Source organism: Vicia villosa, unplaced genomic scaffold (assembly GCF_029867415.1).
Source record: "Vicia villosa cultivar HV-30 ecotype Madison, WI unplaced genomic scaffold, Vvil1.0 ctg.004546F_1_1, whole genome shotgun sequence".
In the NCBI taxonomy this organism is placed as follows: Eukaryota; Viridiplantae; Streptophyta; class Magnoliopsida; order Fabales; family Fabaceae; genus Vicia; species Vicia villosa.
In genome coordinates this window covers 8,447-80,535 of record NW_026706459.1, presented here as the reverse complement: position 1 = coordinate 80,535, position 72,089 = coordinate 8,447, and the positions used below count along the sequence as shown (strand labels likewise).

Below are 72,089 nucleotides of genomic sequence, written 5' to 3'. Positions count from 1 at the left end.
CCTTACTTGCAAATCAATGAGATTTTTTCTTGTTTTGTTAACCTAATTTGTTCCAATATATAAACACAAGCATTAAAGACCTAAAGGGGACGAAATTCTGCAGCAAAGAGTCCATTCAAACTCAAAAAACTTCAAGAACAAGTGGAGATCGGTTGCGGTGATAAAGGGAGATTCCGAGCATTCTAAGGCTTCAAACGCATTCCTTGACGTGTTCTGAAGCTAACCAGATACTCACTCTCGTTCCCCGTGTTGGTGTTTTTCTTTTCAGTTTCGATTTCGATAACTCATGCATATTTAACATAATTTGATGACATATTTGTATTCACAATGATGTTTGCAAGCATTCTGGGCAGTTTAATTTGAATTTGGTTGCAGGTATCAAGAACCACCATGCTAGGGTTTAGAAGCTCCAAATCAGGGGTTCCCATTCTAGGCCAAATTAGACCAAATTAATGGTACCATCATGCTTAGGAAACCAAAACGAGTTAATCCATGGCTTTCCTTTTGATTTTCGTTGCTTGTATAGCGTTTTATGATTTTGCAGGGTTTATGGTGACAGACACAATCGTCGCTATAGCTTGTTGCTAAGAAATTTTGCTGTAGGCATAGCCCAGGTCTGAAGTTCTATTTCAGCGAAGGAGATGATGTGGTGTTGACGTCCCATTGGCTTAATTCAAATTCGCCATCCAGCATGCGCGTTTTGTTGGTTCGTTTTTAATGACGTTTATTTTTATATATTATTCGTTACTTTTGTTTTAAACAGCGAACGAAACTGGAATGGTTGGCAAGCATTTGAAGGCGCAAAGTCTGAAACCTGGGTTCGAACCCCACTGAAGACTCTTTATTTTTTTAACATGTGTGTGATATGGTTTGCTCGTGGATCTGGTGCACCTACGTCCATCAACCATCAGATCATCTCAGTTTCAGATCCAACGCATGAGAAGGTGTAGGAGTATCATGTACCTCAGGAGCGCACCACACCTGATCAGAGCTAAGTTTTTTTTTTAATTTTTTTTAATTTTTAATTACATGAATTCTTTAATTTATTTCTTTTTCTTTCTTTTATTATTCTTTTATCAAATTTATTTTATTTTAGCATTTTTATTTTTACATAATAATTTTATAACCACTTATTTTATTTAATTGAAGGTTCGATTTTTCTTATAACATTAAAAAAAATTGTTTTTATATTATTTTTCATATGTGTTTTTTTTTAAATTGATTAATTAATTTGAATTAATATTTTAAATCATGTAAATATCATATTTAATCGCACGTTCGATTCTCTTAACCTTTCTCTTCTTCAATAGGTTTTTAATACACTAACCTTTCTCTTCTTCATTCTTAATTTTCAAGATTGATCAGGGATCGATGAAGGCTCAAGCCATTTGATTACCTTGAAATACTTATTCTCTTTTTATTTTTGCCCTTTTATTTTTTTCCCACAGGTGTTTATTGTAATAGCGTGGGAATTTGTTTTCTGCCTTTAATTTCGCCATAATATTAATTGTTGTGGTTAGTAATCCTAGGGAGTGCAAGCCTGTTAATTGAATTAGCATAACTAATTACAAGATAAGATATCTGAACTAAATCACATGATTGTGTCACACACGCAACTTTAGGGTAACCTCTCTTGTTGCCTTGGTGCCTTGTTGCCTGTTGCCTTTTTATGAATCTGAAATAGTCAAGTCCCTCGATTCCGAGGTACCTAAGCAAAACAATGTTGCCCTCAGTTCATTATCATCATCAATTTTGTCCCTCGAAGTTGCCTCGGTCAATGATGATTGTCCTATTGCTAAGGTATCCCCGCCTGTTGCTTAAATGATTATTATATCCTTCCCTAGATTACCTACCCACTTTATGGCAAGGACAGTCTTATGGCGAATGATAACTCCGATGACCCTTTAAATCCAATGAAAGGACTACCTGCCCTCTTTATGGTATGGATAGCACTTTCCCATTAAAATCTAAAAGAACAATTTTAAAACTTAGGGTAGTTGCTACTAATTGCTTGCTCTAAATTCAAAATCTTTTTCACACTCTCTTTTCAAATAAGGCTACGCTTATTTACAAGATAAAGTCCTTAAACAAAGTTTTACTATTCTCTTTCTACACTTCAAACTTTTTTGAAAACAAAAGTGAGTTAAGCAATTAAGATCCCATGGATAACCATGGATACAAAGGGTCCTTACACCTTCCCTTTGTATAACTTACCTCCCGAACTCAAAATCTTTTTAAGGTTTTTTCTGTTCTTTTAGCCTTTCTATAAATTGGATAAAATAAAAGTCGCTGGCGACTGTTGCTATCCCCACATTTTTTAAAAAAAGTCAGTTCTCCCACCGTATTACACACACAAAGAAACATACTTACCATTAAACTACAACGATAACATAAACATGACACAAATGCTAAATTCAAAGATTACACCAAACATTCTAAAACAACACTAGTTCACACATGAATCACACTTATCACACAATTAACGGTACATGAAAAACACAAAAGTGGGGTATTTTCACTTACCCAACAATCTTGCAAACAAAAGATTAAATTATGCAACCATCCAAAAATCATGTTGAAAACACAAAGGCATGAATCACAATGAATTTTCAAGGTTGTAATGTGGCTTGGTTAATAAACAAGGGATAATTTCTAAGGCTAATTGAAACAAAAATTTGCCCAAACCTAAGGGATTGATCAACTCACAAAAGTTCAAACACAAAATTTTAATCAAACTTCTTCATAATCCCAAATTTCTCAAACCAATCACATACTTATTAACACAACATTATTCCATACTCTTTTGTTTTTTGTTTTCAAAACTTTTCTCTTTTTTCTTTCTTTTTATTTTCACTTCTTTTTCATAATTTTTTTTTCTTTTCTAAACCTCATAGCAACCACAATCTAAATGAGCAAAACATTTCTCTCCCCAACTTGAATACAACCATCATCATAATATGAATACTCCCTATTTTCTAAGGCAAGGCAACAATTCAAACTATAAATCATAATTGAGGGTTCAAGAAAATAAAGAATCAACATCCATACAAAAATGAGAACCAAATACTCATAGACAAGCATTTAGCAAAAACAACATGGAAATTGACAAGAAGGCTCAAAAGGGATACTAATGATCACACACTCACAAGATGAATTGACTATTTGGCCAAGGTAGTTGTGATAAAAATGAAACAAAAATGCCTTGATCATTTTCATGCCTTCATATAGTCAACACAAATAAAAGATTAAGCATAATAAAATCCCGTTAAAATAAGAGTTGTGGTCTCCAACATATGTGAACAATGGAAAGCTACATCACAAAAAGGTGGGAACTAAAGTGATCCACAAATGAAGAAGTATACAAAAGAATGAATGACATAAAGCCTAAGTATCATTAATATGCTAAAGTAAAGAAAGCGATAAACACATACCTTGAACATTTATAAAACTTTAACAAAATCATTACCATACACTCGCATGTCGAAACGATCAAACTTAGAAAATGACCTCAAATTCCTCAAGCTACTCAAAACGAGGTCAAAGACAAACACACAAACTATTAATATTAAAAAACTAAAAGACCATATGAAATTGTCTAAACAAATTTAAAAGTGAAGATTTGAAATTTAAGAACTTTTCCGATCTAAATTTGTTTAGACAATTGCATCAAACTACCTAAACTAAAAAAAACTAAAAATAATAAACATGCTTGTTTTACGTCGTAAGCTCGACGCCTATTATTTAAGAACGTTCCTCCAAGTTACTTCCGCCCGGCTACCTAACCACACACAAGCAAACATGAAGAGAACAAACAATAATATAACAAATTCAAAAGTATAAGTATAAATATAAACAAGTAAGAATATACAATATGTGAGATATATAAAAAACTCTAAACCTTAGAAACTAATGTGATACAAGTTAATGAACACCAATCCCCGGCAGCAGCGCCATTTGGATGAAGCGGTATCGCAACAAGCACAAAAGTTTTGGAAATATTTATCCGGGAATTAATCTTGTCCAGAGAGATTAGTGATATTGAACTGCCATTCAACAGTTTCCGCAGTTATGAGTTTCGATTGAATAGTTAAAGAATACAAACATAAAAGTAAATATTAACACAAAGAATTCATTTTTCAGAAAGAAAAGACTTATCAGACATTGCATATAATCTATTTCTCATAAACTTAAACTTATCGACCAGTTATACTCAAACTACAATACTCATCAATATCATCAAGCATCGCTTACACCCTAAGTCATTTCTAATCCAAAGTAGAGAGAACTACTATATCATCTCGGCGACGATCTCTCAGCCAACCTCAACAACACAACAGACAACCGTATTGCTCGCGTCGACGATCTCTCAACCAACAAAAATAACACAGAGGCATTAAGCTTCAATACCCACGACAAATATTAGCTCCAAAAACAATCTCTAGAGTCCATAACTAATAGATATCCATCCCTAATCAAGATTTATGAGATACATGTCTATAACAACCTAAATCCAAACATAAAGCAAAAAGATTAAGGAAGACATCAATAATTATTTGTAAAGCAAACTTTATACAACCCCGTGATCAAAAAATATACATGAGTTCAAAGTAAAATAATATACAAAACCCAACCAAATAGAAATACACAAAGAGGAAGAGAAATGAACCAAAAACCTCCTGGTTTGTCAGCTCCGATTGATACTCAATACACCAGAAACAGGAGAAAATTCCGCAATATTTCAGCCATAACTTGAGAACTGTAACTCCAATTTGCGTCCGGTTCGAACCGTTGGAAAGCTTATTCAATGCTCTATCTAACAATGAAAAAATGGAAACCAAATTGATGATTTTTATCATCCATATTTTGAGCCTCATTCTTTGATGAATAGGTAAAAATCACGCGTTTGAAGCGGTGTCTTCGACACTTTATTGTTCATGCTCCAAATATGCATCAATACCTAAAAAATGAATAGAAAACTATCAAAAGGTACACAAATAAATCAAAACACGAGTATAAACAAACTAAACGTATTTACACACTAAACGTGGGATTATTCAACGAAATTTACACTAAAATACGATAAGTGCCACAAAACTATATATACAAAAGCACTACAAATTAGCACTTATCACGTATGTGGTATTTGAAGATGGTTGTTTCAATATTAGCTGAAAACCATGAGGGTATCCATGTTTAGCTAACTCAACCATGTGATTGTGTCTACCACAGTGAGTGCACACACGTTGAGAGCCTTGAGAATTTCCACGATCGTAACTGTTTGAGTTGCAAACTCTGCTTCTGAATGAAGACTGTTGGAAACCACGACCACGCTCATAATGAGATTGAATTTGAGATACAAGGGGTTGATTATCTGTGTTGGAATTGTAAAGAGTATGTTTCTTCTCTTGTCCAAGAACAAGAGAGATGGATTTCTCCAAAAAAGGTTACATTTCAAGCAACATGATTTGAGATCGAACATTGGTAAATTGCTCATTTAATCCCTTTAAGAACTTCAACACTTTGTCTTGTTCCCGAAAATTTCAAAGATCTGAGACGGCACCACAAGTGCAAGGAATGGCACTAGTGTAGTCTCGTGTTGGTCGATATGCTCCCAAAGAGAAGTAAGTTGAGTAAAATAATTGGAAACATCAAGGGATCTGTGTTGAAGACAAACTAATTCATCCTATAGGTCAAAGATTCTAAAAATATCTCCTTTAGAAAAACGAGTGCGCAGAGTTTCCCAAACTATGTGTGCCTTGTCGAACCATAAAATGGATTCAGCGATAGATTCCGAGATTGAATGTTGAAGCCATGAGATTACAACATTATTACAACGAATCCAAGGTACATGAAGAGGATGATTGTCGTTCGATTTCAGAAATGTACCATCAACAAATCGTAATTTATTTTAGAAATTAGGGCTATCTTCATGGATCCAACCCAGGAAATGTAGTTCTTGCTATCCAAAGAAAGGGGTAACAAGAATCAAGGTGGGGTTTTCATTAGGATGAATATAGTAAGGGTTAGAGGGATTTGTGGAGAAATCGGAAAATGTTGGATCGGCCATGGATATGGAATGGAAAAGTTAGGGTTTTGTTGAGGATTATAGGGAAAGAAACAAATTTTTATGGTTGTATGAAGGAAGATTATATGAAGGATGAATCTTGAAGGAACAAAACCAGATTTCTTGATTTTGAGGGGAGTGAAATTGAACGTGTGATGAATCGATGAAGAAGAGATGATGAAGGACTCTTTAATCGGTGTGGTTTTGGGAGTGGGGTTGTTGTGGCGGCTGAAATTGGAGGATGAAGATGGCTCTAAGGTTCTGCAAAGGAGAGAATTGAGAGAGTGGAAGGGGAAATAGAGAGATTGAATTTGCAGCAAATATGAGATGTGGTTGTTGTTTTGGTATCTTGATGGAAATCCCGTGGAAGCAATTGGGCAAGACACGTGGTGATAAGGAATGAAAAGAGAATCAAGAAAATTGCTCTTGATACCATCACAAGTTTGATACCATCACAAGGTAGGTGAAACTAGGGATGTAAATGGATATCCATGGGGACAGATAGTATGATATATGTGTCTTCCCTGTTGGATGAATATCATATCCATATCCGTGCGGATATCCGCTAAATGGGTAATTAGCGGGTTTTAAGGTATCCGCGAATGTTTACAAATTTCCATAGATAACACTATTTTTCTATAATTATGTTTTGAAAAAAATATTTTCAGTTTTTTTAAAGAAACAAGACGTTATTACCACATAACATTCAAGCAAATCTCTCTTATTTTAACAACAAAATTCTATCAAATTAATTTTCTTCATTTTTACCAAAGCATAATATCTCATACATTTCATTTTTAACAAAAAAAAAGAATGATATTGTGATTGTGAGTTATGGAGGAAGAGTGGACGGCAGAGAAGTAGAAGGGATGACACTATTTGAAAAGGAATAGAGCGGTACTAATTGGTTGGACGATAAAATTGTTGAAGTAAGGTATAAAATATAGAAGAAACTTAAATATGAATTGGTCAATAAAATTTATATAAATGTCTTCTTCAAAGAAAACTTAATATATATATATATATATATATATATATATATATATATATATATATATATATATATATATATATATATATATATATATATATATATATGTATGGGGACGACTCAAGTGAGAACACTTGGTTATTATGAGAAATGAGAACAATGAATCACGACCATTAAATTTTGATTTTGTGGATTTTAATGAACAGAATTGGTTTCTCTTTTTATATTGATTTAAAATAAATATTAAGGATGATAGAAAGAGAAACCAATCTTGTCCATTAAAATCCACAAAATCAAAATTTAATGGTCGTGATTCATTGTTCTCATTTCTCATAATAACCAAGTGTTCTCACTTGAGTCGTCCCCTATATATATATATATATATATATATATATATATATATATATATATATATGAAAAGATAGAACATAATAAATTAAGAATATTTAAGTAATTTTCATAATTTATTAACGGATATGGATATCCACGGGCATGATAACATTAAACCCATATCCATATTCTTTAATAAGCGGGTATTTAAATATTCATTTATTTTATCCGTAAATATCTATTAAACTGCTCGTCCTGTACACGTGACGGATTTTATGCGTAGATATTTGCGGGTATTGATATTTTTTCATTCCCTAAGTGAAACACTCACCATACTGAACCAAAAAGGAAAGATGAGATAGAAACAATAATACTGAATCATTTACAGAAAGAAAATATCCTAATGTATTTATACAAGAATAATAACCTCCTTACCTCCTATCCTATTTTAGTGTTAGGCTAAAATTACTGAATGAATATTAATAATACAATCAAGTAATATTGCCTATATTTAATAAGAACCGTGTTTTTTTAGAGAGCAATAACTTTAATTTATAGAGTTTTTCCCTTTGGTTTATATCAAATTTTAATTATTTTTTATATACATTTCATATAAAAGAGGCGAATTAGATATTAATCTAATTTATAGGTGTTAAAATTACTTATGAGATGAGATGGAGACTACTTAAGTTGACATATTTGAGCCTCGTGATTTTTTTCTAAGTTTTTTTTTCTTCTAATTTCATGGTTGATTGTCATTTTTAAAAAAAAAATAGTACAAATAAAAGAGAAAAGGATGGATCAATGAAATGATTGGGATTAAAACATGATAGAAACATAAGAGAAAAGACATGAGAATATTCAAATCTCATATATTATTCTTATAGTTGTAGTACACTAAATCTAGTCCCTTATATTATAATTTTTTTTAACTTTTTAAATATATTGAAATAATAAATACTAGTAAATAATAAATATATTTATACCAATATATGAAATAAATATATATTAAATAGTGAATGTATTTAAAAAAATGATTTTTACTTATTTTAAGGATTAAAAATATTATAATTAATTTTTATAACTACAAATGATTAATTATTCATATTATTATATAACAATATGTTTTCTTATTTTAAGGAATGAAAATATTTTAAATTAATTTCTATAACTACAAATGATTAATTAATTAATTATTTTTTCAAAGTATCTAAATAATGAATTTATCTTATTTTAAGGAATGAAAATATTTTAAATTAATTTCTATAACTACAAATGATTAGCTAATTAACTATTCAAGATATCTAAATAATGACTTTTATTAAAGGATTGAAAATATTTTAAATTAATTTATATGTCTACAAACGATTTATTAAGTAATTAATCAATGTATCTCAATAATTTTATTTCTTAATTATTTTAAGGATTAAAATATTTAAAATTAATTTCTATTACTACAAATGATTAATTAATCAATTATTCAATGTATTTAAATAATTATATTTTCTTTTACTAAGGGTTGAAAATATTTTAAATTAATTTCTAGAACTACAAATGATAAATTTATTAATTATCCGATGTATCTAAATAATTATTTTTCTTATGTTAAAGGATTGAAAGTGTTTAAAACTAATTTCTATATTAAAAAATAATTAATTAATTAATTAATTAATTATTCAATGTATCTAAATAGTGATTTTTTCTTATATTAAATATTGAAAATATTTTAAATTTATTTCTATAACTACAAAAGAATTAACGAACTTATTCTTTTTTATTTTGGTAAGAATTAACTTAATCTTTTGTTTGACTCAAAAGAGGTGCCTTTCTTTGAAATGTTTTAGGGAATCATAAATGGTTTTTTCATTCCTTTTATCACTTAGCAATTTTAGGAAATATTTTGAAATATTGATTCTCTGTTGATCAAATCTTAACAAATTCATATTTAAATTTAAATAAGATTTAATTTTGTTCAAACAATTAAGAGAGAGAAAATTGGTCCATTGAATTTAAATTTGATCAAATACTTTTAATTTAATTTGTTCTATTTTGGTTCATATATCGTGTGTTTAAGGGGGAGTATATAAGAGGATCACAGTGGAAAAAAATATGTACTTGAAGAACCTGTAAGTCAGCTCCACCATTGTTTTCTTATCGTTAATATTATTCAATTATGATACTTAGTATTATATATTATGCTTCTTAAGTTCAATGCAAAATTCTTCTACCTTATTCTCAATTGTAGGCTTTTATATTATTCTATATTTTATTTGACACTGGATTTGATTTGTGCATCTTCGGTTGTTTTTTTAATTGTTCTTTAATGTTGCTAATGAGACGATTTTTTACAGCAAAGAAACATGGGGGGGTCAGGGAGAGAACGATCTTATGGGTGATGGTTTAGATACTAGTATGATTGAATATGAAGGAGAGAGGAAGAAGAGATATCACAAACCCACTCCTAATCAAATTCAAGAGTTTGAAAGGTATGGTTTGCTTTAATAAAAAATACGATTCCTTTTTATGTTCGAACTTTAAACTAATGTGGTTCTATGTGATTGATCTATTTTGTTGTTTTTTTATTGGGTTTTTAGTTTCTTCAGAGAGTGTCCTCATCCCGATGAAAACCAAATATTGGATTTTAGTAGGAGGTTTGATTTGAAAAATAAACAAGTTAAATTTTGGTTTTAGAATCATCGAACCCAAATGAGGGTAACTTTCAAACACCGCTGTTTTTTTTTTTTATTTATGAAAATCTTAAAATGTGATACAAATTGTGACATTAAAGTTTTCTCAAATCTTGACAATGATTTAAAGTTTTGTTGAATATCTTAGTTTTTTTATATTTATAATTAGATATAAAAATGTTGTTACAATTAACTTTTTTTTCTTTCTTGAATCAGATTCAACTAGAAAGACATGAGAACATGATGACAAGTTAAGAGCGGAGAATAATAGGTTGAAAGACGCAATGGTAAATCTGACATATAACAATAAGGCTTGATCACGTAGAATGCTTGAGAAGCCCTTCGGCAACGTATTTTATACTAATAAGGATAACAATAAAGTTTAAGAAGTTCACACTCTTTTGTTCACCTTTAAAAAGTGAACTCTGGCCACTATGCTACTTAATAAAAAGACTAATTTTGTCCAATTTTTTTCTTCTAAAAAAATACCATTGTTATTTTAAAGTTAAATAGACACACCAATGACTTAGGTAAGATTTTTTTAATTAAGAAATAATTATATTATTATAGTTATTTTTATTTGAAAGTATAAAAATATTTTACTAAAATGCAATTCTGACCTCTCAAATTTTCCAATTATTTGATTATGGCTCCTATATTTTAATTTTTTGATTTTAACCCCTCGCGTTTATCCCATGACATATTGACTAAACTTTTCTTACGTGTCATCTAAAAATTAAGTCAACACTAATGTGGAAAAAAATGACCAGTGCAAAATGTAATGTTTTTGGTAATAATTGATTACTTAAAAAATTAAAATAAAATTAGTAATAAATTTTATAATAATTGCTAAAAAAAATTGTGGACTTGAATGGAAATATTAGACTTGAAAATATAAAAATATTAGACTTAATAATAAAAAAGTCTAAAAATAAAATAATAACTAAGATTTATTTGTTGAAGTTTGAGTGTCTACATGATCTTTGTCTTTCTTCCTCATTCTCGTTTGTGTTCCCCTTTCCTTCCCTCTCCCCTAGCTATCATCTTGTCAATTGTTTTTTTTTCCTATAAAGATTCTTTTAATGTGTCCAAAAGATTATAAAGAAACTACTTTGATATATATTTGAGAAGAGTCTTAGTTGACTCATTGGTCCAACCAGTAATTTAGTAACTCAAAGGCATGATCGGGTCGTTGACAAATCCAGGTTTTAAAATATTACATCTAAGGACTTGTTTCAAAATAAAATACAAAACAAAAATAAAAAAAACACGCCAACTTATAGAAATAAAAAAAACTATTTAAACCTAAGAAAGGGGGGATTGAATTGTGTTCTTTATCAATTAAAATTTCTCTTTCTTAATATTCTTTTCTTTCTTTTCGTATCTCATCTTCTGGATATGCTTTTATTGTTGCGGAAGCATGTTTGAAATGGAGTTGCATAACCAATGAGATGTTCATTATTAACTTCTTTGCATCATCAGAACTTCTGACTTGTCTCAGTACAGTTCTAAAGATTTCTGCGTGAAGGTTCTAAGTTAAAATGAATTGTGGAGAAAGTAAAAGACACAGTTATTTTTATCCTGGTTCACCTTTTGAATAAGGCTACCTCCAGTCCACCTTCCTCAGGTGATTTTTCTCTCAATAGAGGTCTTAATCCACTATAATCAAACTTGATTGCATCTGCGCGACCCTCCGTCGTGACTAATACCCTACACAGCCAACTGCTGTGACTAACCCTACACAAGCTACCCGCGAGTGACTAACCCCTAGATGACTGAACCGTTCAGTGATCCCATCTGGATATAACGTTCATCAATCTAGTAACCTGCACAACCATCTGCTGTGACTGACCCTGCACAAGCCAACTGCTCGTGACTAACTATAGGTGATGAACCGTTCAGTGATCCCATCAGGATATAACGTTCATCTATCTTCTGGAGATTATAGGTGTGCTTCTTGATTAAGCAGATGGCCTCTTATTCTCAATACGTATGCTTATGACACACTGACTAACAGTCACTTTTGGTGCCTAAACAATCTATCATAAGTTTCCTAAGATATAACACACTACGAGCAACAACTCTATGTGTTTTACAATTAATTACAAGAATAATACATAATCTTGTAGTCTTCTATTATTGAACTTCTGGATGAGATCTTCTTCTTCTGAAAGCAGGTTAAGAGCAACAACTCTTGTCTTGGTTGCTTCTTCTTGATCTTCATCTTCTTCTTCGATACTGATCATTAAGCTGATTTCAGCTGGTGACACATTGATCAACATCACTAAACATGAAACACTCTTCGAGAAACAACTCAGTGTATTCAGTTTCCTCTGTCTTTCAATATGATCAATTTAAGGCTTGATCAAGTATCCTTGGATGTTTTTTAATTTCCATTGGAGCATTCTGCATAACATGCAGGTTTTCTTCTTCATCTTCAGAGGGATTCTTCTTGTAGGCAGATAATGTGTATTTCATCATTTGATCATCATACACTCAGTGTATGTTGCCTCTTGATGGAGCAGTTTGGTTTAGCTTGTCAGCTTTCATGTTCATGCTCTTCATTTCCTTCTTTCTTTACACAGGCTTATGGATAACAATACTGTGGATTGATTCATCACATACATAGTATGCATTGCCTCTCGTGTAACTTCTAATGTGTCTTCACATACTCACACATTTTCTCTCTTTGTTTCCATATAGGCATATGATTAGTGTATACCATCACTATAACTTATTTTAGCACATACTGAGTATATGTTGCCTCTTGTATATCTTCTGAAGCATGACTTAATTAATATTTTTGTACTTATACTTTCATGCTCATCTTCTCTCTACATATTTTCTCTCAAGATTTCTCTTTTTCTACACTCTGTAGTTGCACCATGGATACACACTCTGGATATTCACTTAATGAATTTTGGGTGTACCATTGACACACTTTGAAGTTTGATCTATATATATATAGCTTGGCGTGTTACCGTTAGAATCTAGCTGTTGCAATTGTTTGAATATTGCGTTGAATTCCTTCGTCTCGATTGGCTAATGAATGACAAGTGTTGCTCGTGGCATAACCTTATCTTCAACATGATGATTACAGTTGATGGCGTGTTTCTTTGGTTAAGCTTTGTCTTTCCAACGCGCTACATGTGGCTTGCTTGTTCAATCAATCTTGGGAGTTGTTCCTTTTAAATGTTATAACTGTTTTGCTTATAATGATGTTTCTAACGGCTTCCCATTTGATTCTAAGCTTTGTATTTTATTTACTTTGTATTCTGAGCTGTAGATTCTTCATTGGTTCTCAAGTGACTTTTTTGTTGTTTGCATTTTGTATGTCCCCGCGTTACTCTATCAGAACTTCTGATCTTCTATTCATGTGATCTTCTTGCTGTAACGGATCTTCATGTATATTGATATTTCTTTTTCAATTCCTTTGAAGCTTCTGATGTACTTTCTGATTTTGTGCTTGTTGTATGTGAACGTTGATATTTCTGTTTAACTCTTTGAAGATTGTCTTGTTGAATTCTAGCTCCTTGTGATACTGTTGTTGTTGCATGTTCTTCTGAGTGGGCTTGTTTTACATGTTCTTAATCATAACATCTGATGAATTTTAGCTTCTTCAATCTTCTAGATGTTTGATTCTTCTTTCATATCTGAGCCAGTTTATGATGTAGACATTATACTCTTTTTCTAATGAATCTTGTATAAGGCTTATAGCATAATATCTGCACAGTAAGTGAAACCATTAGTAATAAAATTGTTACTCACAAAATATATGTTTGTTATCATCAAAACCAGATTCTGAATATAGATTCTCAATCTTGTTCTAAAAACAAGGTCCGTGATGACCTTCCCGTCTTGAACAAAGCAGTCACGATGAAGTTCACTTTGACAGTTGCAACAAGGTCCGTGATGGCCTTGCCGTCTTTTCCGATCACTATTCCATAACTAGTAATCACACCGTGAAAGGGACAAACCGAGGGTGCCTCATTAAAAACCCCGATGGGGAAAATAGTGCATCCCGCCGGCCTTACTTTATTTAAATGACCTTTTTTTACAGAGCACCTAACTGTAGTAAAATTTCAGGCTAGCCACGTTCCATGTCCTAGGAAATTCTACCCCTTCCAAGTTCTCTAGCCTGTAAGCCCCGTTGTCGAGGACCCCTTCCATTATAAAAAATTAAAGACAATTAAATTTTAACTAAATATTTTGGATTCTAATACAATTCTAAATACACAATAATATTAAATCTTTTAACTTAAATATTTTTTAAAAAAATATCTTTAAAAAGCTATATTTTTTTAAATAACAAGAACCGTCATTCTAAAAAAGAAAAAAGTACAAGCATGAACAGGAAGCTAAACATAAACCCTCTTAAGGGTTACAAAACCTACCGATAGGCATCCCCATCTTATTATCATTGGAGAAGAAACAAGGAATGGCAGAATCGAGTCCCAGAGTAAAGGCTGAGAGGAGGTCAATACAACAGATGCCAATTTGCCAGCCTAATGGTTGCCTTGACAATAAATATGAGAGATGAAGAATTCCATATTTTTAATTTGGCTTTACAATTCAACCAATGCATGCAGAGGTTCTAAGGCACAATGAGAGAGTGTTAAATAGCTAGAAGAACAATAAAGGAATTGATTTTCAACCATATCTTTAACCAACCAAATCGATAAGCAATGTTAGTGGCCTTATTCACTCCTAAATCTCAACCAAGAAAGAAGAATTACAATCTGAAATTCGGGTATAAGATATGTGATGTCGAATGAGATGTCACGAGACAAATATCTATTGATAAAGTTTATGGAACAAGATGGCAGTAGTAATAAAACAATAGTGCATAAAGGTAAAAGATAAAGGAATTGTTTACCCAGTTCGGAACAACCTTCCTACTCTGGGGGCTACCAAGCCAGGGATGAAATCAATATACGATAGTATCAATTCAAAGTTAAACTCCCCCACTTACATCTCCTCACTTAATCTCTACCCTTCCTACGACTTCTACCTAAGACTCACCTAGGTATGATGCCCGCCTCAAATCCCCACAGTCACAACTCGTGACAAACACCACAAATAATTAAAATTAGAAGACACTCTTCCTAGACACACAATTCTCAATGCTTAAAAGCTTATGAGAACTGAAACTACTTTCCTTGCTTAACAGCTTCGGAGATTAAACACCATTCAACACCTATAGGTTTGTGAATGAACAAAACATGGAACTTACAACACAACCAAAATCAGGATTTCAAGAATCCTAAAATATAAATATCAGTTCCACGCAAAAATAGGTTTAGGCCAATCTTTTTATAGAATTAGTATTGACTGAATTGGGCCTAAAACCGCAGCAAGGAGGCTGCATATAGTCTGTTGCTTGATCTACAAGAAAATAGGTTTTTCAATCCAATCTTTCCTAAATTTTCTCCAATTATAGAGATTGTAAAAACAAAAAAAATTCTCTGATTAAAACAATCTTGGATACACATAAGCTAAATGAATATTCCACAATATTCTGTAGCTAATAAAATAGCTGATATACTTGATAAATCAGCTCTTGCAAACACGCTCCAGTAAACATGATGTCATACCTGTCATGTTGTGACATCTTATTTACCCTGTTGATAACTTAATGATATGGAATTTTGTTCAACAAGTTTCAGCTAGGTTAGTTTTACCAAAATTCTTGCCAATCTTAGAGAAACTACAATCTCCCCTTTTGGCACATTTTGGCTAAAACAACCCAATAACCCTTGCATCAGAAGAACAACAGCGGAAAGAACAATGGGGTAACATATAGCAGGGTAACATAGCTGAACAGTAGCAGTAGCAAGAAGACTACCCCTCAAGCACAATCACCTCCTGTATACTTGATTACTACTCCCCCTTTTTAGCCACAAAGTGAAAAAGATAGTAGAACAAAGCAAAGTACCTGTGAAGCAATTTTTATTTATTTATTTTTCTTAGTGCAAGTAAAATTAAAAATATCCTGGGCATTTAACCCTTACAAAATTATAGACTAAAATAAAAAGAATTATAATACAAATCCAAATAGAATCACATGACCAGCAGTCATGCAATAGCAACCATAGAAGAAGCTCCTTTTTTTCAAATGGTACCAACAGAAGTTGTACCCATTTTAGCATCTTTAGCTCTTCCACTTGCAGATGCAACTTATGAAGTAATTGCTATAATACTTCATGAGTACATACCCCAAGTTTTCTCTTGAGATGAGTATTATTAAGGCCTTTTGGAGGACTAATAGCAAGCTTCCTTTCAGTATTACCATGCCCTAGAGTCACAGTCTTTATCTCCCTAACATCTCTACTAAGATGACTAGGATCCTTGTAAGCATTGAGGACACTAGAGTTGTCGCATGACAATGTCATGACATTTAAAGGAGCATTATCCTTAGACACCATTTGTTGAGCACCAACAGTTTCATCCATATGCAAAGTGACACAATTTTGCTTGTCACTGGGCCAAGAGACATTATTTTCCAAGAGACAAACTTCTTCAGAAGTATTGTTTCTATTAGCAACACCGTTATCCTGATCTTCATCACGGAATTTTACCAGAATAAAGTCTGAATCATAGGAATATAGTGCTTTGCTTGTACTCAATACTGACTCCAGAATTCCTTCGGCTTGATTGAGGTGGTTCATTTTGTGTCCTTCTTGACCTCTGATACAGCCACCAATTTCTAAAGCTATATTTGATCTGGTTGCAGTAACATATAGAAGCCTGCTAGTCATGCTTTAATGCAGATTCTGATAAACACTTACTCTTTCTTCATCTTTAGAACATTTCTGGTGAAAGGAGATAGGAATTCCTCCATGACTGGTACTCTCCAGACAAAGTCCCTAGCCAACGTTCTTTGCACACTTGCCTTGATAGAGGATAATTGAGTCTTACATCTATTTAGCTCGTGCTTCTAGAGACTTTGCCAACCTCAACCGCATCTGTTTGACAAGATGTTGGATCATTTCATCTGACATCCCTTTGATACCCATACATATCTGGGAATAGTTTCTCGAGCATTCCTTGACACAGAGAGCTTAGTCAGTTTCATTCTCTCCATATTCATGACTGATATAGGGTTCAACCAACATCATATACCATGCTCTCAGATCTTGGTTCGCGTTACACACACACACATTCTTAGCTTGAATATGAGTTCAAACACTGACTGACCACTGATATAGACCTCTTCACTTTGGTATTCACTTGGACAAACACTCTGAAAATCAAGACTCTCTTCAGCTTTGGAGGCAATGTCTTACTTACTTAGGACATGCACCTCATCATCTCTTGAGACCAGGTTCCCTGTCTCATTCCTCTTGTACTGATTGAGTTCAGTTTCCATCCCATTAACCAAGGACTCATTAATCACTACTTTATTCACATACTTTGAGACATAGATGGGACTTGAAGAACCTTCTCTTGTTTTGGAAATAGCTCTTTGACTATGAACATTGAACCCCTATTCTTAAGGATGATCTTTTTGCATTCTGGAAACTAGATCTCTGACAATTATATGAGTTTCTTCAGCTTTAGCATTTGCACTAGATTCTCCAATGTCGATATCAGATGTTGAGGCATCTTCAGCTGGTGTTGCTGTTGTCTTCATAGTATTCTCTTTTTTGATAGAGTCACTGATGATCATATCTGTAGAGTCCATTATCTCCTTGGACCTAGTCAGGTCACAATTCTCTTCCTTTTGGACCTTGCATATTATGCTTTGGAATCCTCAGTCTTCTTCTTGTCAGAACTCATCATCTTGGCCTTAGAGAGGTTATCACTCATGACACCTACATATTTCTTTCCTCTTGAGCCTTTGGCCTTCATAGACTTGGATCTTCTTCCATACATAGCATGGCTTATGTCTTGAGAAAAAGTTTTCACACATGTCCCATGGATGGAAATTTTCTTTGCCTTTGGATTCATATTAGCATGTTTCCTTTGATGAGACAACATTCGTTTGGGATATCCAATCAAATTTTAGCATGAAGCCTTTGAATGACCAAACTTCCCACAGTGATCGCATTTCTGGTATTTGTGCTGAGAGCTATCGTACCTTTTCTCGACATCTTTTGCTTTTGCCTTTGAGGGACCTCCTTAGTAACTTTCCCTCTAGAGTCAAGATTCCTGGTTTTCTCAGTGATTTTTTCATTTCGACGATTCTTATCTTTCACTGTGGTACCAGTACTTGACATTTTTCTCATTTAAGTCATGTTGTGTTGGTTTGAGTTTACCAATACACCATCTTTTCTAAGATCTTCAATGATTTCTAGAAGCTTCTATTTCTCATCTTGCAGTAGAGCAGCAACATTTCTGTGCTCTATTACTCTCTTATATAGTTTTTCATTTTCTAAGCACGTCTATGAGAGTCCTGCTGCAAGTTCACTTACAGTAAGTTCTACAACATATGACTTAGTATTAGACTCATCAATTTCTTCGTCAGATTCACATGCTTCAGTCATGATATCTTCTTGTTTGACTATTTTCTTTTTTTTTTATCTTTTGAACATTTCCCCTGACCCTGACACAGTTGAGCCTCTCTCATGTTTCTTAAGGTATATGATTCGTTTTCCTTGTTCATACCCTTCATGATTCAACCTGGCCTTCCTTGATATGTTGTTGAACTGCTTTCTCAACAGAGCCAGATCTTCGGATGAGCTTTCAAGGGTCATCTCTTCTTTGGTTCTTGAGGTCGAGGCAAAGGCCATACCCTTCTTGTCAAGATGTTGAGACATCTGATTTAACATCTTTGATCCAATGCCGTAGTACTTCTTGGGATACAATTTAACATGGTGATGTCGAATGAGATGTCACGAAACAAATATATGTTGATAAATTTTATGGAACAAGATGGCAGCAATAATGAAAAATAGTGTAGAAAGGTAAAGACACAAGGAATTGTTTTCCCAATTCGGAACAACCTTCCTACTCTAGAGGCCACCAAGCCAGGGATGAAATCAATATAAGATAGTATCAATTCGAAGTTAAACTCCCTCATTTACAACTTCTCACTTAATCACTACCCTTCCTATGACTTTTTACCTAAGACTTGCCTAGGTATGAGGCATTCCTCAAATCCCCACAGTCACAACCCGTGACAAATACCATAAAAAATTAAAAATAGAAGACACTATTCCAAGACACACAATTCTCATGCTTAAAAGCATATGAGAACTGACACTACTCTCCTGGCTTAACAGCTTCGGAGATTAAACACCATTCAACACCTACAAGTTTGTGAATGAACAAAACATGGAACTTACAGCACAACCAAAATCAGGATTCCTAGAATCCTAAAATAAAAATATCAGTTCCACACAAAACTAGGTTTAGGCCAGTCTTTTTATAGAATTAGTATTGACTGAATTGGGCCTAAAACCCAACAAGGAGGCTGCACAAAGTCTGTTGCTTGATCTACACAAAAATAGGTTTTTCAATCCAAAATTTCCCAAATTGTCTCCAATAATAGAGATTGTGAAAACCAACAAATATCTCTGATTAAAACAATCTTAGATACACATAAGCTAACTGAATATTCCACAATATTCTGTAGCTAATAAAACAGCTGATACACTTGATAGATCAACTCCAGCAAACACGCTCCAGTAAACATGATTTATTGTCATACCTGTCATGTTGTGACATCTTATTCAACCTGTTAAAAACATAATGATATGGAATTTTGTTCAACATGTTTCAGCTAGGTTAGTTTTACCAAAATGCTTGCCAATCTAAGAGAAACTACACAATCCACCTGCTCAACAAAGGCATACACGAAATATTTGTTATTGTCATATATTGAAAGTATTTTTGGGTAAATATTTTCTATATATCGTATCCACAGGGGTTGGTTTAATATAACTGTCGTTCTATTGTCGGATTACTTTGAGTCAGTAAAAATAGTTGGTTTTGTTTTATTATTCTAAGTTGATTCTTAGTCATAAACAATTATGTAAAACAATGATACTGAAAAATTGGCGAACAAGGAATGAGATATGTTAAGTTTTAGGTTTTATCAACCTATTCCTATGCAACAAGCTAATTAAATTATGAATGAACCATCATTTGAGTTATTATCCCTATTAATCCTCAAACTTGAGCTTATGTCTAAGATCAGGTAGATGATATTCTACCTGTATGAAAATCGATCTCTCAAAAGCTCAATATTGATGAAAGTAATAAAGCACGATACTCATGAAACCTCATTCATCATCCCATCTTTGAAAACTATGAATGAAACAATGAAGTAACCTAGGGAAAAAGTTTGAAACTTTTCTTTCGATCAAAGATTCAATAATAATTTAACATAAAAACAAGGTTTCTTATTGATAATAAACTCAAACAATTGCTCACACCACTTAATCAATGGTATTGCATGCTCATAGGTTAACTACTACCTTAAACTCAACACAAGAGAATTAGATCTCCATAGAGATGAATAACACACAAGGTTTGATAGAGGTATTCATCTTAATCAAAATATTCTCTTCAATTTGTGTAGGATCCACCTTCAATTGTTTTTCTCTACTTCAGAATCAGATCTCTCTCTCAAATTCATTCACCAAACGTTGCACACCCATAATGACGGCAAGGGTTTCTTTTTATAATAAAATTTCCTGATTCGCTGTGCCCGCGGTGCGGCCCAAGACAGTGGGTTTGGCACGGCGCAGCCTCTGACTCCCGCGGCGCGGCCTTGCTTCATCTTGCCTCTTTCTCTTGCTTTCACTCTTCCAATTTCCTTTCCTCTTGTAAATCTACTATTCAGCTCCAAACCTGCATCAATAGTACCCAAAGTGATTCAATTTGCTTCACAACTTGAACTAAACTTATAAAGTTCAATTGTTACTGAAAACCCCCTGAAACTATCAAATTTCCTTATGTTTAGAATAAAAAATAGTTATACTAACACATGAAAATACCATTAATTCACCCCTAACAAACTCTCCCTAACGTAGAATTTTGTTTGTCCCTAAATAAAAGTACTCACCTGGGAAACAATACATCCAAATCCTCGAAACTGCAAAGTCTTTGTAATCGACAACTAATTTTTAAAATTAAGTTGATCGATCACAACTTGAAAGAAGGATCTCAAAATTACACTGTAAAAAAAACTTTTGTACCAAGTATGCTTCTACTTGATCTTCCAACCATAAGTCCAACCAAACAGGAATACAAATTTAACACTTAAAATCTAAATTTATTTTATGAAAACAAATAATTTATTTTCTTTTTATAAAACTAGGAACCGCAATCACCGCAGCTTGAAAATTCTAACAACAATCTTATCACAGAAAAGGAAATTGAAGACAAGGAGAAAGAGGAAGAACAAGACACACAAAAAAGTCTCCAAACAAAAAAAGACTCAGGAAGACACATGTTCACATCTCATCATTCAAAGAAGATGAAATATTAAATCCCAATCAAAACAAAAAGGACAAAAGTGACATTGTAAATATTACACCCTCTGATGAAGAACCTATCATTCTTCAGACCTTACGGAAACAAAAAATGAAAACAAAACTAAAAAAATTAAAAAACTACAAACAAACTCCCAAAATCAAAAAAGAAAAACCAACCAACGATAATTATCATTTATCTTTATATTTTCAAGGAATTTTCCATTTTCAATAATCCATATTTTTTTATTGTATTGCTATTGAAATATCATATTAGTTATTATGTCTTTTGAATGCTTCTTAATATTATCAATATTATTATTTCAAATTATAATTTAATTAAATTATTTCAAACGTCCCTATTTTATTAAAAATATTAATTTTTAATATCTTAATTGAAATTATTGTCCATCTAATTATAATTTTACATCACAATACTTTTTTAAATAAATAAATAAATTTACTTTCATCACGCAACGCGCAGATCAAAGTCTAGTGGTTAATTAATAACAATTCATTTTACTTAGTTTTGATTCAGTTAAAGGTTCAGTTCGGTTATCGAACTGTTTGATAAACTATGGTTTGGTTCATAAACTAAAAAGAATAATTCAGTTTTTTAACAACAGTTCGGTTCAGTTCTGTGGTTTCGTACAATTCTATGATTTTTTTGAAAAACCCTACTTATGTCAATGTGATAGTAAAAATAAAAGATTATTTATGAAATTTTGGTGGTATAGTAGTTTCTCAAGTTTTATAGGAGATAATTTTTTTACTTTTTAAATATGTTAAATAATAAATATTGAATAACTGTAAACTGTGTATCTAGACTTATTCAATTTATCTAAATAGTTATATTAATTTCTTTATTAGTTATAACTAGTGTCTTACCCGTGCGTTCGCACGGGTATTCGTCGTTTTCGCGCATTTGAATTGAGGCAAATAAAATGTATTAGTAAAAGATTATATTTTAGTTAAAATTAAAAAAGTTATAAAAATTCTAATATTAACAAAATTGAATACCGAAAATAAAAAATAATTAAGAAAATAAAGTTTATATTGTTTTAGAATGAATAATACTGGAAAAAAATAGATACAAATTAAGAATTCATTTTCTAAATAAAAAATTTATTATTTTTAAAATTTATGAAAAGGCTCGATCAAATTTCCAAAAATGTAAAAGAAATTGTTTGATGAAAGTATTGAATTTCTATTGTCTTATATATAACTTGCACATAAATTTCGTATTCATAGGTTGGGCCAAAGTTTGAGATATTTTGATCAATAACTATTAGTGAAAGGTATTAGTAAAAGATTAAATTTTTGTTAAAATGGAAAAAGTTATAAAAATACAAATATTAAAAAAATTGAATATTGAAAATAAAAAGTAATTAATCTAAGGATGCATTTAAAAAATGTAGAGGATCCATTGAGAAATAATATGTGTAAAGAAAATGTATGGATGATAAAAATATTTTGATCAATTGATCAACAACTTCATGTTCCCGTTAATATTTAATATTTTGATCAATAATTTTAGGTTACCGTTAATATTCAATATTTTGATCACTAACTTCATGTTCCCGTTAATATTTAATATTTTGATCAATAAACATCATTTTCCCGTTAATATTCAATATTTCGATCAGTAACTTCATGTTCCTGTTAATATTCAATATTTTGAACAGTAATTCATGTTCTCTTTAATATTCAATATTTTATCAGTAACTTCATGTTCCCGTTAATATTCAATATTTTGATCAGTAACTTCATGTTCCCGCTAATATTCATTATTTTGATCAGTAACTTCGTATTTTCGTTAATATTCCAAATTTGTTCCCGTTAATATTCAATATTTTGATCAGTAACTACTTGATCCCGCTAATATTTATTATTTTGATGAGTAACTCCGTGTTCCCGTTAATATTCAATATTTTGATCAATAACTTTATGTTTCCGTTAATATTCCAAATTTGTTCCCGTTAATGTTCAAAAAAATTATCAGTAACTTAATATTTCTGTTAATATTTAAAAAAATTACCAGTAAGTTCATGTTCTCTTTAATATTCAATATTCTGTCAATAACTCCGTGTTCCCGTTAATATTTATTATTTTGATCAATAACTTCGGGTTTCCGTTAATATTCAAAATTGGATCAATAACTTAATATTTATGATAATATTCAAAATTTTGATTAGTAAACTTCGTGCTCCCGTTAATATTCAATATTTTAATAAATAACTCCGTGCTTCCGTTAACATTCAATATTTTGAATATTAATGTGATACCCGTGCATTCGCACTTATTTTAAATGATTTATTTTACATAGAAAATTAAATAAGATAGTTAAATAAAAATATTTAATAATATCAAAAAGACAAAATTGTTTTTTATAAGGAATCGAACTCATTGATATAAATTTTATAATTTTTGTTTTAAATTCATAATTATTTAATATTATTAAAAATCTTGGATATTATTAATTCAGAGTTGTTTAAAAATAAAATTATAATTAAAAATTAATGTAGTATTATAAAAAGTGAAAATAAAAAATAAAAGCCAACGTGGCAGTCCAGTCACGGTTTAAAAGTATGAAAAAAATCGATTTGGTAAAAATATTAACATAAGGACTAATATGGTCCGGTTAAATTTTGTAAGGGATTAAATCGAGTTCTTTTTTTTGTGAAGGACTAATTTGAATTGTGTGATTTTTGTGAGGGACAAAAATGGATCTTCACTCAAAATTATATGAAAATAAATATGAAAATACGAAGGAAAATTGATATCTTATTTTTAAATTGAATGGTTTTAATTGATTTATCATATATATCCATAAATTGAAGATACTACTTCCGACACTATAATGATAAAAAGAATATTTTCAATTAATTGGTAGGCCTTTTTATTTTACTATAAATTATTCTTAGTAGTATTACTATAACTTTGGGCCATCTTGACTGGTGGATAATTCCAAAAGTCAAATGTTGAAAATTTAAAAATTATTGATAACTAACAACATTAATATTATGGGAAATTCTACGGTGCATTCGTCCATTTGACTTCAGTGGTGAAGTCACTGACTGACCAATGAGAATTAAGCCCTAAGCCCTAATAGTGCCACAGTGGACTGAAGCATTAAATGACCCTAATTGACACTTACTATGGTAATTTTATAGTTTGTATATTGCAACTTAGTCCATAACATATTAATATTGTTTTAAAATGTACTAATATTTATTAAAAGATCAATTAAAATAAAATAAATTATATCCACATCTTCCTCACTTCAACATCACCATATTCACTTTCTCTTTTCACTGAAACACAGAAATCCCCCACCCTCAAGAACCCTAATCCCTAATCGCCATTTTTGTGCTTTCATCTCACAGCGTAATTCTCGAATTCCACATCCACCGTCAATGATTCCTCACAACCCAAACCACCTCCACCCTCTGATTCCACCACCTCATCACAACCCGAACCGCCACCAATCCATCAATTCCTGAATCACTGCCACCGTCCCATTCCACCACACTATCCGAACCATACCCACGACCTCCGTTGTTCCATTCCTCAGATATTAAGTCTCTTTACTTGAGCATCAACGTTGCATCTGGACGCGAGGTTAATCATTTTGATGAGGTATACTCCATTGAATCTATTTGTCTTTGCTGTTAATAATTCTGAGTGGTGTATTCCTCATTTTTAGGTGGTCTAATTTGCCTCATGAAATGACTGTTGTATTCGGTGGATTATGCGTTAAAGATGTGCATCAATATTGTAAGAGTCATATTGGGTCATGAAAAGAAATTGCGAGAGTGTAAGACTTATCAAGCGGTTTGATTTCTACAGTGGTAAAACTGTGTAGTTTGGTTCTTGGAATTCTTAGAAAGATTCATAAGAAGGTATCACATACCTTTAGAATCGATAAATTTTTATTTAGTACTTCATGCTATCCATTCATGGGAAAATTTGTCAGTTAATGTTCAAGTATTCTGCAAGTGTTGAAACTGTGCTGTTTGCCTAAGTGAATTTCATTCTGAGTAGTGTTTTTCCCCACTGGTATTCTGTCTCTTATATTTAGTGTTATATTCATCTTATTCATGCGATTCAGCATTCCCTTTTTTCTGTTTTGAATTTGTGAATGGCCCCATTCAAGTAGTTCTATTTTATTTTAGTAAGCTTTTATTTTCTAAGGCTTAAAGAAAGAACTATATTAACTAGTTGTCATTCTATAGGTACGAGAAGCTCAGCTAGCACAGTACAACTACACTTTGGTTGTTGGGGAAGAGGAAGCAAATACAGGACAGGTTCTTCCTATTTCCACTATCTGATTAATAGAATGGTTTCAATTTTTACTCTATAGGAAGCTAAGAGTTTTTTCATTGTGCCAGGTGAGTGTACGAGTCAGAGATAAGTCAGACCATAGCGTTATGACCATTGAGAACCTGCTCAAACACTTCAGTGACGAGGTTGCAGCTTTCCATTGATAATTTGTTTTTGAAAACTGATAAAGCAAGTTTATACCCCCAGTAACTTTTTGCAGGTGTACACATATGTGTGCATTATTTACATTTCAACCTGACAATGTAGTTTAATTTTAGACATGATTTTGAAGTTTAATGTATTTTCATTATTGTCATGATCGATGTGATGTGAATTTTACTTGGAGTGTACTCATGTAGATTCACACATTGTCTGTTGTAGACTGCATGCCATCCTTATTCTAAGAACTATAGAAGAGATTGTTACCAATATTTGTAATATACTCTGAGGCATTGTTGAGCACATTTTTTTGCTGAGTTGTTTGTTGAAAAGGCAATTCAGACTCCCATCCCTAATGTTGTTAGAGACTGGTTAAAATTTTCAGCCTTATCCATCCTTATGCAGGTGATGGCACCAACAAAAATGTTCTGGATGCAATTTTCTTGGTTAAAGCTCTGGCTGAAACTTTGAATGAGAGAATTGAGTCGATGGTTGGTGAGTTTTTTAGTAATGTTGGAAGATTGCAAGCTGAACAACAAAAACAAATTCAGGAATTTCAGGTAACGAACAATTTAAACCGCCATTGTATTTTACTGGATTTAAAGAAACCGCTATTTCTGCGATTGACAGCCCTGATTTTTTTATTGTTTGATAGCTAGAATTAGATTATAGTTTGACTGGTAGCATATAGTTGAACCCTTGTGTTGGACCTTAATGTTCAATAGGTGATCTTAATAATAACTGGTATAGGATCATAGTAGTCAATAGCGTCGCTATCCCGCTATGGCATAGTAGAGCGGACGCTGGACGTGCTATGGGAAGAGCCTTAGCAGTGCATAACACTAGCTGGCCCAGAGAGGTTTCTGTCCCGCTATCCATTTCCCCTCTGAAAATTCGATATTTCCCATTGAAGAAGTGTCTGGTGTCAACACGAGCCCGACAATAACATGTCTTTATATCCAATAACGTGTTTCTCAAATTATTATTGGTGTTTCCGCGTCAGTATCTATATTTTATGTGTATTTGGCTGTGTCAGGCCTTCATACATCAATCTAACGTTGCACTGGTGCATAATTTAAAATTGATGCATTGCACTGTGAATAACATTCCGCTGATGAGGTTATTTCAGACTTAGATGCACATCTTTGACTAGTTTGAAACTAATTTGTATACAGGAAGAAGTGTTGGATAGAGCCAAAAAAAGCAAAGGAAAAAGCAACACGTGAAGCTACAGAGGCACAACCACAGGATCCGGTTTCCAACTCTGCAGCTTTTAGTTCTCCATATATTTGACACTGAGTAGTGCGCAAATGCCCTTACTAAGCCCCAACCATCCATTAGATTCATTGCTCTAAGACACATACTCAGGGTTGTTGGCTCCCCGCCATTTTGTGTGGAGGGAGGAGGTTATTAGAGTAAGGCTAGTTAAAGCTTAGTTTAGAATTGTGCCTATCTTCAACACTTACACCTGCCAATTTGAGTGTATCAAAACCTGCTATAGCAAGTCAACTGTTTGTTGTTATAAATGCAAACAGTTGCACCAGTTTTTTACTAACTTTTCATTAATAAAAGTATTACAATAGAAATTGAAATTCTATCTTTGCATTTTGTTACTAAAAGTGTTGGAGATTCAGTTTTATGCATATGATTATATACTGTGATAGAAGTTTAATTTTTTTCTTTATGCTTCAATGAACAGAATTTGACAATTACAGACATGAGTTACCCATCAGAGTTGTACAAAGAAATCTAGTAATAATATTATATTGTATTCATTGAGTGGAATGCCATTTTGCCATGTTTGAACGCCCCGGGCAAACATTCAAGGTTGAGTATGGAAGCCATAGACAGGGATGGACATTTAAGTGCTGTTTAGAAGAGTTTATTTTAAGTTTATCTTATGAGATAAACATTTGTATAAGGTGTTTGGAAAGACTAATAAAATATATGCTCATAAGCAATTTTCAATGTATTTTTATAAATTTCCCGAAATAGTTTATAGAAATATTATACCGGGTGAGTTTGACATAATCACGGTGTAGCACTGTGATTTCGACAAAAAAACTGCACTTTCATAATTTCATTTGCACGAATGAACTGTTAATAATACTAAATGTAAATCAAAACAGAATCAGAAAGTAAACAATGACGTAGTGGAAGCTTGCCTTTTATTTGATCTTTCGGTATTGTGTTCAATCCCTAAACCTGTTAGTATTTGCAATATATTATTTTAATTTTATTTCATTAATTTCTATTGTTGTTATTATTACGTATTTTATACTGAGATTTTTTTCTAAATTACTATTTTCTTATTCAAACTATGCATAATAATATGAATAAAAGTTATTTTAACATGGAACTTTTTTTTATGATAGTTTTAATTAGTTTTATATTATAAATTTATTAGGAGAAATTCAAGTCTCCCTTATTTGTAAGTTGAATTGTAATTAATTTTAATTAAGAAAAAAAAGTTTTTTTTATGGGACGAAAAATAATTATTTATGCTAGATTGGACTATCATTTGATTTTATCTCTTAGGTTAGTATAATGAAATGGCTTATTTTCTGGTCATTTAACATTGCATTTCAATGGAAACAAAAGATATGGTTTTATTGAATGTGAGAAGGGCTAAATCTGAGACCATTCAGAGAGCAAAAGTTATCATCAGGGCATTCATATATTGATTCCAACAATATTACTTTAATATTTACCTGCAAATTAATTACCATTTATATAGGTTGCATCATATTTGCTACATTAAAAAAAAAAGATATAAATTTTTTATAAATATGTATATATTTAGCTTAATGTGTTCACATTTTAAATTTAATGTAATATGGCAACTTCATTTATATTTGCTCATTAAAGTATATATTTGCTTTACAATGGTAATGGTAATGATATTTTAGCAAAAATATATATAACGTTTATATTGCATCTTCATTAAAAATAATTATTAAAAATGATATGTCACGCTTTTTTTTTAATTTAAAAAATAAATATTTAAAATTTTTAAAAATAACGTTTATTTATTTTTAAAATAAGTATTATTTATTTTTAAAAAAACATTTTTTAAATATGCAGTTTTTTTTAATTTAAAAAATAAATTAAGTTTTTTGCGTCATTTATTTATTAAATTAAAAATGTCACGTTTTTTAATTTAAAAATATATGTCAGGGATGCACTAAAGACAATCGACTATGTGAACCATGTCAGACAATCAAAAAAATGATGTTCCACTATGTATGAACAAAGTACGACAATCACTGATGATGTCAGAGACGCACTGATGATGACCAAATAAGTGTGAACCATGTCGCACAGTACACTAATGATGGCCGACTATGTGTGAACCATGTTAGACATCCAACAGATGATGGTCAACTATGTGTGAACCATATTATAAATGGATAGGATATACTCAAATGTGTGTGAACCATGTCAACACATCCAACAGATGATGGTCAAATATGTGTGAACCATGTTACAGGTGGATATGAGATGGTCAACTATGTGTGAACCATGTTAGACATCCCACAAATTATGGTCAACTATGCGCAAACCATGTTATAGATGGATAGATCATGGTAAACTGTGTGCGAACCATGCCAGGGAGTCAACCGATGATGTTCGACTATGTGTGAACCATGTTACATATGAACAGAAGATGGTTATCTATGGGTGAACCATGTCAGGCAGTCAACCGATGATGGTCAACTATGTGTGAACCATGTCAGAAAGTCAATTGATGATGGTCGACCATGTGCGAACCATGTTAGAGAGTCAATAGATGATGTTCGACTATGTGTGAACCATGTCACGGAATCTTACTCGTATTACCCCAATTTTTTTGTAAAACCTAATGATGGTCAACTATGTGTGAACGGTGAAAGATGTGTGAAATATGTGTGAATTATGTCAGAGATGCATAGATGATGATCGACTATGTGTATTAGAGCATGACACCTAACGCTAAACTAACACACTGACTCGCGAGCTAATCCTCACTAAGTCAAAAGTCGCTATCCTCAATCTGAAAATGACAACATGTAAGGGTGAGTTTCATTCACGATTAACAAATATTATAGCATCATAAACAATAACACCTCATGGTTATATTATCCACCCAATTTCATCATATTCAGAGTATCAGGAAACATCCATCAATTACACAAACGTCAACAAAATACATCGTTCAAACATACAATCATACTCATCATTCAAGTCACACTAATCATGCATATGTATGAACTGACATTATGCATGTGGTACCAATATTCATCAATGAGAATAACCCACCGACTGGATCCACACCTCATTCGGGTTCAGCCTGCAAACATATGATTATGAATGAATGCAAACACATATGAAACATACTTATATCCTCGTCAAGTCTCTGGTCAAATATGTATGAACCATGTCAGACAGTCAAGTCTATCAGGGATGCACTGAAGATGATCGACTATGTGTGAACCATGTCAGACTGTCAACTGAAGATGTCCTACTATGTGTGAACCATGTCAGACTGTCAACTGAAGATGTCCTACTATGTGTGAACCATGTCAGGGATGCATTGATGATGGTCAACTATGTGTGAACCATGTAAGGGAGTCAATTGATGATGGTCGACTACATGTGATCCATGCCAGGGAGTCAAATGATGATGTCCGACTATGTGAAAACCATGTTATAGATGGATAGGAGATTGTCGACTATGTGTGACCATGTTACAGATGGATGAGAGGTGGTCACCTGTGTGTGAACCGTGTCAGGGAGTCAATTGATGATGGTCGACTATGGGTGAACCATGTCAGGGATGCACTGGTGATGTTCGACTATATGTGAACAATGTCAGTGAGTCAATTGATGATGACCCACTATGTGTGAACCATGTTAGGGATGGATAGGAGATGGTCGACTATGTGTGAACCATGTTACAAATGGAAAGAAGATGGTCAACTATGTGTGAACCATGTCAGGGAGTCAACAAATGATGTTCGACTAAGTGGGAACCATGTCAGGGATGCACCAATGAAGTCTGACTATGTGTGAATCATGTCAAAGAGTTAATTGATGATGTTTGACTATGTGTGAACTATGTCAGAGATGCACTGACGATGTTCGACTATGTGCGAACCATGTTACAGATGGATAGGAGATGGTCAACTATGTGTGAACCATGTGTGGGAGTCAACTGATGATGGTCGACCATGTGTGAACCATGTCCGGGAGTCAACAGATGATGTTCGATTATGTGTGAACCATGTCATGATGTTTGACTATGTGTGAATTATGTTAGAGATGCGTATATGATAGTCAACTATGTGTTACCCATGGAAGATAGTCAATAGAAGATGGTCAACTATGTGTGAACCATATTATAAATGCACTGATGATGGTAAACTATGTGTGAAATATGTTATGGATAGTCAATATATGATGGTTAACTATGTGTGTACCATGCATATGTATGAACTGACATTATGCTTGTGGTACCAATCTTCATCAATGGGAATAACCCACCGACTGAATCCACACCTCATTCGGGTTTAGCCCGTAAACATATGATTATGAATGAATGCAAACATATATGAAACATACTTATATCCTCGTCAAGTCTATGGTTGAATATGTATGAACCATGTCAGACAGTCAAGTCTATCAGGGATGCACTGAAGATGGTCGACTATGTGTGAACCATGTCAGACAGTCAACTGAAGATGTCCTACTATGTGTGAACCATGTCAGGGATGCACTGATGATGGTCAACTATGTGTGAACCAAATTAAAAAGTTAACTAATGATGTCCGACTATGTGTGAACTATGTCAGGGATGCATTAATAATGGTCGACTATGTGTGAACCATGTCAGTGATGCATTAATAATGGTCAACTATGTGTGAACCATGTCAGGGATGCATTAAAAATTGTCGGCTATGTGTGAACCATGTCAGACAATCAACTTATGATGTCCGACTATGTGTGAACCATATCAAGGATGCACTAAAGATGGTCGACTGTGTGTGAACCATGTCAGACAGTCAACTGCTGATGTCCCACTATGTGTGAACCATGTCAGGGATGCGTTGATGATGGTCAACTATGTGTGAACCATGAAAGACAGTCAACTAATGATGTACGACTATTAGTGAACCGTGTTAGGGATGCATTGATAATGGTCAACCTATGTGTGAACCATGTCAGGGACGCATAGAAGACGGTCGACTATGTGTGAACCATGTAATAGATGCATAGATGATTGTAAACGGTTTCTGAACTATGCAATATATGCATAGATGATTAGTGAAAGATAGTCAGTAGATTATGGTAAACTATGTGTGAACTACGTCAGGGAGTAAACTGATATGGTTAACTATGTGTGAACCATGTCAGAGATTCATAAATGATGGGTCAAATATGTGTGCATAATGTAAGACAGTTAATAATCAACATGAACCATGGAAGATAGTCAACAGAAGATAGTCAACTATATATGAACTATGTTAGAGATTCAATAGATGATAGTCAATAGATGATGGTCAACTATGAGTCACATTGCAATGGATGTACTATGTGTGAACCATGATACCGATGGATAGGAGATGGTCAACCATATGTGAACCATGTCATGGATGCACCAATCATGGTTGACTATGTGTGAACAATGATACAAATGGATAGGAAATGGTCAACTATGTGTGAACTACGTCAGGGAGTAAACTGATGATGCTACACGGTTCACACATGGTTGATCATCATCAGTGCATCCCTGTCATGATTCAAACACAGTCGGACATCATTAGTTGACTGTCTGATATGGTTCACACATAGTTGGACTTCATCAGTTGACTGTCTGATATGGTTCACACATAATCGACCATCATTAAAGACATGGGTCACATTGCAATGGATGTACTATAAATTATATTTTAGTGGATCAGAGTCAACAAAATGGGTCACATTGCAATAGATGTACTCTAAATCTTATTTTAGTGAATCACAATCAACGACATGGGTCACATTGCAATGGATGTACTATAAATTATATTTTAGTGGATCAGAGTCAACGAAATGGGTCACATTGCAATGGATGTACTCTGAATCTTATTTTAGTGGATTAGAGTCAATGACATGGGTCACATTGTAATGGATGTACTCTGAGTCATATTTTAGTGGATCAGAGTCAACAAAATGGGTCACATTGATGATTGTCAACTATGTGTGAACCATGTCAGGCAATCAACCGATGATGTCCTACTATGTGTGAACCATGTCAGGCAATCAACTGATGATGTCCAAATATGTGTGAACAATGGAAGATGGTAAACTATGTGTGAATTATGTCAGAGATGCATAGATGATGGTCAACTGTGTGTGAACCATGAAGATAGTAAACAAATGATGGTTAACTATGTGAGTCATGGAAGAGATTCAACAGAGGATGGTCAACTATGTGTGAACTATGTCAGAGATGCATATATGATGGTCAATTACGTGTGAACCATGGAATATAGTCAATAAAGGATGGTCAAATATGTGTGAACTATGTCTGAGATATACAGACGATGATCAAGTATGTGTGAACCATGTTATAAAGGATGGTCAACTGATGATGTCCAACTATGTGTTAACCATATCAAGGATGGACTGATGATGGTCGATTATGTGTGAACTATGCCAGGGATGCACTAATGATGTTCGACTATGTGTTAATCATGTCACGAAGTCAACTGATGATGTCCGACTATGTGTGAACCATGTTATAGATGGATATGAGATGGCCGACCATGTGTGAACCATGTCAGATAGTCAATTGATGATGGTGGACCATGTGTGAACTATGTGTGAACCATGTTAGAGATGCACTGATGTTGTTCGACTACGTGTGAACCATGTCAGGGAGTCAACTGTTGCGAACCATGTAAAATAGTTAGTAGATGATAGTGAACCATGTTAGAGATGCATTGACGATGGTCAACTATGTATGAACCATGTTAGAAATGCATTAATGATGGTCATCCATGGAAAATAGTCAGTAGATGATGGTGAACCATGTTAGAGATGCATTGATGATGGTCAATTATGTGTGAACCATGTCTGAGAGTCAATTGATGATGGTCAACTATGTGTGAACCATGTTAGGGACGCATTGATGATGTTTGACTATGTGTGAACCATGATAGGGAGTCAAGTGATGATGGTCGACTATTGTGAACCATGGAAAATAGTCAGTTGATGATGGTGAACCATATCAGAGATGCATTGATGATGGTCAACTATGTGTGAACCAAGTTATAAATGCATTGATGATGGTCAACTATGTGTGAAACATTGAAGATAGTCAATAGATGATGGTTAACTATGTGTGAACTATGTTAGATATGCATAGACGATGATTAACTACGTGTGAACCATGTCAGACAGTCAACAGATGATTGTCTGAATAAAAATAAAAGAATAAATGTTTATTTTTAAAAATGAGACGGTTATATATTAGTTGGTTATCAACTGTGTTTTAAAAATGAAAATAAAAATTAAATAAAAAAATAAATATTTATTTTTAAACTTTAGGTTTCTAAGTAAATGAAATAAAAGATATTGACCCGATTGTATAAATAAATAAAAGAATAAATAAATGAAAATAACAATTTTATATATTGTGTTTTATAAATATATTGACCCAATTTATAGCCTAATCCGATGCTAACTCAAACTTCTCCCAATTTTCATATTCCCTCGCAGCTTTTCTCACAAACCTTAAAAAAATTTAGAACGCTCCAACATTTCCCTCCTTTGAAAGCCCAAAATTTCCATCTCCCTCTCTTTCATCGATACCTATTCAAACACAAATAAAAATACTTGTCTTTCTAATTTCCCCGAAAACCCACACATCTCTTACTCCTACCATGGCTCCAGGTGGAAAGCGGAAGTTCATGTGAAGCTTAATCGATGGCTGTTAAGAGAGCTATGGAGCTTGGGGAAAAGGTCAGCTTCGTTCTCTTTCTCTTAACAAATCGAATTTAATTGCCATTGTTGTTGTTGTTTTGCTTCTTGTTTTGATTTTTTTTTTGGTGTTATTATAGCTTCCTGAAAAGAAGGTTCCATGTACCATTGGGAATATAGGGAAAGTAAATGAGGCTATTTGCATGCCTGGTGATAAAGAGGTTCCATGTACCATTGGAATTAGGGGTTTTTGCTTCTCTTTTGATTCTATTTACTCGTTCATCAATCTACACGTCCTTTGAAGAGTGCTGTCAAATAGGATATTGATCTTTTCAATTTTATGTTTTTGAATTTTAGCCATTGGAGGGTGAGGCTGTTATGAGCAAATTTCAGAAGGTTTATAAAAAATTAAGCTGAGCTTTTAAAGGTGTGCCTTTTGAAGAATTAAATGAAGTTAAAGAACAGGTATTTGTTAATTCTAATTATGTTCAAATAGTTTATGCACATGTTAATGTATCTTGAGTTTTAATGCATTTAGTTTGATAAATTAATGCATTCACACAATCAACACACTCAATGACTGTCGAATTTAGATGTAGGAACAAGCACATTTTGATCCAATGACTATGCCTGAGCGTGTGGAGTATGTGACATTCCTAGTAAAATCATGAAGATTTCAGTTTACTTTTTATATCTTTCCTGCATGGTTCATATTTATTGTTCTATATCATTGAATTGTGTAGTCTTACAATACATTTCATGCATATCGTTCTCATTTAAATCATTGTCATATAATTTAGTGGATAGTGCTATTTCCTGACTGTTAGAGTTGCAATTTTCAAGCTGCCGCTAGAATTGCAATATCAGAGACATGGCGAAGAAAGTCTATTTGGAACCGGGTGAAAGACTTTCATTTGCTTACTGGAATCCTTGTTACCAGCTGGCTTCCACGTGACGGCAATCAGACCACCAACAGTGCCTCCTAACTCATGCAGGTTAGTACCTTATAATTCCTGTAATTACAATCTAAAAGAAAAGAAGAACTTCTAAGGTAATTTCTATAACTTTGCTTCTGATCTTCGAGGTTGTTGTTCAAGGTGTTTTTAACATTGTGGTATAAAAATAATATAGACATTGGAGGAAGTTAATCCGAGTGAGGTTGAAGCTGTCTTTAAACCATTAGGAGCAGAGGCGAGGGAGTTGTCCGTGTAATTTTCAAAGGAAAGATATCATTTTCATTGTTGTTATATCACCACTTGTGCTTCTTACTTCTTAACTTGTTATTTTACACTGTTCTTAATCTTACTCATATTATGGAAGCAGTTGAAGCTTAAGTGGTATGGTTCCAAATCAGTTGTTAAGCATCCTCGATGCAGTATCAGGAGGAAATCAAGTTATGTTGATGCTGAGGTAATTTTCTTATCGTGAGCATATATACCAGATGTTTGTTCTATTCAAATTTGAATGAGATTGAATTTTATAGAATAATCTAAAATGAATTTATGACAATTAGCTATTTGGAGCTAAGGAATATACCATAAACTATGTTCATAAACTTTTTCAAAGTGATTCAATGAGGTTGATTATTTTTCAGGTATTTGCATTTGTAAAAACAGACAACGCTAACTCGCCCCATAGAGCAAAGTTGATTATTTTTGCAGAATTGAAGAGGGTTTGCAACTGATTTTCTTGTTTAGAAATGGATTTGAATGGAGTCTTGCTGAAAGTATGGTTGATGGCATATGAAAAGAATTAGCTAAAGCTTACTTGAATTATTATATCTTGTATTTTGTTTCTTTTGATCAGTCGATCCTTGCTGACATTCTTTTGCTATGATATTTTTGCAGTCAACACACATGGCCTCTCAGCAGATAACAGAAGAAGCTGTTTACCTTTGCACTGGAAATCCATTGCCCAAAGACATTGAGCAAATATCTTACTGGCTTTTAAAACCCTTTAACAGGAAGAAATAGGTGAGGTTAAAATAAGTGATGAAGAGGGTAATACATCAACAGGTATGCACTTCTACTTGAGTTTAGAGATTCAATAGAGTAATTTTGTGAGATTCAGCATCAGCATGAGGCTTAATGTGATGCTAAAACAATTCATGTCTATTCAAACGATGTTTTACAATGTTCTTCAATAGATTTTTTGAAGTACTAATAGTTTATTCTAATGACTTTGTAATTTTTTTGTAGGTGGGGCTGAAAGATTAGTTGTTGATGTAGCTGTTGAACTTGCATCTCATGGTCATAAAGTTCATATTTTTACTGCACATCATGATAAAAACATATGCTTTGAGGAAACCATTTATGTTGATGTATACTGGTTGATCAGGTCTCATGTTTATACTGAATCTTGCATCTTATTAAGCACTATTACCACTATTATCTTCTTATGTTTATACTGAATCTTGCATCTTATTAAGCATTGTCGAATTGCAGGAATGGACATTTTGATACTCGTTAACAGCAAATTCACATTGATAAATATTATGGTGCCATTGCATTATAAATTGTCATGGAAGTATCAATTTTCAAGGAAGTATCAATATTATGGTTCCACTGCATTATAATATTATGGTGTCACTGCATTATAAATTGTCATGGAAGTATCAATATTATGGTGCCACTGCATTATAAATTGTCATGGAAGTATCAATATTATGGTGCCACTGCATTATTTTTTATTGCCTAATCTTAGAAGTTATCAAATATATGGTCATATAGGTGTTTCACATGTAGTTGAATGAAGGGGATGGAGCATTCTATGGACCAAAGATAGATATCAGTGTATCTGATGCGTTGAGTATAAAATTCCAGTGTGCAACTCTACAGGTTTACCCTGTTTGGCTTTACTTGCTTGCATTCACATGGTTCAGTTGTTAATTATTTTTACTGATAATTGGATAAACAGGCTCCTTGCAGCGTGACTTCCAGCTTCCTGATCGTTAAGTTGGAATTCTCGGCCGAGGATGAAGCCAAAATTGAGAGGTTCACCAAAAATCTTTTTCCTTTGTATCTTAATGAAGGATATACCTTGATTTCCTGAATACATGCTGTTTGATCCTAGTTGTTGGATACTCATTGGGAGTCTTTTGTTTATGTTCGGCGAACAATCTGGACTCTCGTTCAAGCTTCTATTTGGAACACGTCTAGTGCTGGTGCCTGGTCTTGACGCATATGTATTGTCTCGCTCAAAATCTACTTGGCTCTTGAATGTAAACCAAACACAAAGAGGAAGTAACAGTAAGGTTATTATTAAGAGTACAATAATTTATATGGCATGAATCTTTTCATGAACAACATAATGTTGGCAGTGATTAAATACTTGCTTTTAACTGATTTGTGAAGCTGTCACTGTTTATTTAATACTAACCTGTTGTTGTCTTTTCTTATCGTCCTCCTTTTCTTGCATTAGAATGTTGTATTCTTCCAATATTTCCATTAGAGGAGCCTACATAGATGCCATTTGGGCTTGCTGTTATTGACTTAATAAAGCACGGCATACTATAAAAGGTCAATCAGGAAAATACATATTGGGTCATGAAAAGTAATTGCGAGAGTGTAAGACTTATCAAGCGGTTTGATTTCTACAGTGGTAAAACTGTGTAGTTTGGTTCTTGGAATTCTTAGAAAGATTCATAAGGTATCACATACCTTTGGAAGCAGACATTTTTGGATCCTCTAGTAGTGAGCAGGGTTCAAGTTGGGCAATGGAGGTAGGGGGTCATCTAAAAGTTCATTCAATATTAGTGGAGAATCTTAGCAAGAACGGACAGATGCTTGTTGAGGTCCGTATGAGTATGACTTGAAAATTACGATTTGATTTGTTGATTAAAAACTAATACGCAAGTACAAAATGAAAAACCTTCCTGATGGAAAATGGAGTTGGTTTGGACTTGTAATCATCTATTGCATACATTTTCTATTTTAATTCTGACTTTTTTGCTGTAGATGCTATGTGAAGAATGGAGCCATTTTCTTGAAATAGCGGAAGCCATAAGAAGCTTAGGCCTTACAATTTTGAAGGGTGCAACAAAAACTCGCGATGACAAGATGTTAATATGCTTTATTGTTGAGGTAAGATTTCATTAGGATTAAACAAGATACATTGTCGAATAGAAACTGCAACATGGATTTATCATGTCCTTATATTAGCTATCTAGTGATTATTGATGACGACTGCATTGCGTCTCAGGTTGAAAACAACAAAAATGTACACTGATTGGACATCTTGTGGCCGCTTGTTCAGATACTGCAATCCAAGAGCACTGCAGCAACAGTAACTGGTTGATTCGTAGAAACTTCACAGCCCTTTATTTGTTGCCAGAACTCATTAATGATAACTGAAGTGATGCTCAGGATTTCTCACCCTTGTGTGTTCAAGACTCTAATTGCTGTTTTTCTTAAATCTGGTTTGAATTTCGAGTGTTTGTTTGTGTTTGGCATTGAAATAATACAACGCATTGTTCCCTTCTTACTCTTAGTGCCACTTTTTATGTTCCAGACTTATGCTTTGGTGATCATTTAAAAATATAGCCTTGTGAGCTTAATAAGTAAACTATGGAGGATCAACAAACCTATACAGGTTGCTTATGCTCATGGAGGGTCCAACTGGAACATAAGGTGGCATGTGTTTTTATTGAAATGTGATTATTAATTATCAATAATGTAAAATCAAATTTTAGTTTCTATAAATTCATGAAGTTATTTTAACTCACTTGCAGTTTCTGAAAACATTAAAAAATGGTTGGACATGTGGTTCGCTTGAATAGTAAGGGACTGATAGTATCTTTAAGTTCAAATAGTGTTAGGTTTTTAAATCTATTTCAATATTACAAAATTGACTCTTAAGCTTAAAGAAGCCACTCTTTGTAATGTCTTTTCAGCCTATACCTTTAATTTATGTGAAATTTGGAATTTTTTTAATACACCATCTCACATCCTATACTATTGGGCATGTTGCATAAATAATGTGAGATTTGGCTTTTTCAATTAACGAATATATTAGTAGATGATCCGAATGATAGATTCTAATATCATCTTATATTTTATACAATGTTAAACTCAATTGTACAAAATCCATTTTTAAGAGTTAAGAGTTCCACAATCAAATGTTAAACTCAATTGTGCAAAATCAGTTTTTAAGTCAAGAGTTCCACAATCAAATGCAATAGTATTGGATGTGAAAGTATGCTAAGAGTTCCATAATCAGATATAACATAGGATTATAAGTGTAAACAATTTTTACCTTCTATATCAGTTTTGTAATGTAGGGTGAAGTTCAACTAAAATTTTAAAAATAACACATCATTAACAAGATTAGGGGATTGAAGATAGACATGGCGGCAACTTATAGAAACTACTCCCATCATGTGAACCAACAAAAAGATTAGACAATACTCCAAACAAAAACTAATAAACATTAAGTCAGGTGAAAAGGAACACAGAATTATATGCTGGCAAAGCAGCAATTTTCAACGTCCACACTTTTAAGACCATTAAAAAAAATGAAATCAACACTCTCTTAAGTTCGAGCAAACAGGCTCTAATCATGGATTTTAACCCGTCTTGGTGGACAAGTTTATCAATTGAAAGATAGTTTACAATGTCAAACAATAGAACAATATATGCATACATAAATTATGTGTAATCCATGAGACTAATGCTACACCTACAATACTCATCGGATGGGAGATTTGTGCTGTGCCAGACAAACACTCAAGATAGTTCCTGGGAAATTTGGGAATAGGAATTCTGAACATTGAACAACCAGGGAACCTTCTTGCAAAATGAGACCTTAAATTACGGCTGCTAGTAAGTTTTTGTTTTGGGAACCTTCTTCTTGGGTTGCCTTCTAGGAATTGAGTTCTTCATCCCAATAAAAAACAATAAAGCCCCGAAGAGAGCCAAATTCTGCAAGGAGTAATACCATACCATTTAATAAACAATTGCAACAATACATGAAAGAACATTGCGACAGTAGATTGAAATCAGAAATCAGGCAACATGAAGATAAAATAGGAAAACAAATAAGCTCACTGCTCTGACCTGGGTAAATTTGATGAAAAGTTGAATATATTCTATGTCCTCTGTATCGTAATTATATAAATCATACAATATTGGAGTGGTAATCAACTGATGCAAAAGCTACACGGAAAAAAGAACCATATTAAACAGAGATGAAAATAAAGTTATAAACTCAATTGCATGGAGAGAATTCAAACTACAAACCAGAAGTGTAGCTCCAAGTGTACTGCCGAGTATGAAAAAAATCCCTCCAACGCCCTTGAGAGCAATAGCTCCAGCAACTAAAATTTGTATCTGTTTGTGATGTGACATAAACTAAATTATATAAATAAAAAACATTCTAGATAGAAAGCAAAGTAATATGCATGTGAAAAGGAGTATCTGATCAAACATGGGTACATGTAGGTAAAATGATGACTATATTCATAACAGATAAAATGATGAAAGAAAATTCAATTATTATCCATTATGATGTTTCTTAACTTCCCCGGCATCTTCCTCCAGCCTCCACCCATTTCAGTTTTCAGAAATTGTATTAATTCTAAAAAAAAAAACTTCTGGAAACTATTTTACTATTCATGTCCAACACTATAGTACTTCATGCTGAGAACCCAAAACTATACAAGGGCAAGCAAGCAAGCAAATATAAGTTTCAAAGCCAAAATAAAGCCAAAATAATTAACAGAACGCGTATAAAGATTAATACTTTTTAGGTTAATACTTTGTTCAGGCTACATGATAGTCATTTTTTTCAAATGAAAAACGTTAGCTAGTGAATAATATGTTGGGCGTGGGAATCAAGCCAACCGCCAAACTTAATTCTACCACTCCAGGTCCCCAACCACCAGGCGAACCTCATATCCCCTGCATAATAGTCATATCTGAACCCATGCAATTAAGGTAAAAGTATTATTTATATTAGTCACCCCCGTGGGTTTTCATCTACAATTAAATCAGACATCTCACATCATCTTCAATAACAGAAAAATGCCTCATCATTACTAAATTCCTAAGCAGTCTCAAACTACATGTTGGACCTCAACTTTCTTTTTCCTTGTTTTCTTGTGCTTTTTAATTTTAAATCATGTTTTCCTGACATAATTGATACAAAGAAAGAGAGACTAACATCAATTTGTGGAAGTTGGAAGCCAACATGTGAATCAACTTTACTTATAAACGCATCAAACTTCGATCTGATTGCTTTTGCTGCAGGTCCCCCATCAACTCCATAGTCATGAAATCTGCAAGGGAGGGAAAATAAAGAAAATTCATAAACAGAATCATTAACAAACAAATGCTTCAATAATTCAAACGTCGAATTAAAATAAGTTCCAGCTCCAAATTCCTGATTAATCATGAACAAAAAGTTCTAGCCATAACCTGCAACTCTCTTAAGAAGCATACAAAGAAATAATCTCATAAACCATGTTTCTAAATTAAAGTGATCCATTTTAATTAGAAAATAAACATGACAGAGTATAGAGAAGAAAGGGGGCACAATATTCACATAAATCAGAAATCACAATCCACTAGTAATAAGAAATCCAGTGTACAATTGAGATTTTAGATCATAGATTTTAGATCATCAGCATTCGTTTAGAAAGAATATCTTCTAGTGTGCATAGCAAATGGAAAATGGTGAACTAATGCCCCCGCCCTTTTGGTGACAGAATCATCATCAACGATTGGACAATTAAAATGGGCAAACTGGTAATGATCCAGCAACATCTCCAAGCTCGCCTATTAGTTCATATGAAAACTATCAATTATATAGAAAAAACAATGCAGCATACATGAAAGGACAGAAAAGTTCGAAGACTTTGTTTGTAAATATTTGGGCGTGTTCTGTCTTCCCAATGCATACCAAGGAAAAATCTTCGATGAAAAAAATGTTAAATTACCTGTTTTCGACCAAGGAGCGCATTCTGCAGCAACCAATATAATGTTCATAACATTGGTCCCAGCCAACGGTGGTGGCTTTTCCACAGCACTGCCGCTGCTGGAAGAATCTTTCTGTGTATTTGAGTCGCTTGATAGAGATTTCTCACCGCTTTCATAAGAAATACCGTTTCCTTCAAATCCAGCAATGCTGTCACTATCTATAGAAGAAACTAGTTTCTTTCTTTCAGCTACCTGCAACAATAAAAAAACAAAGATAAATAAATCACCTCATGAATGCTTATAATAAATGTAAGGGCTAACTGGTTATGGTAAATAAACCAAACTCTGCAATATAGTTTTGCATTCAGCTCTAAATTCGCAAATAGATAAGTAAAATAGTATTTTGTTCAATACATGTTGAATAAGCTCCCTTTGCAAAGCAAGAACCTGTTTGCTCTTTTCAATTGTAGCATTAACAACGTCATCTTCTTTTGATTCATCTGCACCAAAACTCTTACCAACAGCTCTTGCATGCTTATGATTCAATCTAACACTTCCATAATTCAATCTACCAACACTCAAACCCTTACTGAATGCTGAATCACCATTCAAAGTACTTAACTTTGGTGTGAATTTGAGATTCTTAACAGTAGAGACAGAACCTAGTGATAGCATCATCAAGAAATTGATTCAAAATGGAGAAGACCAAACTGGTGAAATTAAGTGAAAAAGCAAGAATTGAGAATTTTTTGTAATTGGGTTGAACTTAATAAAGCAGAATTCCATTACATTTAGCACATCACCATTAATATTGTCATATCAGTTTCGATTTGACACATCATGAAAAATTCTAGGTGCCACTCATTCTATTCTACTACTTTAAACAACTCTTTCAACTTATACTCATATGTTTCTTTGTACTAATTATGTTTCTTTGTACTACTTTAAACAACTCTTTCAACTAATACTTTAAAAAACAGTACACGTCTATGCATATTATTCAACTCAACCTTGTCATGTTCAAGAACACCCAGTTTACCTAAGAACAATTTTCAAAATGTAAGCTTTAACAAGAGTATAGATTATAGAATAACATAAAGTTAATAGAAAGTGCATAACTCTTTCTCCGACGGCGGAGACAAATCGACATCAGAGAAGCTTTCCGCCGGCAAATTAAGATGCTGGAGGTTTCCTTGTTGTATAGGAGATCATCGTCGAGGAAGAAGTTGGAGTAGAAGAGAGACATCGCAGTGGAGGAATTTAGAGATTTAGGGTTTCGAATTGATTTCTTCGATTGGGAAGTTGGGAGAAAGAATTGGAAAGTTGGGAGAAAGAACAAGAAGAACGAATTTGAAGAAAAAAATATAATTTGTGTTTAAAATAAATTATCATATAATCTAATAAAATAAAAGTTATTTTTAATTTTTAATTGGTAAATTATTATTAAATGAATGGGGACTTATATGCAATAATCAAAAGTTTTTTTTAACAATGGGTCCCACAGTAAAGTTATTTTACCATAGAGCTGATGTGGCTTAATTTAACTTAGAATTAATTAGGGTTGATTAGGGCTTTAATTTTATTGGTCAATTGCAGTGACTTCACCACTGAAGTCAAATGGGCGAATACACCGTAGAATCTCCCTAATATTATTAGTAAAAGAATTATTTCTATATATAGTTACGTATTTCTAAGCAAGGATACTTGTTTATACAATTGTAATCTTACATCCATTTTTTCTGTTGAAAGGATAATAATACACATCAAGGCTCACATACCTATCATTGCACATGTATGTATGTTACTGTATCATACCTTACTGACAATTGTTATCTCTTTCAACACAGCACGAAACCATCACTGACTTTTGACACATTAACTTTAACACCATTAAGAGAAACATACATGGGGTGTTATTTCCATGTCATTCTGTTGATGCCTGTGTTGTGTGTGAATAGTTTATTCACAGACCTTGTAGAAATAGTGTATTAAACTGATCGGTTACCAACTTTAGCCGTTTTATTTTTTATCTTAAGAAAAGTTTAAGAGGTATAAATTATTATATTTAAGATTGACTCATTATTTCCTTAACATATTCTTTACGTGAGTCAAGATCAGTTCTCATACACCAGTTGTCCAAGAAAGCTACACAAAAACTTCCATTCAAGTTACGTGGAATTGCTGTTAGATCAACCTTCCATCGATCCCGTTCCATCTTCTTTGTTTGTACACAGAAGAGTGTTCGTGTGTATGATTTATTGAAGTCCAAACTCATAAAAAAGCTTGATACCGGCCTCAAAGAAGCCTCGTCTATTGCAGTCCATCCTGGAGTCATAAATGCAGTAAATCGTTCATCTTGTTTTTCTGCACACATGACATGCAGGTGATAATTTAATTGTGGGGAGCAAAGAAGGGCAGCTTTGTTGGTTTGACATGAACCTTTCGTCTAATTCTTTAGTAATACTCTCACTGTAGTATGGTTTAAAACATGACATCACGTTTTTTTGTATATAATTCTTTAGTAATACTCTCACTGTAGTATGGTTTAAAAGATACATTCAATAATACAATACCTAAATGTCTCGACAGAATTCTAGTCTTAACAATTTATACTAACCATTTCTTTGACTAACATAACAGTTCCATGTTCAGCCCTGCACATTCATACAAACCAACTCAGTTCCTTATCCTTACATTCACAATCTTATAATAAGTAATCAAAAAATGATCAATTGATAGTATCGAGATTAAGAATCATGCATAGAGCCATATTTCAAGTGTTCAAATATTAAAAATAGAAGAATCATGCAGAGAATATACATGAAGATTTCAAGTCTACAATGATATAATTTAAGGATAGATCTGATGGATCACAGACGGCTTTGTTGCTGTTTTAATGGTATAAAGACCAACTGTGAATTTGAGGATTGGTTACCTAAATAAAAGCTATTTTCGCTGACAGGTTTGTCTCTAGCATTCGGGTTGAATCCAATAGTCTCCACATCCCTTTCACAAATAGGAATAGGACTCTCCACTTCCTCAGCAAACACATGATCAACATCATCTATCACCCTGATGTGCACCTAAGTTTTTTTTCGTGTTTGATAATAGTCAGCGCCCATCATCATGGTATCCTGTAAAGCGATTGTAAATGTAATAACACGGCTTCATGTGATTCGTGTTAAAAGAAACGGCAATTCAAATTATTTATGCTAAAACTGCAATGAGAGAAGCACAGTTAAAAAGTGTAATGGAACCACTTTTCTAGTGTTTATCGATACACACACATCATACTTGGGGAAGGGATAGAAAGATATGTTTAAATGGTATTTTAAATGATCATTTAACTACTAATCTACCATTCATACTTGTATTTAGAAACTTCAAAGAACCGCTGCGCAATTCGGCCACCGAGATTATTTGAGTCTAGCTCCATATCTGCAACTTGGCGTGCATATCTGCATCACAGACAACAACAGAAAAATGTGGCCTAGTAGTTTAGGATATATTGTGGACAAAACATCACTCACCAATAGAATTCTAAAAAAATAGCACAACAACATCCAAGATAAAGGACCAATATAACACAATGTCTTGGAAATCAATAATGAGAATAACTTGAGACATACAAAATTGTAAAGAAACAATTACATGAATATAACATTGATGTAAAGTTAGCCTTGTTCTATTAGTAACTAAATAATTTGAGGTGATGGCTACTGAATAAAATTCCTGTGAACACTTCACTCCAGTTTGCAAATTTAACTTTATGGAACACATTAAATAGACAAACAGATCATAAAATTATGTTTAGATGAGGAAACAAAAGTATTAGTGGAGTTATAGTTTTAACCTAAAATATTAACGGAGAACTATAATACTTTCTAATAAGAGTATGAAAATACCTCTTTTCCAAAATTATACAACTTGTTAATATCATTTGGTGATGTTACATGATCCTTAATGAAAACGGTGACGATCTCATTTCGATGTTGTGTCAGGAATACATTGATCTCTTTCAGAACATGAATAGCAGGTTGCTGTTAAATTTATCATAACTCAAAGTTAAAAGACTTTCACTAAGCATGATCATTCAGAAAAATTCAAAGAATCCCTTACAAAGGCTGTAAATATTGTGCTCGGCCCGCGAGACAGCCAAATGTCACCATGGTAATCATGCATATCTAACATTAATCCTCTCACACCATTCTCCATAGACAGAAAATTTGTCACCTATAAACAAAAAAATATTATGGCAGTGAATTAAAATGTTTAGAAATATGTGACATACATGCAGCTGATCTGTAATGGAGTCTTCCTGATTCGTGACAGACGAAATTTGAGAGTTTATACTCAAATTCGCTACCCTCGAAGCAAAAGAGTTATGAGTTGTAAGCCATGAGTACTGATTAAATGGAAGTTCCATCACCTACACATAATAACATTATTGTATCAGCTATAGAACAAAAATGAAAATAAAAAAGTATGGCAAGGAATGGTAAGAGCCTTGGACAATTTCACCTTCTTCACTGTTCTCTCTGCTCCATCACCCTTAACAAAATAACAACAATAACAAATCAAGATAAATTTCAATTCCATAATTAGAATGACCGTTTGGTTGTCTTCTTCATTCTGCAATCTCTTTCACGCGCTTAATTTCTAACTCTGCGAAATGTATATGAATCTGTAGTATACTATACAATATACAATTGAATTGAATTGAATTGAATATACTATACTATACCCTATCAAAATTCACAAAATTATATACACAGGTTCTGAATTGAAAGATTCAGCTTACATTTATCTTTTAACAGAAGTTAGTTCATCTGATTCTGGTTTTGCAACAGAAGCTCTAATAGAAATGATGACAATGCTATAATTGCATGACTAACTTTTGTAACTGAAATTGACAGGAAAATATAACAGAATACCTCTCCTATTTCCTCAAATGCAACCCCAACCGAAATAAACTCCCTTCAATAAGCTGACCTGCATAATGATAACACGTGAACCTGTTCAACATCATTAAACCGAACCGAAATCCTGAACACAAGCATACAAACTCACCAATATAAATTATGAAAGAGGAATCAAAGAAAGACTGAATCGACGACATCTCACAGCTGGTGGTTCGAAGGGCCAACTCTTGTGAATTCCAAACTTATATGTGATTGTAAAATCCAAATCAACAGCGTTTCCAAATCGATTGTGGCTGCAAAATCAAAAGAAAAAATAAATTCAAGAGCACAATTTGGACACGAACCCTTTAGTGCTGCCAAGTCGTTCCTCCATAAGCGTTGAAGTACTTTAACTGTGAAAAAGGAACTTAAATAACTTACAAATATAGAATTGAAATGAACTAATCAAAATTTTGGAAGTCTGCATTGAGAATTTTATCAATTGAAGTAAAGAAAGGTGTTTAGCAGGAAAATAATTTTTACCTGAAGCTGAAGCAACTGGATATGATAATCCTGAATTCAACGCATTTTAATAACCAAAGATTATGGTGTAAAACATTGGTCCAACACAATCCTCCGCAGCCGAAAGTGATGCTCGACAAAATGCTCCAATAAAACCAAACACCCTGCAATTCCTAGACAAATTCCTACCTCATCTGCGGCAGAGTCAACCGCACCTCTTCTTAGAATCCCCCTGACCACAACACTGCAGAAGAAACTAATGTCGATCGGCACCAGAAACCGATACTTTATTTGACATCTCACTTGACAAAGATGGCTACTATCAGTCAAAGGGGTATTGATCAAAAAAATGGTTAAGTGATAGTCTGATTCAAGTTATATTTTAAATTGAATTTGATAGTTTAAAACACAAGCTTACCGATCTTCACCTGACGGAAAACATCCAAAGACTGCAATGGCTGCACCATTTCGTAACTGTAGTAAGCCCCGGTTCAAAAATCAGTTACTAACAACTTACATAAATAAACAAATCAATCTTGAAACATGATACTTGTATATGTGACAAATAAAATTGTAAAAACAATGCATGAATCACAAAAGAACATACTGTGAGGGTTTCACAATCCCACTAACATTTTTGAGAATCTGAATCTCTCTTTTCTTCGTTGGTGCAAGATGAAACAATCCCATAATGCTATACCATGCAAAGAAACAAATAAATAACACTCTCAAATTTAACTAAAAATTTCATAAATCTGATGGATTTGTTTGAAAAAAAAAGAAGTACCTCGAAAGTATTGACGGTGACATTAAGAAGAGTAGGAAGCACTCTACTTCCAACATACTCATCTCCTTCCACTGACAAATTCTCATAACGAACTTCAATTTTTGGAATTTCAATCCCCACTCTGTATATTGTATTGCATTAAAATCACAAATGTAAACACATTCATCATCATGAATGCCTTTTTCCTATTAGGCAATTTATTTCTTGGCTTTCCCTGTTCAGGGGGGAAACGTCAAAATTTACTATTATAAAACAAAATTTATACACTCAAATGTATGTATTACAGGAGGAAATAGAAAGAACACAATATCACAGATTTAGATAACTTACATTCACAGTTAATGCTTTCTGAGACCTGATGATTGATCGGTGTTTCCCGGTCAGAAAAATCAAAACCGACTGGAAGGTCTCTGGTATCATGATTTAACGCATTGAGATATATTTCTCAGCAACAGCATAAGCCGACTTTGTCGTTCCAGAAAACTGATACCTTTAATTCACTACATTAATCACTCTTCTTAGGGATCATAATATAAACATGTCGAGTGCGTATATAACTGTATTTTGTGGTTGATATTTTCACTATGATTTTTAATTAAATCTATTAGCAATAAGAAAAATAAACCATAGCTCAGTAAATAGATCAAAATATAAGTCCAGAACCACGGTTTGAACAATCGAAACCGATACACACCTATCTCATCGATTCCACCATTAACACAACAATTCGAGTGATAAGAAGAAGAGATAAACAGCGTACCTCGATTTTGTGCTCCCATAACAGACCGGTATTTTCTTCAAATCTCTTTCGCGTTTTGGGTTGGATACGTTATGTATCGTGATTTGTCTACAGATCAAGCTTCTGTATTGACATCGAGAACCTATTGAAAATAAAAAACGTACATCAGTAAGATTTGAATCACAACCCCATTGTTCACATAACCACTCACCGTTTAATTAAACCCGACAACTCTGAAGGGTCGTGAGAAAGCGAAACCAATCACCGCGAGCATCATCCTTCCGGCCAAGATCGACGCAGCCGCAGGCACCATACAGGAAGATGAAATCAAAGAAGAAGAAAGAAAGTAAAAAAACCTCGACGCCTTTGGAGGAAGCAGCGGAAGCGCAAGCAATGGAAGGAAGCAAAATATCAGGATCGAGAATCAGGATTGATAGTGAGAAAGAGAAAAATAGGAGAGCGAAGAATCTGCCATAAAAAACAGAAACGCAATGGATTGTGGATTGTAAACGGTTTGAGAATTTGGAAGAGGATGGTTGAAGGGCAGTTATGAGAAAAAATGATTTGAGAACCGTTTTGGGAATTTGGAAGAGAATGGTTGAAGGACAGTTACGATGAAGAGAGTGGAAATTAAAGAACGATTGAGGCTGTTTTGAGGATGCTGATGTGGATCAACCATAGAAGAGTTGCTGATTGAGGCTGTTTTAAATGAAAATATGCATTTTTTGGAATATGGTTTTTTAGAAAAGATGCTTTTTTAGATTTTTTTTTGATTTTTTTATAATAACAAAACAATCATTCTTTGAATTGTGTTGATCAAATCATAACATTCAAATTCTGATCAAATCAAATACATTTAATTTCATTTTGTCTCTTTTTATTCATGTGTTTAAGGGACTATATAAAAGGATAGACCACATAAGTGAAAAAAAATGTACTTGAAGAAGAACTTGTTCTGATTACCTGATCATCTCTTACACAGTCAATGTAAGTCAGCTCCACCATCATGTTATCGTTAATATTATTCAATCAAGATCCTAATTATGTTCATTTTTTATTATTCCCACTCACTAGAATTTTTATTTATCTTTTTCTCTTCCATAGATTATTAAAGTTTTCTCACTAGAATCATGATTTATTTTGAGATCTTTTTCTGAATTTTCTACTTTTTTGGTCTATGTCAAAAAGTTTTTTCTCATTAATATGAACAAAAGTTTTTTTCGGCTGCATTTGTTCTAAATTCTACATATTACTAAAGATTTCTTGATTAATTGTATTTCTTGAAAAGATACAATGGTAAATCCGATATGCAGCAATTGCGATCGTCCCCTTATTCCCGACCACATTTTGTTTGAGGAGCATCAGATTAGAATCGAAAACACCCGTTTAAAAGATGAGTTATATCGTATAAGTGCCTTAACAAACAACTTCCTTGGTCTGGAACTTGGTATTGGAAGGAATGCATATGGTGGTGGTGGTCCGAGCTCTCTTGGCTCTTCTTTACCAATGGAAAGGATTGGAAATAGTAATGACATTCAGTTTGAGAGATCGATGCTTATAGATCTTGCATTAGCTGCTATGGATGAACTATTAAAGATGGCTCAGGAAGATAGTCCTATTTGGATTAAAGGTTTGAATGGAGAGAGGGACATTTTGAATCAAGAAGAGTATGCAAATATTTCTTCTTGCATTGGTGCGAAACCTCCTGGTTTTGCTGCTGAAGCTACGAGAGAAACCGACATCATATTAATCAACAGTTCGTCCCTTATGGATCATTGAGATGGGTCATGATGCTAATTCTCAACCATTCATTGGCTGTAGGAGACTTCCTTCAGGGTGTATTGTGCAGGATATGCCAAATGGTTCCTCCAATCCAAGGTAAGTGACCATCATCTTTTCATTGGTTAAGTTTGAACTTTGCACGAGTAGTCGGTACTTTTTTATTTATTTTTCTTACTTGTTTACTTGATTTGATGTTTCTCTAGTTATGTTGTAACAAAATATGTGCCTCACTAGAATTAGGTATGCGCCAGTGTCTGACAATTGTATGACACATGCCCCTAATATTTTCCTTTTTCTTCAGCACTCTTTAACTAATCATGCTTTTTAAACTCGGCATTTGTCTAATCAAAGTTAGAACATTACACAAAAACTTGGTTTATTTGAAATATTTAAAGTTCTGTACTATTGTATGAGTGTATTTTGGCTAGTGTGATACAAGGTAAGTTGCATTTGTGTGCAGGTAACTTGGATTGAACATTGGGAGTATGATGAGAGTGTTGTTCATCAACTCTATCGTCCGTTGCTTATTTCCGGTATCGGATTTGGTGCCACTAGATGGATCGCCACTCTCCAAAGGCGGTGTGAACACTACTAGAAATACTCAAATTTCCTGCGGATTTACATGCAGAATTTAGTTAAATTTCCGCAGGAAACACGTTACCTGCGGATTTTCCTGCGGTTTTATGTCCCCAGCTAAAACCTTCGTGGGTAATATTTTTGGCAGGAAGTTCCGCAGGTAATTCCGCAGCTAAATCCGCAGGAAAAATGTGCAGGTAATTCCGCAGGAAAAATGCACAGGTAATTCCGCAGGTAAATCATTTAAAAAATTAAAAAAAATTATTTTATACAGTCTCTAGATATGTATTGCTTCTACTAAATACTAAACAAGGCCAGTATAAAACATACCGTTACGAATCAATTAGAATCAAATTCATTATAAAGGGCCATATCAAATGTTATAACTACAGTTTCACAAGGTAAGGTTTAGCTGAGAATTGCTATGAAACTAAATAATATATACATGAAAAAAAGAGTATAAATTAACTTCAATTTAAAATTATTTCATTTCAATGTCTTATGCAGTTTCATTATATAAGGCTTTCAACTTCAAAAAAAGAGTATCTTGTTGGTGGAGTGCTGGATTGGCTCCAATATATTCCTTTAGACCTACCATTATTTAACCGGAGTTAAATGTCACTACTATGTTAAGGACACGTTCTTCCAAAAGTTTGAATTGACAATGATTCTAAAGTCCAGATATAAACAAGATGAAAACAAAAGTTCAATTCCTTTACATACCACTTGACACAACAATGCATACGGGATGCTCTTCTCAAATTTTGTGCACTGGCTGTTCTTCCATCGATGCCAGTTTGTAGAGTGTATCTCTAATGTGTGGGTCACCAAACATCTTGGTAGATTCGATCCCATTGGTGTGTTCAAATTTCTAATCTCCCAAGTAGATGCTGCATCATAGTAAAACACATGTTGCTAAAATTTGTCAATGATCGATCACAAACAACTATATTTGTAACGTTATGTATTTCTTTTTCTTCTATCGAGATTCCAATTCTGATTTGAATTTAAAGAAAGACTATATAATAAGTTTCTGTCAGAAAAAACTTAACATGAGAAATATGCTCCAAGGCATCCTAAATCTTCTTTATTGCAACCTTTTCCCCAGTGTGTCAATTGCTGCACAAACAACTCCATAGCTACCCTTTCCAATAATCTCAAAAATCTTGTATTTGTTGGCTTCCCCATACTCAGTGAAAAACTCCAACTCTTTTGAATCCTGCAAGTTATTAACTCCAAAGATTTCATGATCTGTATAATTAAGTCAGCTCAGAGCCAATGTATAATTAGAATATTTATTTGAATTCTAAAGCATCAAAAATACTAAACAATTATTCTAAAAAAAGGAATAGATTCCATAACATGTAAACATTCTAATGACACGGTATGATGTATGAATCAAACATTATTCTTTGCTAAAAAAACGTATCTAAGTTATTTTTACCGGATATAATTATTTGATAGAAAAATAAAATTATTGCACTCGTTCATAAAGCAGAGGCTAAATATGCTCTAAAGTAAAGGCTTTTGGTGGTCCTATTCTTACATTTATTCTTAATAGGAGCAACAAAAGATAGTTATCATCTAAGAGAGATAAATGAATTAAGATTGGGACAAACATCTATTCTAGCAATACCCATAGCAAATCCAATATCAGCTTCATGCAAACTGGAGCTTCATTGGTCCCATCACCTCTTACTGCCACAACTTCATTGAAGTCCTTCCTCAAATGAATCACTAAAGTGTGCTTATCAAGAGATCAAGCCATTACCTACACACACAATAACCAACCATTATATAAATGTACCATGAAAGCATATGAATGTAGAGTAAAAACAGTTTAAAAATTAAAAAAAACCTCATTTAATAAGCCCCTCTCATGCTTTATATTTGGTTCTTCTTTTGAATGAATCTTTTTTATTATTGTGTCTAAAGAAAAGTTAAAGAAAAATATATGTTTTTTTTTAAAATTAGAATGAAAACATTATTCTAAATATTTGTCAAAAAATAAATGATTATTTACATTTTTTCAAAAAGAATATTTTATTTTAAAGTTTAAAAAATTAAGTGAAAAAATTGTGAATCTTAGATAGCCTTAGAAATAATATAAGGAACTTGAAACTCCTTCTTATAGATCTTCCATCTCATAGAACAATTGTGATTAAGAAACTGATGTGAACAAAGTCAATAATCCTAACCTGAACAACCAAGAGTCCCGGGAAGTTACAAGAACAGTAAACTTGAATCTTGTTAACCTTAATCATGATGATGACGAAGTATCCCCTAACTCATAATTGTTAATGCCACTCAGTTGAGCAACCTTGAAGATATTGAACTTATAACTCCCACTTGCCAGCCTAGCTAACCTCAACCCTCAACTTTTGATAGAGTCAACAAAGATATGACCTTCCTCTAAAACTCATGGGCCAATCTAGCAGACTTAGAACCTGACTCTGACATTGATGACTTGGAAATTAACACAAACACTAATACACCAAACCTGACTCTCACATCTCTACTGATTAACTAAAAAGAAGATCCTTATGGACAACTCTATCCCAATCACATAATAACCTCAACAAGCTTTGGTGTTGCATTGGAGACTTCAACTCCATCACTGATGCTCATGAACACAGGGGTTCCGTTCCCACACACCTGCCAAAGCTCCTATGGAGAACTTTTTAAACTGGTCTAATAGCTTTAATCTCATCCACATCCCTACTAAAGGGTGAAAATTCATCTGGTCTAATGCCAAATAAGGTACTCAACTCACTAAGAGATTGGATAAGGCTATTTGCAGTCAAACTTGGCTTTCTTCTTCTTGCACCCTTTCCTGCTCTACTCTAACCTAGCTGAGATCTCACCACTGCAATTTTCTTTTTGACTCTGGTCCCCCTCCCTTGATGAAAAAAGTTATTATAATTAAAATGGATAATGAAAATACAGTGCTTCTTACCTGCTGAAATATTTGAAGAACATCTGAGGTAGAATAGTGCTCCTTCTTGGCTTTCATTGTTTTGGCATTATCTAGCAATGTTCCATCCAAATGAACCGGAAATAACAAGTATGCTTCATGGCTCCAAGATGTCTCTGCAGTAGGCTGCCAACAAAAGCAACATATTCTACCTCAACATAAAATCACAAAAACATGTGAGCTAAATGAGTAAGCGTTGGTTGCAATCATTACTTCACCTTAACAGAAATGATAGCATGATCAAGAAGCGGCAGGAGATTCAGATGACTAAACAGTGACGAGACACGTATCTCCTCCCTAACCAACTCCAACTGCTCATTGTTCTGAATGAGGACCTTTTTCATAGCCTAAGATCCATCATCTGCAAATAAGAGATAGCATCACAGTACAGTCGATGTATTAATTACTGCTCGATTTCATGGTGGAAACCATCACAATTAATCTCACTCGCAATCGCAAACCTAAGTTTGACTAAATTAATAAAAACATACAGTTGAATTGAAAATTTTAAACTACATCAGATAATCAAAAACAGCAATCAACTTCATCAGATCGGAGAACCAAAACTGAAACTATGCTAAATTCAATGAAATCGCAGATCGAGTAATAAAAATGCATACGAATCACATAGATCAGGTTTCGATCGATATACACTACAGCTTAACATCACTGATTTCACGAATTAAATAAAAAAGTGATTATGAAACGATGAAACGGAATCGAACCGGAAAGATGAGAGAAGTCTTTGAGTTTATTGGCGAGGCCACCGGCGGGAGAGTCGTTGGGAGTTTCCTTGACGAGGTAGACGTAAGCGAAGCCGCCTTCTCCGAGCTGACGCAAGATGCGGAAGCGATTCTCGTTGATCCAAACATCGCCACCTCCGTTCACGGAGTCGTATAATGCATTTAAACTGACATTGTCTAATACAAAAATCCAACTGGTTCAGGTTAGGTCACGTGATGATGAACACAAAAATGACCTCCTTTCTTCGACTGGAGGTGAGGTGACGGAGGAAGAGGCAGAAGGTGGTTCTACGGCGGCGCTAGGGTTTTCAGAGAGAAAGAAGAAAACAGAGCGCGTTCACCATTTGCATATTGGAAAAATGAAAGAGAAAATGTTTAAGGGTAAAAATGATAAAATAAAATAGTTTAAGAAAAAAATAATACTTTTAATACTTATATGCTTATTAAACTCTTTTTTTACTAAAATTTAAAATTAAATAAAATTATCTAAAGATAAATTTAAAAAGTCAAGATTTATTTTAATTCAAAATAAAAAATTAAATATATAAATATTTTTTTATTGATCAATAAAATAAAAAATACAAAAAAATATATTCTCTTCACGTTTAATATGTATTTAAAAGTTATTATTTAATTCCAAATAAAAATATTAAAAAGAATTTAAAAATTTAAAATTCTAAATAAAGTTGATATTTTAGCAAGAGATCAAATATAATTTCATATAACACATTATTATTATTATTATTATTATTATTATTATTATTATTATTATTATTATTATTAGAGTAGGATTTTTAAAATTAAAACTTTTAAAATGATTAACAATTGGACAAATATAATTTTATATAACACAAAATATATATTTGTTAAAAGAAATTAAATTTAAAATTTAGAAAAAATTTATAGTAACTGATATAATGACATTAATAGAGAAATTTATACATTATATATCATATTTGTTTCAATATGTTATTTTTAAAATTATAGATTATTTGGTCCAATATAAGATAAATAAGTTGAAGAATTATTTATATATATATATATATATATATATATATATATATATATATATATATATATATATATATATATATATATTTATATATATATATATATATATATATATATATATATATATATATATATCATTTATAAAGTTAATTAAAATAAAATAGAAAAAACATTATAATAATAATTAATAACATAGAAAAATTAGAATTAAAAATTAAAATTAAAATAAATAAAAAAACCATAAAAATAATTAATAAAATAGAAAAAACAATATTAATTTTTTTATAAATTTAAATATTGAAATATGTCAAAAGCGCAGGTAAATTCGCAGGAAATTTACCTGCGGAATTACCTGCGATTTTGTATTAGAGTTTGTTTTTATTATAATGCAAATATTCGCAGGAAAATCCGCAGGAAAGTTTCCTGCGAATTTACCTGCGGATCTTATAATTTATGTAAATATTTTGTTTAAAATATATATTCCGCAGCAAAATCCGCAGGTATTTCTGCAGAATTTGCTGCCACTTTTGGATCCGCAGGAAATTTATTTTATTTAATAAAATCCCAGGAAAATCCGCAGGAATACCTGCGGAAAATTTTCCGCAGGAAATTCCGCAGGTAATACGTGTATTTCTAGTAGTGGAAGGTTTGGCTATCCTCCTCTCGTCATCCATCTCAAATGACGATCATGCACGTAAGCCAGTCCATGTGATGTGCATGTATTTAAATTGTTACCCCTTCAAATCCTTTATTAACAACACAAATTTTACAGCATTAAGTCAAGCTGGTAAAAGAAGTATGTGGAAGCTAGCACAACGCATGACGAATAATTTTTGTTCTGGGGTTTGTGCTTCATCTGAAAGGAAGTGGGACAACCTTCAAATGGGGACCTTGAGTGATGACGTGAGAGTTATGATTAGGAACAACTTTGATGACCCTTGCGAGCCTCCGGGTATTTGTGCTCAGTGTTGCAACATCTATTTGGATGCCAGTTTCCCGACAAATACTGTTTGATTTTCTGCGTGATGAACGCCTTAGAAGCAAGTGGGACATTTTGTCAAATGGCAGAACAATCCAAGAAATGATTCACCTTTCTAAAGGTCAAGGACAAGGAAATTATGTTTCTGTCCTTCACGCTAATGTAAGTTATTCACATTGGCTGGAAAGAATTCGTAAATAGGTTTTATAACATTGAGTTAGCATCAAAACTAAAAATATTTGTTGTGTTTATAGGCCCTTAATGCGAACGATAGCAGCATGTTGATTCTTCAAGAGACGTGGATGGATGCGTCTTGTTCCGTGGTGGTCTATGCACCGGTTGACTCGCAATCATTGAACGCAGTAATGAGCGGTGGAGATTCTGCATATGTTGCATTCTTGCCTTCGGGCTTTGCCATTCTTCCTGATGGTAATAAATCCTCTAGCTATGGTGGATCATATGAGACTTCACAAGAAGGCGACGGAGGTGGAAGTTTGCTAACCGTTGGATTCCAAGTTCTGGTCAATAGTCTTCCAACTCCCAAGATCATAATGGAATCTGTGGACACCGTGAATAATCTTATCTCATGCACCATTCAGAAGATCAAAGTTGCACTAAGAGATACATAACAAAAAAACCATTTTTGTTAAGAAGTGTGGTTAGGCCTAACTCAACCCTACAAAACCGGCTTGTAGGGTGAGGATTGCCCCCACTTATAAGGACATGTTCAGGCCATATATTGTCCGATGTGGGACTCTTAACACACCCCCCACTACTAGAAATACACGTATTACCTGCGGAATTTGCTGCGGAAAGGTTTCCGCAGGTATACCTGCGAAATTTGCTGGGACTTTCTTAAACAAACTAAATTTTTCTGTGGATTAAGAGTTGGCAGAAAATTCCGCAGGAATACCTGCGGATTTTTCTGCGGTTCATATATTTCAAACAGCAAACGAAACTATAATGCAAAATCCGCAGGTAAATTCGCAGGAATATTTCCTGCGGATTTTGCTGCGAATATCTATTTTACTAAAACCAAACTATTATACAGAATCTGCAGGTAATTCCGCAGGAAACTTTCCTGCGGATTTTGCTGCAAAATTAACTATTTTCTTAAATTAATAGTAATTTTTGTCTTATTTTTTTTTTAAAAATGAATCATTATATTTAATTTTATCATTTTTAAATTTTTTATCTTAATTTTTGACGAAATAAAAGGTATAAAAAATTTTAAAAATAAAATTAATAAAAGGTATTATAATTTTTGAGAATAGGTATCAGATATTTTTTTATAATAATCAATTTTTTAAAAAATTTACATAAATAACTCATATTTCAAAAATATTATCTCAATAACCCTTGTTTGGTTGATACTGTCAATTAATATGTTTTAAAATTATTTCTAAATTTCAAATTTAATCTTATTTAAAATTATATTTGTTTAATTGTTAATTATTATAGTTTTAATTTTAGAAATCCTACTCTAATAATAACAATAATAATAATGTGTTATACGAAATTATATTGGAACTCTTGTTAAAATATCAAATTTTATATAGGATTTTAAAATTATAAATTAGTTTTACTATTTTTGGTAGCTTAAATTTTGAATTTGTGGTTAAGTTTGCTGCAAGAGCGGGCTAATTACTTTTCAATTCAAGTTCACAAATTGAATATAAATTTTTATAATTTAATAATAAAATTATAAAATATGTGATAGAATTATAGCTAATTGAATATAAATAATAGCTAACATATATATATATATATATATATATATATATATATATATATATATATATATATATATATATATATATATATATTGTTTAATATTTTTAATTTATTGATTGATAAAAAAATATTTATATGTTTAATTTTTTATTGGGAATTAAAATAAATGATGTTTTTTTTAATTTATCTCTAGATAATTTTATTTAATTTTATATTTTAGTAGAAAGAGAATTTAATTAAATTAAATTATTTTAGTTTTATTATTATTAGTTTTTCTTAAACTATTTTATTTTATCATTTTTGCCTTAACATTTATTATTGATTATTGATTATTGATGTTACAAATCAAAATTAAAATATATTAACATAGAGAATAGATAAAGGAAAACCTAATGGTGTGTTCCAATCTTAACCTCTGTTTCTCTCTCTCGCCGTCGTGAATCGCTCCGGGGTTTCCAGCCACCAGAATGCTCCTGCATCTTCGTGAGTCCTCCGTCTCCGTCTATTCTCCATCGTGAGTCCTCTCCTTCGAATGCTCCTGCACCTTCGTGAATCATCTCCGTCAAGCGCTTCGGCAACATCGTGAATCATCGTTATCGACTGTGTCACATCCATTTCGCTCATCGGGTTGTTTCACTTTCTATTGCGCGTTTTGTTACTCGGATTATAGTGTAAATACTTATTCTTCTCCCCTACTTCACTCCATTTTAACCCTGGGTTCTTTGTTTCAGAGTTGATAAATAGTAGATTCGATGTTGATGGTGATGAGGTTATCTAGACGAAATAGAGGACGGAAGGAAAAGATGATTGAAGACTTGATCCTTACATAATCCAATTGGGAGATGACAAGAGGTAAATAAAACCTAATATTTTCAAAGGTTTATTATAATTTGTATCTTGCACACATAGTGTTTGATAAAAGCTCTCAACCAAGTCCTTTCTTTTCTTTTGACACTGGATTTTTGTGTTGTTGTTATTATTTGTTGAAGGTGATGGTTGTTAGTTAACAGTAGTTTGTTTTGTTGAGTCAGGGTAACCATAGAAGGTGGTTCCATGAGATCAAATTCGGTTAAATTTGCGAATTTTGAAAAAGATATCATAATACTAGTTATAAAGAGTGCCCGATACTGTTAGTATACTTAGTGGATTGAAAGAGAGATATGAGGGCCATCATGGTGTTAGTTAGTTTGGAATTTTAATCGTTGCTTGATGACTGAGGTAGGCTGTTGGTGAATTTATATCTTACTAGAAGAGTTTCAGTTTCACACTTATGCCGGATCTCTCTCTGTAACACATCACCTATGAGAAATAGATATTGCCAATTGTGATTAATTGTGATTGTGTTTAATCAATATATATTTTTACTATCTGTTTGTACTTCGTGAGAAGTTTATTAAAAAATGTATTTGCTATTTTACTTGCTATCCACATTTTTTAGTTTTACTTTTAAATAATGGTGGGGAGAATTTTAATGTATCTTCCGATTCTAATTTGATATGGCCAGGTTAAACCCAAAGATTTTAATTTTTTGGTTAATATAGTCAGCATCTGCTAGGGACTCGAGAAAACATGTTCAAGCATCGGTTGTTCACAGAAATGGTTCTGCTGTGCCGTCTGCGTCTTCTTCTAGTTACCGTAGCTCGTTGGAAGTAAGTAAACAAGTAGATAGATAGATTTCATTTGCATCTCAAGATGTTCTATGACTCTGCCGGTTTTAGTGTAATAAGATGAACGTGTTATTTGCTTAAAACAGGTTACACCAGAAAATGATGTAAATCCTAGAAGTTCCTTAGGAGAGTCGAGCTGCAAGTCGAAATCTTCGAGAGAGTTAGTCAAGGTTCTCGATCGTATGTGGCGTCTTGAAGAACAGCAGGCATCAAATATAGCAACAGCGAAAGCGCTGATAAAAGAACTAGATTCTTCTCAAGCACAAGAAAAAGAGTTAGTACATGAAAAGAAAATGAATAGGCAGATAATGGAGAGCTTAATGAAGCAAATAACAGAAGACAGACGTGTTAACGAAATCAAAGACCCTCTTGTTGCTGCTTCAATAGTTCATGGTCATGGCTGTACATACAAAATATCGTCTTATTACTTACTCGGCGGAGATTGTAGATGGACAGCCTATTTTTGTTTCGTTGAATTGTAGTCCGGCAAAGGCGTTGAGGAAAGAGCCAGAGGGTCATTCTTTTCATTCTGCTGCACTTAAACTTCTCGGTGTTAAGAAAGAAGAGATAAAGGATGATGGTAATAAGAAAGTTGTTGATGATAAGGATCAGGCGTATTTGCCGTCAGATTCTTATAGTAGTAAGAGTAAGAAAAAGAAATCAGGTGAAGAGCAGGAGCAGGATCATTATGCATTGTTGGGTATGAGTCATCTCAGGTATCTTGCAACGGAGGATCAGATTCGGAAAAGCTATCGCGAGACTGCGTTGTGGTTTCATCCGGATAAACAGGCTGCTCTTCTTCTTAATGAGAAGACTGATTTTCTATCTCTCTTTTTGTTCATCCCCTGTTTAGAATTTGTTTGAATAGTAATTAGTTTACAACTTCCTTCATAGTAAACATTTGTCAATTAGCAATGTTAATTTTTGCTTGCATTATCTGTTATTGTGACAAAATGTAAGCAACCTTTTTCTTGGTCATTCAATGCATATGAATTGTTATTAAGAAGCCATGGTTACCATGTGAACCGTGAATGGTATACTTGGATACAGATCCTTATTTCCGTTAGATGGCATGTGAAGCATCCTGTGAAGTTTTAATTCTAAATTTAGAAGAAAAAATGCTATGATTTATTGTATGCAATTTTTCTTGACATGATCAAATCCTAATTATGTAAGTTTCTCTTGTTTATGGTATGGTGCCTAAATTGTAATAATTGTTGATGAATAGAACAAGTGGATGTGTACAGAAGTTATCATGTTTTAAAGACAAGGAAGCTTCAAGAGGGAGTGGTAAAGTGACCAAGACGCTCATATTATTGGACGATAAAGATCTTTCTCACATATTATGGTGGAAGGAGGTAAGTCGCTTTAGTTTTTTCCTCCATGAACTTAGCTATTCTTTTGATCATATCCCACTGATTCTTTTGAGAAAACCTTGCTTTCTCTTTCTTGGTTCCTTCCAAATTATGGTAGAAGTTGCAGATGTGCAAAAAGGCCATCACAACAAATCTAATTGAAAGGCTTGAATATTCAAATTTGCTTGGCTTGAATTCTAACTTGAAATATGGAAGGTGAGCACCTATGAAATTGATGGTTTTTATTTTTCATTTCTTCTTTTGATTTTTATGACTGAAAAATGAAAACATTATTTTTTGGTTTCTATTTTAAAACATTTATGTACAACAAATGTCTTTGACTCTGTTCTTCATGGTGATCATGATTTATTTTTAAACTGTAGTGCATGTTTTGTTCAGTCCCTTCACCTTCATCCCCACCTCACTATTTTCTTTTATCTCTATAAAATATTTGTTATACTTTTAAGAAGAATACCACTGTATTTTAACTGATAATGTTTCATTCTCAGCCATTTAAACTGGCTATTGTTCCATGAAATATCGCACACATTTGAACTACTTTTTCTTTATTTTGATAGATTGTATTACTTTAAGAATAAGAAAGTTGATGGAAGAATCATTTTTAAATATACATGTTTCTATATGAACAATATCATTTGGTTGTTCAATATAGTAGTTTGGTGCGTGATATTATGACATCTTGAGACTAACCTCTTATTATTTTCTTTTAATGAAAAACAACAGATTGAACTTCAATCATTGAAGCAATAGTTCAAGATGGCTCTGCAAATGGTTTTATCTCCACCATTGGTGTTCTCAATCTTAATTTAGATTGTTTTATCTTTTTAATTTGGTTGGACAAATGATTATTAGTAGTTTGGTGGTTGAGTCATTTAATGATGTGACTATGTAAGCATTTGTTCCTAATAATTTTGTAGCAATTTTTATAGTAACTTGTTCTATGATTTGTCTTATATAAATTCAAATATTTTAAATTAAAATTTTATCATGGTTATTGCAATATATAATTTATAATGTTTCAAAAATTTATTAATTTTTTTTAATTTGATAATAAAGTACCTGCGGATTTACCTGCGGAATATTTCCTGCGGATTTACCTGCGGAATTACCTGCGGAACTTCCTGCCGAAAAGATTACCCACGAAAGTTTTAGCTGGGGACAAAATACCGCAGGAAAATCCGCAGGTAACCTGTTTCCTGCGGAAATTTAACTAAAATCCGCAGGTAAATCCGCAGGAAATTCGTGTATTTCTAGTAGTGCCCTCACGCCCAGGACACAAAACCGACTTGTAGGGTGAGGATTGCCCCCACTTATAAGGACATGTTCAGGCCATATATTGTCCGATGTGGGACTCTTAACACACCCCCTCACGCCCAGGACTAGACAACTGGAGCATGGAAATAAATGGTGGGTGGCCCGATAGCGGAAACCATAGAAGGTGGCCCACCGGATCTTAAACCAGGCTCTGATACCATGTTAAGAAGTGTGGTTAGGCCTAACTCAACCCTACAAAACCGGCTTGTAGGGTGAGGATTGCCCCCACTTATAAGGACATGTTCAGGCCATATATTGTCCGATGTGGGACTCTTAACAATTTTGATAGAGCAACATGGTTGTGGCGAGCTTGTTTTTTGGTTCTATAGATTTTTTCCAAACATGTGTCTCTTATTAATGTTGCCCTACAGAGTTCAAACTTGCAAATTGGTAATCTGGACATCTATTATGACTCTATTAATGCATTTTTCATATTTTGGTGTTGAATTTTCTTTCTATGTTTTATTTTTGTTCATTTTTTTTTGAGAATGTATACTAAAATCATTTTAATATCAACAGGTGATGGTATAGGTTATCACCTTTTTCACACATAAATTAACAAAATAATGTTTCACTACTATTATGCTTGTTTCATAGATTTTATTGCACATGTATGTTTTGGATTCTACTTGCCTTGCATGAATTGTTAGTGTTTCTAAAGAATCTTCTAATAACTCATATGAGTAAGTTATCTCGTGGGAAATAAAATAGGAAATTTTAATATTAACTTTTAAATATCTCAAATTCAATATCTAGTATATTTTTTTTAGATTTTATCGGATAGATTTCAACTTTCACATTGATTAGAGATAGAGGTCGAAAAATAATTATATAAATAGACCATCTTTACATTACAAGTTGGTTTTATATAGGCGTGGTAATGGGACTGAGCGAGGGGGAGATGAGTTTTATCGTTCTTCGCTCCAAACTCAAACGGAGATAAGTAATTGAATTCAATCCCATTTCAAATGAGATCAAGTAAGATAATCAAAACTCAACCAGACATTAAACCGTTATCGATGTTATTTAGGGTTTAAAGATATGATCGGGGTTGGACCGAGTTCATATCGTTATTGTACATGTTATATGATGTAATACTAGTTTTTTACCATATATATTGGTGGTTTTTATTACATATAATTTTTTTTATGAGAAACAATTTAAGAAAGATTTAAAAATGCTAGAATCAAGTGGTTTATGTAAAATATATTAGTGTGGTGCTTGTATTAGGAAAAAGAATATTGGTATAATTTAGAAAGAAACAATTTTTTTTAGTGTTGTCAACTTTGTGAAAAGACTGCCACAACAACACAAATAAAAAATTAAATCTCACATTACATGTGAGATATTGGATCGAACTCTAGTATGGTCGAAGGGTAGCTTCTTGGTTCGACAGTTCGACAGGGTTAAGCATGACGTCGAAGGTTGTTCACATGCTGGTGTCGCAGCGTGCATTTTGTAGTCGAAGATGGGTCTAGCATGCAGATGTCAAAGATGCTAGGGTTGTTAGCATGTTAAATTAGGTTTAGTGTTTAAACCCTAATTTGTTAAGTTAGCTTGTGTATTAAGTTGGCTTGTGTAATGGGCCTTGCTGAAAAAGCCCATTAGTTAGTACGTTAGGTTTTATTATAAATAGCATACTAGTCTCTCATCATTGCTAAGCTGCAAATCCTAATTTAGGGTGAGAGAGCTTATTTGTTATTCTTGTAAACTTGTAATCTTGTTTTCTAAGAGAAAGTGAAAGAATAGCAGTTATAACCAATTCTTGTGTTCCTCTTCTTCCTTGTCCTTTATTCTTCCCTTGCATTATACTTTGTTCTTGGTATTGAATTCACAACAAATTGGTGCGGTGAGCGTGGAGAAGATGCCTTCAACAAAGTATGAGATTGAAAAATTCACCGGAGTGAATGATTTCGGTCTGTGGCGCTTGAAGATGAAAGCCCTACTGGTTTAGCAGGGTTGTTTGGAAGCGTTGAAGGGAGAGGCAGCCATGAATGCAGAATTGACGGCAGCATAGAAGACGAATATGATCGAGAAAGCACACAGCGCAATTTTGTTGAGCCTTGGTGATAAGGTTCTCAGGCAGGTATCAAAGGAGACGACGGCATCAGGGTAATGGGTGAAACTTGAAGGTTTGTATATGACCAAATCGCTGGTAAATCGACTCTACCTGAAGCAAGCTTTGTATTCATTCAAGATGGCTGAAGACAAAGTGTTGGCTGAGCAGTTGGATATGTTCAACAAGCTGATTCTTGATCTTGAAAATATTGATGTGAAGATCGATGATGAAGATCAAGCGCTGTTACTACTGTGCGCTTTGCCTCGATCACATGCTCACTTCAAAGAAACTCTCTTGTATGGAAGGGAGTCCCTGACTTTTGAAGAAGTTCTGAAGGATAGAAAAACACTTAGAAAGGGGGGGTTTGAATAAGTGTAGCTTTAAAAACTTGACAGATAAAAATAAATTGCACAGTTATTTTTATCCTGGTTCGTTGTTAACTTTGCTTCTCATTAGAACTTCATATTTATAGGCGTTGGAGAAGATGACCGTTGAGTGCATTTAATGCTTTGCGTGTTCCGTACAGCATCGCATTTAATGTTATACGCTTTTGTCAACTACCTCGAGCCTTGTTCACGCTGTGTCTACTGACGTTGCCTTTAATAGCTTCCAACGCTCCTTTTGTCAGTCAGCGTAGCCTGCCACTTGTACTTCCTTCTGATCTGATGTTTGTGAATACAACGTTTGAATATCATCAGAGTCAAACAGCTTGGTGCAAAGCATCTTCTGATCTTCTGACCTTGAAGTGCTTCTGTGCGTGATACCATCAGAACTTCAGTGCTTCTGATCTCATGTTCTTCTGATGCTTCCATAGACCCATGTTCTGATTCTGCTTCGACCATCTTCTGATGTCTTGCCAGACCATGTTCTGATGTTGCATGCTGAACCCTTTGAGACAAAGCTTCTGAGCGCTGAATTATGCATACTCTTTATATATTTCCTGAAAAGGAAATTGCATTGGATTAGAGTACCATATTATCTTAAGCAAAATTCATATTATTGTTATCATCAAAACTAAGATAATTGATCAGAACAAATCTTGTTCTAACAATCTCCCCCTTTTTGATGATGACAAAAACATATATAAATGATATGAATTTGCGATCAGAAAGAGCAGACGGCAAAAGACAAATTACACAGCTATAGCATAAGCATATGAATATGTCTCCCCCTGAGATTAACGATCTCCCCCTGAGATAAATAATCTCCCCCTGAAATAAATACTCGAAGAACTTTAATAAAAGACTTCCCTGATTATTTCGGTAGAGACGATCACATAAGCTTCTGTCTTCAGAGAATTCATAGCTTCTGACTTCTGCTTCCATTGGACAGCTTCAGAACTAGAATTTCTTTAGATCCTTAGAGCACTCACAGCTTCTGATTCCTGCTTCCATCTAGGACAGCTTCAGAACTTGAATTTCTTTGATCTTCAGAACATTCACAGCTTTTGATTTCTGCTTCCATTTAGGACAGCTTCAGAACTTGAATTTCTTTGATCTTCAGAACATTCACAGCTTCTGATTTCTGCTTCCATTTAGGACAGCTTCAGAACTTGAATTTCTTTGATCTTCAGAACATTCACAGCTTCTGATTTCTGCTTCCATTTAGGACAGCTTCAGAACTTGAGTTTTCTGGATCTTTAGAACATTCACAGCTTCTGATTTCTGCTTCCCTCGGATAGCTTCAGAGCTTTGAATTTCTACCAACATCACTTCATGCTAGATTTGTATCAGAACATTGTTGAATGTACCAGAGCATCATCAGAGCATCTCTACATCCTGAAATGTTACAGAACAAAAACTAAACGACAAAAGTCAGCATGAACGAGTCAGAACATAAAATGTATATTAGAACACATGATATGTATCAGAGCCATATAGGCTAAAATAATGTATCAGAGCAAATAGAATTTTGTCAGAGCAAATAGATAAATATGGATCAAATTCTATTATCAGTGCTTCTGATTCATTCTTCTTTCTTGCTTCTGATTTCTGAAGCTTGACAGCACTCAGCTTGCTTCAGTTTCCATGAGCTTATTCTTTTTACAGAATAACACTTCTTATGGTTTTGCTTCTTGTGTTTGCTTTGAAGATTCTCTTCACTTCTTTATACCTGCAAAACACTTAAACCATATAGAACTTGCAGTTCTTGTTAGTAAATGTGTGGGAGCTTTACCCAGCAACTGATAGATTAATCAAATCATTTATCATTTATCTTCTCCCCCTTTTTGTCATAACATCAAAAAGAATATTGCAAAAGATTCAGATGAATAAAACGACAAATAAAATCACTGGAATGTAAAAACAAAGAAACTTTTCATTGATAATCAAAAAGAAAGATTACAAAAGAGGAATGCTGGAAAACAGATGCAACAAAGAAAGAAAACTACACAGACCAAAGGACTAAGATCCTAGCCTACGCAAAATCCGTGCCAGAACATCATGAATCCCGTCAGTGCTTGTAGCTTGCCTTGCCATGAAGGAGCGAAACTCAGCATTGGCTACTTCTTGCGCGTCCAAACGAGAAGCCAGCATAGCTAGATTCTGATGAAGAGCTTCCAAGGTCTCCATCAGAGCTGAGGTTTCACCAGAAGAAGAGGCACCTGAATTTCTGCCAAAAGGGACAACAATCTCAGCAGGGTGATCTTTTGGGAGATCGTCAGCTTGTGCATCTTCCATTTCCTCATCTGAGTCTGACTCAGAAGTAGCCTTAGCATATTCTGGTTCAGGCAGCTCAGAAGTTCCAACTTCCAACGCTTGAAGAATAGCTGCTAGGTTTGTTGGAGGAGTAGGACCAGCAACTACAGCAGGATAGACCACTACTGGAAAGATCATGTGAGGTGCTTTTTCAGAAGGGTTCATTCTGAACCAGTTAAACAGCCACTGAAAATCTCCAGTCAGCACAGGAAACCATGGTTTCCACACCACGATGTCTCTGCAGAGATTTTCTTCCTCCAACTCATCTGCAGGTATCTTCTTCTCAAGAACGCTTCTGTTCCTGATGAGGTGGTGATAGCTGCTTTCACCAACTTCCAACCGAAGACCACGAGTACCAGGAGCTTCAGACATGATCCTTCTCTGAGTGTCTGTAGCCCTAACCAGAAAATCCTGACGAAAGGTATCCCAAAGGTTGCTTGTAGCATACTCATCCAGATGGTTAAGGTGAGCAGCACCCAGAATCTCCAACCAGCCATTTACATCAGAATGTAAAAGCTCCAGAAATGATTGAGTGGTAGGGGTTGGAGGGTTGACAGTGAACCTGGAGTCGGGAAAAACAAAACTATAGGGATTAGGTGTTCTGGTGGGAAAAGGGTGTGAGAGAGATGAAGAAATATCTGATTGATGGGTTGAAGGAGAGGAGATATCAGATGGTGAAGAAGGTGGTTCCGAGAGAATGAATGAGGAGGAAGAGGTGGTGGAGGTTTGTGAGGAGGGAGGTGATTGAGGGGTACCGTCAAGGGGTTGATACACACGTCTAGAGTAAATTCCAGATATCATAGCTTCAAACGGGTTCACTTTGAGAGGGTCATAGGTGATCCTTACTCTTTTTGGTTTGGTTTCTGGTTCAGCAGTTGCCTTTCTCTTTTGTTTCCGATCATTATCTTGATTCCCAGAGCTTGACGATGGATTCATGATGAAGTTGCCGATATTGGAAACTGCTAGGGTTTATGATATGAATGCAAAGAGAGAGAACGAAAAAGAAACTGAATGCAAAGTGAGAGAAATATAAGAGGGAAAAGAACCGTTTGAAGAATATAAAAAGAAAACTGAAAGATAGTAAATGATGAAAAGCATTTAATGTTACGTGACGTGAGGAGAGATAATAATGACAAAAGACGTGATTTGTACAGTTACCTAAGTAGACGTCCCCTCAACTGCACGCACGCTTGTCCAGAAATAGTGAACACGTGTTTACCATCTGGATAGCCAGTTACAGCTGTTTTGCTTTTAAAGAGATTCTGAATCAACTTAGACAATGAAGCGTTAGTAACAACTGAATCACAATTTCTAATTGATTTCAATCAGAACTTCTTATAAAAGAAATTTCATTTCAGAAGATACTCATACATAAGAACTTCTCATCTTCTCATTCTGGGCTTGTTTCTGAAGACCCATTTTGTACCGATTATATTGAATCCATCTGGTCTAGGAACAAGATCCCAAACATCATTCCTTGTAAACTGATTCAGTTCTTCTTGCATAGTAATTATCCAGTCTGGATCTTCTAGAGCATGATCAACAGAAGTTGGCTCGATCAAAGATACAAGACCTAATTGACAGTCTGCATTGTTCTTAAGGAATGCTCTTGTTCTGATTGGATCATCCTTCTTTCCAAGAATGACATCTTCTGAATGACCAGAAATGAGTCTGGATGATCTTCTGACAGATGGTTCTTCAGAAATGCTTAGATTGTCCAGAGAAGCTGATACTTGATCTTCAGATTCTTTGCTTCTGAGAAGCTCTGCTTCTGATGCGTTGCTTCTTGGCTCAACAACTTCTGATATATCAATATCACAATCTGCAAAATTATCAAACTGCTTTGGTTTTTCAGAACCAAGCTTATCATCAAACCTGATATTGATTGATTCTTCCACAATCAACGTTTCAGTATTGTATACTCTGTAGCCTTTTGAGCGTTCAGAATATCCAAGAAGGAAACATTTTTGTGCTTTGGAATCAAACTTACCAAGATGATCTTTAGTGTTCAGAATAAAGCATACACATCCAAAAGGATGGAAATATGAAATGTTGGGCTTTTTATTCTTCCACAATTCATAAGGAGTCTTATTTAGAATAGGTCTGATAGAGATTCTATTCTGAATATAGCATGCAGTGTTTATTGCTTCTGCCCAGAAATGCTTAGCCATATTGGTTTCATTGATCATGGTTCTGGCCATTTCTTGCAGAGTCCTATTCTTTCGTTCTACAACTCCATTTTGCTGTGGAGTTCTAGGACAAGAGAAATCATGGGCAATACCATTTTCTTTGAAGAATTCTTCAAAGGATCTGTTCTCAAATTCACCACCATGATCACTTCTGACCTTTATGATTTTACACTCTTTTTCAGATTGAATCTGAATGCAGAAATCAAAGAACACTGAATGAGTCTCATCCTTGTGTTTCAAGAATTTTACCCACGTCCAGCGACTATAATCATCTACGATGACTAATCCATATTTCTTCCCTCTGACAGATGCTGTTTTGACTGGGCCAAACAGATCAATGTGCAAGAGTTCTAATGGCCTTGAGGTAGAAACAACATTCTTGGACTTGAATGCAGGTTTGGAGAACTTGCCCTTCTGACATGCTTCACAAAGAGCATCTGATTTGAATTTCAGATTAGGGAGTCCTCTGACAAGATCTAGTTTGTTAATCTGAGAAATCTTTCTCAAACTAGCATGACCTAATCTTTTGTGCCAGACCCACTTCTCTTCAGAAACAGACATAAGACAAGTCACCTTCTGAATCATAAGATCTTGCAGATCTGTCTTATAAATGTTATTCTTCCTCTTGCCTGTAAATAGGATTGAGCTATCCTTCTGATTCACAGCCTTGCAAGACTTTTGATTAAAGATTATATCATAACCATTGTCACTCAATTGACTGATAGATAAGAGGTTATGAGTTAATCCTTCTACAAGAAGTACATTAGAAATGGAAGGAGAGTTACCCGACTTTATAGTTCCAGAGCCAATTATCTTGCCCTTCTGATCTCCTCCAAACTTGACTTCTCCTCCAGACTTAAGCACCAGGTCTTGGAACATAGACCTTCTTCCTGTCATGTGTCGTGAGCATCCAGAATCCAGGTACCACGACATGTTGTGCTTTGTCCTTTTTGCAGCCAAGGATATCTGCAATAGGAATAATCTTATCCTTAGGTACCCACATTTTCTTGGGTCCTTTCTTGTTAGATTTTCTCAAGTTCTGATTGAACTTGGGTTTAACATTGTAAGCAATAGGAGGAACAGCATGATAATTTTTAATGTGAGTTTCATGATATTTCCAAGGTTGTGTCACATGCTTTTTGGTGTGTGTTATGTGAAAACTTTGAGCATGTGAAGTGTGCCTAATATCATGGGAGTGGCCATACTTGAA

General features: G+C 33.6%; 4 protein-coding genes and 3 long non-coding RNA genes across 48 annotated transcripts; 5 read left to right on the top strand and 2 right to left on the bottom strand.

Moving 5' to 3' along the window:
- The first annotated feature begins 24,758 nt into the window (after positions 1-24,758).
- LOC131642143 (uncharacterized) lies at positions 24,759-28,126 on the top strand. 3 transcript variants are annotated; one of them, XR_009295781.1, is made up of 6 exons: positions 24,759-25,131; positions 25,199-25,394; positions 25,728-25,799; positions 25,884-26,534; positions 27,150-27,389; positions 27,674-28,126. It is a non-coding gene; the product is annotated as an uncharacterized LOC131642143 (long non-coding RNA). The 3 variants fall into 3 exon arrangements; XR_009295782.1 differs by lacking the exon at positions 27,674-28,126 and having other exon boundaries at positions 24,761-25,131; positions 25,884-25,961; positions 26,380-26,534; positions 27,150-27,569; XR_009295780.1 differs by lacking the exon at positions 27,674-28,126 and having other exon boundaries at positions 24,760-25,131; positions 27,150-27,569.
- A 6,561-nt stretch (positions 28,127-34,687) lies between these two features.
- Positions 34,688-39,635, top strand: LOC131642144 (uncharacterized). 14 transcript variants are annotated; one of them, XR_009295786.1, is made up of 14 exons: positions 34,688-34,959; positions 35,058-35,163; positions 35,275-35,382; positions 35,761-35,912; positions 36,049-36,327; positions 36,512-36,643; positions 36,765-36,932; positions 37,116-37,254; positions 37,362-37,754; positions 37,845-37,910; positions 37,990-38,170; positions 38,338-38,710; positions 38,874-38,999; positions 39,118-39,635. It is a non-coding gene; the product is annotated as an uncharacterized LOC131642144 (long non-coding RNA). The 14 variants fall into 14 exon arrangements; XR_009295784.1 differs by having other exon boundaries at positions 37,834-37,910; XR_009295796.1 differs by having other exon boundaries at positions 37,834-38,165; positions 38,338-38,435; positions 38,516-38,710.
- A 738-nt stretch (positions 39,636-40,373) lies between these two features.
- Positions 40,374-44,188, bottom strand: LOC131642140 (granule-bound starch synthase 2, chloroplastic/amyloplastic-like). 3 transcript variants are annotated; one of them, XM_058912424.1, is made up of 6 exons: positions 43,950-44,085; positions 42,851-43,082; positions 42,076-42,190; positions 41,154-41,243; positions 40,971-41,069; positions 40,374-40,835 (listed from the first exon to the last, which is right to left on the bottom strand). In XM_058912424.1, exons 2-6 carry the CDS (start codon positions 42,871-42,873, stop codon positions 40,734-40,736), a joined length of 429 nt encoding a protein of 142 aa, XP_058768407.1. In that variant the 5' UTR covers positions 42,874-43,082; positions 43,950-44,085; the 3' UTR covers positions 40,374-40,733. The 3 variants fall into 3 exon arrangements, with proteins under 3 accessions (XP_058768407.1, XP_058768405.1, XP_058768406.1); XM_058912422.1 differs by lacking the exons at positions 40,374-40,835; positions 40,971-41,069; positions 41,154-41,243 and adding an exon at positions 43,245-43,492 and having other exon boundaries at positions 43,950-44,188; XM_058912423.1 differs by lacking the exons at positions 40,374-40,835; positions 40,971-41,069; positions 41,154-41,243; positions 42,076-42,190 and adding exons at positions 42,304-42,689; positions 43,245-43,492 and having other exon boundaries at positions 43,950-44,188.
- Positions 44,189-44,563: 375 nt separating this feature from the next.
- LOC131642141 (PI-PLC X domain-containing protein At5g67130-like) lies at positions 44,564-50,424 on the bottom strand. 24 transcript variants are annotated; one of them, XR_009295779.1, is made up of 15 exons: positions 49,991-50,424; positions 49,801-49,921; positions 49,371-49,540; positions 49,041-49,254; positions 48,861-48,947; positions 48,275-48,727; positions 47,901-48,045; positions 47,765-47,822; positions 47,352-47,381; positions 47,122-47,259; positions 46,950-47,039; positions 46,736-46,870; positions 46,199-46,288; positions 45,766-45,964; positions 44,574-45,484 (listed from the first exon to the last, which is right to left on the bottom strand). XR_009295779.1 is itself a non-coding variant. In XM_058912425.1 (9 exons), the coding sequence occupies exons 3-7, from the start codon at positions 47,427-47,429 to the stop codon at positions 46,247-46,249; spliced, it is 507 nt and encodes a 168-aa protein (XP_058768408.1). In that variant the 5' UTR covers positions 47,430-47,822; positions 47,901-48,045; positions 48,275-48,711; the 3' UTR covers positions 44,564-45,484; positions 45,766-45,964; positions 46,199-46,246. The 24 variants fall into 24 exon arrangements, 1 of the variants encoding a protein (XP_058768408.1); XR_009295777.1 differs by adding an exon at positions 48,097-48,144 and having other exon boundaries at positions 44,587-45,484; positions 47,352-47,822; positions 47,901-47,993; positions 49,991-50,421; XR_009295776.1 differs by having other exon boundaries at positions 45,177-45,484; positions 47,352-47,495; positions 49,991-50,419.
- Positions 50,425-51,072: 648 nt separating this feature from the next.
- On the top strand, positions 51,073-51,558 carry LOC131642138 (homeobox-leucine zipper protein ANTHOCYANINLESS 2-like). The gene has a single exon (XM_058912421.1). The coding sequence runs from the start codon at positions 51,073-51,075 to the stop codon at positions 51,556-51,558; it is 486 nt and encodes a 161-aa protein (XP_058768404.1).
- A 5,949-nt stretch (positions 51,559-57,507) lies between these two features.
- On the top strand, positions 57,508-58,473 carry LOC131642145 (homeobox-leucine zipper protein ANTHOCYANINLESS 2-like). Its single transcript, XM_058912428.1, has 3 exons — positions 57,508-57,559; positions 57,638-58,006; positions 58,099-58,473. Exons 2-3 carry the CDS (start codon positions 57,797-57,799, stop codon positions 58,471-58,473), a joined length of 585 nt encoding a protein of 194 aa, XP_058768411.1. The 5' UTR covers positions 57,508-57,559; positions 57,638-57,796.
- A 1,466-nt stretch (positions 58,474-59,939) lies between these two features.
- LOC131642137 (uncharacterized) lies at positions 59,940-63,562 on the top strand. 2 transcript variants are annotated; one of them, XR_009295756.1, is made up of 5 exons: positions 59,940-60,430; positions 61,083-61,227; positions 61,332-62,603; positions 62,722-62,816; positions 63,345-63,562. It is a non-coding gene; the product is annotated as an uncharacterized LOC131642137 (long non-coding RNA). The 2 variants fall into 2 exon arrangements; XR_009295755.1 differs by having other exon boundaries at positions 62,719-62,816.
- The last annotated feature ends 8,527 nt before the right edge of the window (positions 63,563-72,089 follow it).

Coding starts and splice junctions, on each gene's coding strand:
- LOC131642140 (XM_058912422.1), bottom strand. CDS start 44,076: ATGTCTCTCTTCTACTCCAACTTCTTCCTCGACGATGATCTCCTATAC. Junction 43,493..43,949: donor TCTCCGCCGTCGGAGAAAGA/GTTATGCACTTT, acceptor TGCTATCACTAG/GTTCTGTCTCTACTGTTAAG. Junction 43,083..43,244: donor AAAGGGAGCTTATTCAACAT/GTATTGAACAAA, acceptor TTATTGTTGCAG/GTAGCTGAAAGAAAGAAACT.
- LOC131642141 (XM_058912425.1), bottom strand. CDS start 47,429: ATGGAATTGAAATTTATCTTGATTTGTTATTGTTGTTATTTTGTTAAG. Junction 47,260..47,351: donor CAGAGAGAACAGTGAAGAAG/GTGAAATTGTCC, acceptor TATTATGTGTAG/GTGATGGAACTTCCATTTAA. Junction 46,871..46,949: donor GCACAATATTTACAGCCTTT/GTAAGGGATTCT, acceptor TAAATTTAACAG/CAACCTGCTATTCATGTTCT.
- LOC131642138 (XM_058912421.1), top strand. CDS start 51,073: ATGGTAAATCCGATATGCAGCAATTGCGATCGTCCCCTTATTCCCGAC.
- LOC131642145 (XM_058912428.1), top strand. CDS start 57,797: ATGACCCTTGCGAGCCTCCGGGTATTTGTGCTCAGTGTTGCAACATCT. Junction 58,007..58,098: donor TTTCTGTCCTTCACGCTAAT/GTAAGTTATTCA, acceptor TTGTGTTTATAG/GCCCTTAATGCGAACGATAG.